The 71723-nt window shown below is 45.0% G+C and overlaps 1 protein-coding gene, 2 long non-coding RNA genes and 1 pseudogene across 4 annotated transcripts; 3 read left to right on the top strand and 1 right to left on the bottom strand.

The window, feature by feature from the left end:
• Nucleotides 1-9958: 9958 nt before the first annotated feature.
• Nucleotides 9959-10337, top strand: LOC119876114 (cytochrome c oxidase subunit 6C). The gene has a single exon (XM_038532118.1). The coding sequence runs from the start codon at nt 9988-9990 to the stop codon at nt 10213-10215; it is 228 nt and encodes a 75-aa protein (XP_038388046.1). The 5' UTR covers nt 9959-9987; the 3' UTR covers nt 10216-10337.
• A 26238-nt stretch (nt 10338-36575) lies between these two features.
• Nucleotides 36576-40428, bottom strand: LOC111095325. The gene is made up of 3 exons (XR_005357407.1): nt 39983-40428; nt 37279-37459; nt 36576-36940 (listed from the first exon to the last, which is right to left on the bottom strand). It is a non-coding gene; the product is annotated as an uncharacterized LOC111095325 (long non-coding RNA).
• On the top strand, nt 36805-65950 carry LOC106558648. Of its 2 annotated transcripts, none has more exons than XR_005357406.1 (6): nt 36805-36902; nt 49200-49329; nt 50991-51207; nt 52676-52957; nt 62970-63161; nt 63554-65950. It is a non-coding gene; the product is annotated as an uncharacterized LOC106558648 (long non-coding RNA). The 2 variants fall into 2 exon arrangements; XR_005357405.1 differs by having other exon boundaries at nt 52676-53058.
• A 1392-nt stretch (nt 65951-67342) lies between these two features.
• On the top strand, nt 67343-68397 carry LOC100688575 (annotated as a pseudogene).
• The last annotated feature ends 3326 nt before the right edge of the window (nt 68398-71723 follow it).

Here is a 71723-nt window from a genome sequence, read left to right as displayed (position 1 = left end):
CCCAGTCTATCTCCAGAGAGCTCTGGTTTGTCTAGTGACTCAGATTTTATTAGATAGTAGGTTTGGGAAACTAAAGCACAACAATAATATATGTATTGCCTAAGACTATCCAGCCAGTTAGTGTCAGATCTGGGTCATGAATCCTGGTCTCAAGACTCATAATTTAATTAAAAAATTTTTTTTTCTAAATGAATTATAGATCTTATCTGACTGGACAAAACTCCTTGAGAGTAGGGACTTGCTCTTGGCCCTTTTTACAATATGTGTCTTCAGAGAACTCCGCACATCACTGGACACCTGGGTGGGGGTGGGGAGTCGTGTTGGTGGGGAAGGGGCAAGAGGACAGAGACCACTGCCCTGGTACCCGGGTCCGTTCACAGCACGAGTTACTGATCACTGATCGTGTGGCCCCAAGACACCCATCCAGCTTCTCTGAGCCTCACTTTTCTCCACTTAAATATGGATAATCCCTGTTGAATTTCGCTGTGAGGCTGAAGAGCTGTTATATTTAAAGAGCCCGTATGGTACAGGAATATCATAATTGGTAAATGCACAGTGCTTGATGAATACTTACTGTCTAATGAAGAGGCACATGAAGGGTTACTGAGTTAATCATTAAATGAAAAAGGCTTTGAAATCCTTCAGTGAGAAAGATGGCACAAGCATACAGGCCAAACTAGACTAATGGTAAATTCCACACGTTATTTGTTAGAAAACAGCATCCAGTTTCATAGCAGTAGCCCATTATGAACTCAACACACTTCTTATCTAAGTGGTTTTTAGCCGACATTTACTCTTTTTTCTTTTAATGTTGCAAAATTATCCTCTTATTCAAAGTTTGAATGGCTCATGACGAGACCATTAATAAATATTTCCCTCTGTTAGCCTGAGTTTTTAGCTCTTTCTGTCCAGAAAAGCAGAGACCAATATAATAATAAGTGGGAACACAAACATGTTCTCTTTTTACAATGTCTCTGGTCAGAGGACAGGCTCATTAATGTTGCCATGGCAACCATCCCCTCACAGGTTACATGCTCCTAAGCTTCTACTAAGATGCAAATCTAGCTTAAACAAAGCAAGCTTACTCTAAAATGGCACGTCACCTTTCAAGGGGGACGCTGGCGTTTCCGAGAATTTTATTTTTCCCATATTCAGTGTACTATTTGAAGAGCTCAGTTCCCTGTTTGGTCTTACATGCTAATTTTTATTTTGTCCAAGAGAGAAAAGAGAAGTCAAAATGGAATCTAAATAAAAGCTCTTCTTCCACATGCATTTGCTTCCTTCTATCAGCTATCTTATCATCCCTTGATGAGTCAATGCAGATTGAAACATCCAAAAGTCAGCCTAAAAAAATTCACTGTGAACTCGCTGTTGAAGCCTTCTTCTCCTCTTGGGTCCATCTGTCTTGTCTTGCCCATATTGTGGCTACGGTTACTAGCATTATATTTTGGAAAGTGAGAAAGCTGGGATGAGAAAGCCTAGTCTGAGTCAGTTCTTTGGTGTTGGAGGTTAATTCTCTGTTCCCCCGGACCCCCGCAATCTACATATCTGGTCCTTGGTCCATAAAGGATGGTGCATCTGCTCCCTCTCCTCATAGAGGAGTATTGAAGGGAAGACTTCTGCTTTACCTTTTTTTTTTTTCTTTTCTCCTAAGAGAAGGGGAACAACTAATTCATCCAGTCACAGCTTGGCCCTCAGTGGGACTATCTCCCTTATTGGGTGCCATTGATGTGACCCCAGAGCCAGAGCTAGGCCTCACACTTCCCCTTTGGTTTCCCCCACTGAGTTGCAGAAGGCATACTGTCTGCATTGCCTGCTCTTTCACTTCCTCTCCCCAACAGCAGCAGATTCCTCTCCATCACATTCCTGTCCTGTTTCGTCCAGCCTGTTGCTAGGTAAATTCCTGTAACTGACCTTCTAAACCAGCCTTTTCTGTCTGAAATGCGGCAGAGTTGTAAGGCAGGCCTGTTCTTCATCTGTGAAACCGACTGGGCACAGGGCCTGCTCTGAAAGGTGGAATTTGGGTCAGAAAGGTGGAAGTCTCACTTTATTTATATTTTTATTATTTTTATTTTTTAAAGATTTATTTATGAGAGAGAGAGAGAGAGAGAGAGAGCCTGCACAAAGGGGAAGGGCAGAAACCAGTCTCAAGTAGGCTCCCCACTGAGTACAGAGCCTCATATGGGACCTGAGATTATGACCCTGAGATCATGGCTTGAACTGAAATCAAGAATTGGTCACCCAGGCAAGCCTATCACAACTTGGTTCTTAAATCAAATGAGCATGAAGAGTGGGTCCCAATGTAGGATTCTAGTGGCCCAGACAAATCTTTCTTAAAAAAAAAGAAAATAAAACTAATGGCATCAGGAGTATTGCAGTAAATAGCAAATTAAAGTTTTCATTCTGCTTGGTCCTTGTTTTTCTTTAAGATGGTGAGAAATGTAATTTGAGTTGCTCACTTTCACACATCTTAATTGATAGACCTCTTCCTTATGTTTTGTTCCCAAGAATTAATGTTTGTGTTTAATACCCTGCTGTCATTATCTTGTCTTCTCCACACTGAAAGGATGAAGGACATCTATATGGGAATCCCGATTACCAGCAAGGATTGATTGATGAGCAGGTTATTGTGAGAAAGAAAATGAGCTGGGGAGGCTCAGTGTCATATCCATAAAATAGCTGAGTGTAATCATCACCATTAAAGGGTGTAAAAGATGAGGGTCGATATGTTGGTTGGAGCCATGATGGAGACACTTGACAGTCTTGATTGGTTCCCATGACTGGTTCTTGCCTACTGGTCAGCTATTGCTCATCTAAGCCCCATCATTTTTATACCTTCAGTAACAGTGGGGATTGGTATCTTAGCAGTTCTGGATGGTAGGGAGCCTGTTCTTGCTCAGAGGAATATCAGGTGTGCTTGGCGAACCTTCATGGAGAATTCCTTTCTAAGAGTTGAAGGAGAGAAGGCTGAAAGAGTCGCCGATATCGCGATTGTGGGTAGACATTACACGACAGGCTAAAGAGTATCATCCTCATTCTTAGATTGTGGGGAGTCACCGAAAAATCTTGAGCAGTCATCTTTATGCGAGTTTATCAAAGTACGCACGAGGTAGATGAACCTGGCTTTTCTGGTACCTGCTGTGAACGAGGTTAAGATCGTGCCTTTTCTGTGACTCCATTTCCCTCGGTACTTTTGTCTACAATTGCACTTAAGACATTCCTCTGCTAATGTCGATTCTGTGTTTCCCTCCTCCACTCTAATGAGCTCATCCTGGACTCAGACTAGCTTGATTTGTTTTCCTATCTGTGTTTCACATATTGCCTGATAGAGGAGACAGCAGCCCATTTATGGAGCACAAATTCTCCAAAGCTATTTATAAGGTCACCTCCCCCATCCTCCTCATCAAACTAATCTAGTTAATTGGCACTTCAACTCTTCTGTGAAATGGATATTCCCGAACCTCAGCCCTGAAAGAAACCAAGTAACCTCTGAATCATCAAAGAGATTCAATTATACTCAACCTATATTTTAGTAATTGATATGTTGGTTGTATAAAATTATTTGGAAAGTTGTTCCTCTGTACACAGGATATTTTATTAAGTAGGGCATCCTGGTTCCCGGCTATCATTATCTCTTTAGGTGGATTTAAATCATCTGTGTAGGTGAGCAGGTGACAGAGAAATCAAATGATTTCAAGAGTTTTATGAATATTTAGTGGGGATTTACAAACAAAAAATGGAGTATAGAGCCTGACCGACCGGATATCCTTTTTCTCTGGGAGTAAGCTGAGTCCTACAGGATTCCAGTGAGATGTGGAAAGAAACTAAAATCTTTTGAACTCCTGCAATACTCTGGGAAATATGCTAGGCATTTTACATATATTTTCCATTTTAAATCTCCTCATAACCTGCACAGCTAGCATTAGTATCCCCATTTTATAGGCAAGGAAATTAAAGCTCAGGGAGATTAGATCTATTATTCAGAGCAAACATCCAATAGATGATCTCGAGGACCCCAAGATTTGCAAACCAACATTTCACGCAATGAAGAGTAGGATCTGTCTTAGAGACGTGTCTTGTAAACATACGACACTAACTTTTCCATGATGCAATGGCCATTTTTCTGCCTTCCCCTGTTCCTGTTCTTATGATTCTTCCAGACTGTTCTAATTAATTGGCATTGCTGGAGTCTGTCCCTTGGGGATTTGCCTCACCTTAGATGGCCTGTATGCAAAGCACCTCTAGGATAGAAAGATCAACTTATAAATGTTTCTATGGCAACCGTGGACTCCCAAAGACAGCATAGCTCCTCCTTTGACCATGCATCTGAAAGCCAGTAAAATAGATGCTTTTTAAAGTTGTATTGTAAAGCAAAGTCCACTTACCAATGATCAGCCACTATTTTTTTTTAAGTGTAATTAGTTATGCAACCCCTGCTGATTGTTGCCAATCTAAATCAAGCAGCTTTGAGCTGTATTCTTCCTTCAGCACCTACCTCCCTTGCCAATAGATTTTTTTTTTACTTGATTTTCTCCTGGAGCGGCCCTCCTGGCATGGGTTTTGTACACAATTGAAGAAATAAAATACAATGATGTATTTCAAATAAAATCATATTCTCATTAAGGCTTGCCATATCTTTGTCCCAACAGTCAGAATATTTTGTGTAGTATCAATGCTGCATAACACAAATGAGCATATTTTTGCTTTCAAAATTTTTTTAGGAAAGAAAATGGGAAAATATTTTTATTTTTTAAAGATTTTATTTATTTATTTATTTATTTATTTATTTATTTATGAGAGACACATGACATGAACAGAGAGAATGAGAGGCAGAGACACAGGCAGAGGGAGAAGCAGGCTCCATGCAAGGAGCCTGACGTGGGACTCGATCCCAGGTTTCCAGGATCACGCCCTGGGCCGAAGGTGGTGCTAAACCACTGAGCCACCCGGGCTGCCCGGGAAAATTTTTTTAAACTGCCTTTTCTCTCTTTCTGCTTGACAAATAAGAAAATGGTTGCCTAGTGGGAGATTCATGGAGTAGTTGCATTCAAAGTTGTAAGTTGAAGAAGAGGTCTAACAGTTTGGAAGTTTCTTGTTCTTGTAATGATTTAAAACACAATGATTATATTTTTCTAAACAAAATATGGGGACAAATTGTCTCATACATTGTGTGGCAATGGGAGGAAATGTCGGCAATGAGTATGGTCTAGGAAAATATCATGAATAAGTTGTTCTCTTGTAACTAGAGAAGAAAGAAGAGATGATCATAAGCTCTGGAGCAACCTCATGGAGGAATTACAAAGAGACACAGGCAGGTTATTTTACCATATACCCACTAAACATCTCCTCTTATGACTTCAGCCTTATGTTCCCATGTGGTAGGATATTCAAAAGAATATAAAAAAAATATTGTCTTTGAGAAACTTCTGGTATACTTGAGGATGTAGGGTGAGCACACCTAAAGCAACCCGTGAACAATGGATAATAGAGGAGAGTGGGTAATTCTTAGCCATGCTGCACCATCATCCTAATGAAGTTGCTGGGGATGGGGGCGGGAGTAGTTTTCTGTTTCTACAACGGAGCCTAATTTCTTTTATCCAATGGCAGAAACTGATATTTTCCATCCATCTTATATTTTCTCAGTCATTTGGGACCTACCTCTGTCATTTTAGGTTTTTCCCTCTTCCTCCTAATCTCCATCTCCTTCGTTGATGCCAGGAAGAAGGACTCTTTGTAAAATCATGACACTGAAGGAGTGTAGGAAAAGGAGACTGGTCTGTATTGTCTTCAGTGCAGAGCTGGCATCTGCTAGGGTGGACCATTGTGTTTGTTCTTGGCCGTCATGACCCCTCCTGCTTGAATTTGCTGAGATGACCCAAGTGTGCTTGGCTTCTGGTCATGTGATTTACGGTGCTTTAATGCTTCCTCCCACTGACAAACCGTTTTCAGAGGGAATTCTGTTCTCTCTCTTTCTCTCCCTCTCTCTCCAGGCATGGTCCAGACTTGGGCTAGAAAAATGCTTAAAAACCCAGCCAAACTGTTTTTAGACATTGGACAATAGGCAGCGTAGGACCGGGATCCCCGAGAGAAGGAACACATACAGGATGAACTTTGCCCTGCCCCAGCTTTCTGCCTAGAGGGAATTTTCAATATGTAGTGCAGGCAGGGAGAACCCAAGCAGAGCTGGTTGGTTGGTGGTTTTGCTGAGTTGAGGAGTCGGATGTCTGGAGTTTTTGACTGAATGCCATTCTGTGAATGTATTGGATGAAATTCTATAAGTATGGATGGAACAACTCTTGGGGAAAGAAAGATTTCCTGGGAGCTGTAAGTTGAATAATTTCCAGACTAACACAGGACTGGAAGTCATTTGACTTTCACACCCAGAATAGAGAGAACTTGTTAAATATATGGGACAATTATTATAAACCCTAGAAGAGTCCAGGGTAAGTAGTGATACTACATTTTACCAATTGATAAGTCTGCTATTACCCCTAAAATAGCTGGAAAATTATGCTCTAAAGGATCAAATTGTTGAGCAAATAAAGCAATTGCTTGCAGTAAGAGTCTAAAACTCTCTCATAGATTACACCAAAATTTAACATTCAGCCATGGAAAATTCACAGTATCCTGACATATAATCAGAAGGCATAAGACACATAAAGAAGCAAGAAATTGTGACCCATACACAGGAGAAAAAACAAGACAATAGAAATAGGTCCATTAATAATGGAGATGAAACAATTAGCAGGCAGAGATTGTAAAAGAGCTTTTATAAATATGCCCAAGCTTTTAAAGAAACATGAACCTAAAGAGGAAAGACATGGGAAAAATGTGTCAAAAACTAATGGAGACTCTAGGCTGGAAAATAAGATATCCGAAATACATTTTCATCGAACGTGCTTCAAATGTGTTAGACACTTCAGAAGGAAAGATCAGTGAACTTGAAACAGCAACAAAATCTGTCCAGAATGAAGAACAGAGGGAGGGAAAAATAAATAAAAATAAAAACTGAGCTTAAGTAATTTGTGAATAATAAATATCAAGCTAACACACGTATTCTGCGACTGAAGCCCCAGAATCTAAAGTTTTCTGTAAATCTAAAACTTCTCTAAAAAACAAAGTCTATTTAAAAAATAATTAAGGGATAGAGTAAGATATTCTATGATACCACTAATCATAGGAAAGTTAGGATGGGCTATGTTAAGATCAGACACAGTAAATTTCTGGGCACTGAGTATTGCCAGAGATAAAGAGTGACATTTTATAATGGCAAAAAAAAGATGGATTCATTATAAAGACACAGCCAATATAAATGGGTATAAATCTCATAGCAGATATTCAAAATACATGAAGCAAAAATTAGCAGAACTAAAAGGAGAAATAGAGAAATTCACAAATATAGTCTGAAATCTCAACACTGTCTTTCACTAACTGATGTGATAGTAGTAAGAAAAATCAGTGGGGACCCAGAAACAACTACCAACCAACTGGACATAACTAATATTTATAGAACTCTCCACCCATCAGCAGAAGAAAAGACATTCTCTTATTTACCAGAACAGACTGTATTTTGTACCATAACCCAAGAGTCTCAAGTCTCTGACCCACGGTGGACTTGACTTGGAAATCAGCAACAGAAAAATATCTGGACATTTCCCACACATCTGTAAATTAAGCACGATGTTTCTAAACAACCCAATGAGTCAAAGAAGAAATCACAAGGGAAATTAACACCGTTTAACTGAAATAAAATGAAAACATATAAAAATTATAGGATGGCATGTTTTGGTCTGTTCAGCTGCTGTAACAAACATACCATAGACTGGGTGACTTACACAACAGAAAGTTATTTCTCACAGTTCTGGAAGCTGGGAAGTAAGTCCAAGATCAGGCTCAGCCAGCTGGTTTGGTTTCTGGTGAGAACTTTCTTCCTGGCTTCTAGAAGGCCTCTCCTGCTGTGCCCTCACACGGCCTCTCTGTAGTACTCGCATGAATAAGAAATATCAGAAAGGGAGACAGAACATGAAAGACCCCTAACTCTGGGAAACGAACTAGGGGTGGTGGAAGGGGAGGAGGGCGGGGGTTGGGGGTGACTGGGTGATGGGCACTGAGGGGAGCACTTGACGGGATGAGCACTGGGGGTTATTCTGTATGTTGGCAAATTGAACACCAATAAAAAATAAACGTATTAAAAAAATAAAATAAAAAAAAGGAGAAAGTAAGCGATCTCATTTACTCTTCCTTTTGTTCCAAAGCCACTAATCCAGTGCTCATCCCATCAAGTGCCTCCCTCAGTGCCTGTCACCCAGCACTGGGTGTTATGCTATATGTTGGCAAATTGAACTCCAATAAAAATAATTAAAAAAGCACCACTAATCCTATCATGAGGGCCCTACCCTCGACCTCATCCGACTCTACTCATCTTCCAAAAGTCTTATCTCCAAATATCATCATGGTGAGTGTTTAGGGCTTCAGTATTTGGCTTTCGGGGGACACAGTCCTTCAGTCCATAACATGTCGCCAAAATATCGTTCAGTTTTCAAAGCAACAATAACAACAACAAACCCACAAAAACAAAAACCAAAAAGCTCTGGAGAGAACTTTTTCATCCTCCCACACTAGAATTCTGTACTATGAAATAACCCTCTGTCCCTCCTCCCCTAACCCCTGGTAAGCACTGTTTTACTTTATCTCTAAGAATTTAACTTATTATTCTAGGTACTTCAGGTAAGTGGAATTATATGATATGGGTCCTACTGTGTTTGGCCTATTCCACTTAGTATAACATCTTTAAGGTTCATTCAGATTATGGCAGAGCTCCATTCTTTTTAAAAGGCTAAATAATATCCCATTGCATGTACATACCACATTTTGTTTATCTACTGGTCTATCAGTGAACATTTGGGTTATGTTCACTTTCTGGCTATTTGACTAGTACTGTTATGAACATTTATGTACGAACAGGTGTTTGAGTCTCTGATTTCAGTACGTACCCAGAAGTGGAGTTTTTGGATCACATTGTAGTCCAATGTTCAATTTTTTAAGAGACTACCATCCTGCTATCCATAGTGATTGTATCACCTTACATTCCTTCCAGCAATGCACAAACGTCCCATTTTCTCCACATCCCTGTTGAGATCCTTGTTGTCTTATCTTTTTGATAATAGCCACCCTAATGGGTGTGAAGCGGGTTTTATCTCCTTGGGGTTTTGATTTGCACTTCTGTAATTAGTTGTGATGTTGAGCATCATTGCATGGGTCTATTGGCCAGTTGCATGTCTTCTTTGGAGAAATGTCTATTCAAGTCTTTTGCTCAATTTTGGGTTTTTAAATTCTCAGATTAGAAATAAGAAAGGTTTTTAATCAGTTACGTTAAAGAAGGTAGAAAAAGAGCAAAGTAAACTCAAATCAGTATATGTAGGGAAATAGTAAAAACAGGGGATCCCTGGGTGGCGCAGCGGTTTGGCGCCTGCCTTTGGCCCAGGGCGCGATCCTGGAGACCCGGGATCGAATCCCACATCGGGCTCCCGCTGCATGGAGCCTGCTTCTCCCTCTGCCTGTGTCTCTGCCTCATTCTCTCTCTCTCTGTGACTATCACAAATAAATAAAAAAAAAAAAATTAAAAAAAAAAAAAGAAATAGTAAAAACAAATGTGGAAATCGATGAAATAAAAACTAGAAAAATGGACCAAATTGATTAAAACCCCAGTCGATTAATCCTTACTGCCTGAATATTTCTTTAGTCTGCTACCCTTTTAGAGTCTAGGCTCTTAGATACCACGGTACAGTGTAGTAGGAACTTGTTTACCTGTTATTCTCATTTGACAAGGAGAACCGTGTGGTTTTCATCTTGGTAACTCCAGTGTCTGGCGCAGCACCGTGTTAATAATATCTGCTCAATTATTCCTTGACCAATTCACAACTTTGCCTCATAAATTCAAAATGATAAGATAGAGGTTTGAGGTAGGTGTGAAGGAGAAGAACTACCATGACTTCAAGTGCTTTAACGAAACCTCAGATGCGAGGCCTTCTGGCCAAGCGTCTGCGATTTCATATCGTTGGAGCCTTCGCTGTATCCCTGGGGGTTGCAGCTTTTTATAAGTTTGCTGTGGCTGAACCAAGAAAGAAGGCATACGCAGATTTCTACAGAAATTATGATTCCATGAAAGATTTTGAGGAGATGAAGAAGGCTGGTATCTTTCAGAGTACAAAGTGAATTTGGAATATAAAGAATTTCTTTGGGTTGTGTTTCATTGAAGCTTGACTGTCCTATGTTCCTGAGCTATGAAACACGAACACTGGGTTATGGAATAGTTTCTCTTAATAAACAACTAAAAAAAAAAACCAAAATGATAAGATAGGACAGGGCAGACATATGTAAACCACATAGGACAGCGAGGGAAGTGTAGGGAAAGGACACAACATCTAGAATCAGAAAACTCACCTCTTAATTGTGTTACTCTACACCAATTCTTGTTGCTGGATGGATCCTCATCTGTAAATTGGGTGCAACTTAAATGATAAATATGAAAAAAATGAGGCAGCCCCGGTGGCTCAGCGGTTTAGCGCTGCCTTCAGCCCAGGGCCTGATCCTGGAGACCCGGGATCGAGTCCTGGGTCGGGCTCCCTGCATGGAGCCTGCTTCTCCCTCTGCCTGTGTCTCTGCCTCTCTCTCTCTCTCTCTCTGTCTGTTTTTCATGAATAAATAAATAAAATCTTTAAAAAATATATGAAAAAAACGTTGTGCTTCTTAATCCCCTTGGATTCCCCATTCGCTAAAAATAATTTCAACGATTCAGAGTTGAGGGCTAAACTTGGTTTGCTCCGTCGAATCCTGCTCTATTTCCCATTGGTTCTGTACGGTGTCCCCACATGTGCCTCTTCATCTGAAAACTCACCCTCTTTTGCGTCACCTTCTTTGAATTGTCATTCCAGCCAAATCACTCCACACGAGAACCTTGAGGTCAAGTACGACGCCTTGTCCTCTTTGTCTTCCTTGAACCTAGCAAGTTCCTGGCATAGAGGAGAGCATAATAAATCATTGTTGAACAGTAGAGTAGAACAGTAGGAACTGGTACAGAGCCTGGAGAAAGGAAAAACGGCCTAATACTTTATTTCTGAAAGAAACTAACGTAGGGTCCTCTTCTCAACAGTTCCAATATCTTTTATTTATTTATTTATTTATTTATTTATTTATTTATTTATTTATATTATTTTTATTTTATTTTATTTTTCAGTTCCAATATCTTTATGTAACACTTGTCACTCGAAATGCCAAGGATGAGGTTCCGTATTCGGTTCTTGGCAGGCTTTTGCCAGGACCTCATTGATACCAGACTCCAAATTGTTTTCAGACTATCTGGCAAATCTCTGTCCTGTTCTACAAGCGTTGGAGAGCTTTTCTCCCTGGCACACATTTTCCATACCGTGCTTTCCTCATCCACCGAGACTTGTGGAATGTGTCCATGCTTTCAAAGCAAAATAGAAACCGTGAACAGGAAAAGGGAAACTGTAAACCTGACTGCGAACTAGCACAAGGTAGAAAACTGCGAAGCTGGAAGTTCCTGAAAGTCGGTCTACAGTCAAATCGCAACAGACTTGTCTCTCCTCTGCGTCCAAACCACATCCATCCTTTCAGTCCCTACTCCAGTCCCAGGTCCTTTATCACCAGACCATTCATTACCCAGTGCCCTCCGTTCATCTGAATTTCTGTAGCATTTATAAGTGGTGCCACAGAAGCTAGTGCCTGTTTAAACCCTGTCCTGTCAACCTAATTATGTCTGTGCCACACTATATTTTTGAAAATGCTTTTACATCGACCTCATTCGGTCTTCGCAGTTCTTTGGAGAAGGTATGGGTGTTAATGCACCCATTTTACAGGTCCGAGTCAGAGGGTCTCAGGGACTTACACACGGTTACGCACCTGACTGGTATAAAGTTTCTGATTTCAAACATGTTCACTGGCCTTCCCGACTGTTTCACGTGGTTTGTGCAAACCTGGCCTTGTTTTACTCATTTCCAGCGTAAGCACAATCTGTCTTCCCATGAGAGCCTAGTGGAATGCTAGGCACAAAGCAACATGCTTGGTGATTTCTTTCTTTCCTTTTTTTTTTTTTTAAGATTTTATTGATTTATTCATGAGAGACACGGAGAGACAGGCAGAGACACAGGCAGAGGGAGAAGCAGCCTCCATGTGGGAAGCCCGATGCGGGACTGGATCCCGGGACTCCGGGGTCATGCCCTGGGCCGAAAGTGGACACTCAGTTGCTGAGCCACCCAGGAGTCCCTGCTTAGTGATTTCTATTTGTCTACCTCAAAGCATCTGTTGGTACAAAATTCACATTTGTCCTTAAAAGATCGTATTTCTGCTCTTTTGTCATGTTAAATGATCCTTGCTTCAGATTTTAACTAGCTCCTCAGGTACTGATTTGTAATGAGGCCTAGAATAATAGAAAATAGAAAAAAAAAAAAAAAACAAGCTGTGAGGAAACTTGAGATCATATAAGCTACCTCTCTTCTTTTCCAGCTCAAAATTGATCGTTCCTTCAGATAAAGGGCCTGGCAACTCGGCCGAGGAACCAGTTCCACATGGCTCTGTTGGTGGTGGGCGCTTCCACCCTCCTTATGAGGCATAGAGTTGAGCACATGACTCGGGTCCAGACAGCCGCCTGATGCCCTCGTCAAGGTTGTTGGTTCAGCAACAGGCACATGATTTAAGAACAGCCAATCGGAATTCTCCCTGAGAGTTTTATCTTTTCGCCAGCGCTTTGGGGAAATGGACTTTTTCAGTGAGTCCTGGGCTCTGAGCCTCCATCCTACTCATACATGGAGAGACTGTACCCGAGTACAGCCATTGGAGTCCTGTACCTTGCCACACCTTAACTAACACCAAACCTGGTCTTTTCAATTAATAATTCTCTTCAATGCTTAAAACTGGTTCAAGTTGTACTTTTGTTACTTAAAAATTGAAAAGAGTATGGACTAATTCATCTGTCACTCTACAGAAGAGGAGACTCATGTCTAGAAATGATTTAGTGAAAAAGACACAAGTCTAGTTAGTGACCATGTCTGGAAAGAAATAACCCAGGCCACTATAATTTTAGTAGAAGAGCTTTTGTTTGGAGTACATTTCAGAGCCGGACTGGTGACACAGGGCCAGAGAAGCCACGTAAAGTTGCTCAGTGTCACATAGGGAGTAAGGGACAAGGTTAATACTCAAATTCAGTTCTGTTTGACTCCAACCTATGATCTTTTTCTGTACCAGAGACCTTCACATTTCTCTGCTTTTATCTGAGCTTTTCATTTGACTGTTGAGAAAAATAAAGCTCAGAAAGTTTTTCCACTTGTTCGTACCATTTAGTGGCAGAGCCAGAAATTATTCACCAAACACCAAACACTTAGATAATGCTGTGAGTCCCGAACATAAGCACTCATGGGTACCCCTTGGCTTTTGTGTAACCGGGATACTAGCTGACAAGGGAATTATTTGCTTTGCATTATACTCGAGTTGGTATTCCCACTCACAGCACCCAAATGTTTAGGCTTCTGGACTCCAGAGCTTTAAAGAAACTCTTGAAAACATAGATGTTCCATCCTCTGATCGGGGTTGTATTTGTCAGGGTTTTCCAGAGAAACAGAGCAACCTGGGCATAGATGTACATGTAGGTATGGATATAAAGGAAGAGACTTATTATGGGGAGTCGACTCACCTGATTATGCAGACAGAGAAGCTCCACAGTCTGCCCTCCGCAACTGGAGACCCAGGAAAGCCCATGATGTGGTTCTCGTCCAAACTGGACGGCTTGAGAGCCAGGGGAGCTGATGGTGCGAGTCCTAATCTGAGTCCAAAAACCTGAGAGCCGGAGCCCCTGGGGGGCTCAGATGGTTAAGCATCTGCCTTCGACTCAGGTCATGATCCCGGGTTCCTGGGGTGGAGCCCTGCGTCGGGCTCCCTGCTCAACTGGGGAGCCTGCTTCTCCCTCTCCCTCTGCTGCTCCCCCACCGAGCTCATGCTTTCTGTCTCTGTCTCTCTCAAATAAATAAATAAATAAATAAATAAATAAATAAATAAATAAGTCTTTAAAAAAACAAAACGAAACGAAAACAAAATCCCAAGAGCCAAGAATGTTGATGTTGGAGGGCAGAAGACAGATGTCCCAGCTCAAGCAGAGAGCAGCTTCTCCTGTTCTCTGCCTTTGTGTTCCACTCAGACCCTCGGTGATTGGATGACCCCCTCCCACCTTGGGGAGGACGGCCCCTCTTACTCAGCCTGGTACGACTTCTAACCGGTTGCAGAAACACCCTCATAGACACACTCAGAAATGATGCTCCACCAGCTGTCCTGGGCGTCCCTTAGCCCACCCAAGTTGACAAAAGCAGCCATCACAAGGGGGCGGGGCTGCCTAGCAAGTGTCCTCTGCCAGGATGATGAGTCAGCCCAGGTGGCCTCTTAGGGCCAAGGCCAGGAAACGCTCCAGGAGGCAGGGGTAAAGCCACGGCAAGACCCTTCTGATGGTTACAGTGGAAGAGACCAAGTCTGTTGTTGTGTCTCAAGGAACAATATGGATCTGAGGATGGAGAAGAAAGCCAGTGGGTGGAGATCGAAGTAGCACAGGAACAGGGTGGGTGCTCAGGTACAAAGGCAAGAGTGACCGTGGGGGTCTAGGAATGTCACGTCACGTGGTGCAGGGACGCTCGTGTTACTGGTCTGCACTGCACGGCGCTTTGACAGATGCAGCCTGGCTTATAGGAGACATCGGCAATATTTAGGGGAGTTTGGGAATTCCACTTCAGAACATACGTGGTCCGCCGACTTCGCCTTCCTAATCATCGTGGGTGAGGGCCTGTGTGATGCTTCTTCGCCACCATCAGGCTTCCCCGTGAAAAAACTCTTTGCTACTTTAATACCTAAAAACTATTAGCCATTAAATTCACGTTTGCTTGATTATTAGGGAGGTTAATCATCTTTTTTTTCATAGGTCCATATTTGTTATTTTCCTTCTGTGAATTATTTGCTAAATATCCTTTGCCTACTTTTGCTTTGGGATTTGAGTGATTTTTTTTTAAATTGATTTGTGAACGTTCTTTATAGATTAAGAATATTATCTTATCAGCATGTTTCTTATAATTAGTTTCCTTGGTAAGTAAATTTCATTTAAAGTTTTATTGTGTTTATTGGGTTTTAATTTCATTTAAAGTTTGATTGTGTTTGATGTAGAGATGTCTTTTTCACTCATTACATTTAAGCTTAGAAAGTTTTTCTCTGTCACAAGATCTTTAAGCTCTTTGAGGTTTTATCCTCCCGATTTATTTATTTGGTTGCCATTTAGCAGATAAGTTAGCCTGGCTTTGTTCTATTTTGTGGTATGTTGTAAAACGCATATTTTTTCCTTACAATGAAAAATTCTTTGGTACTATTTGTTGAGTAATCCATCCATCCATTTACCTGTTAAATGTGATACTTGTTTGTTTGTTTGAGAGAGAGAGAGAGAGAACAAGCAGGTGGAGGGGCCGAGGGAGGGGAGCCCGACACGGGCCTGGATCCCAGGACCCCAGATCATGACCTGAGCCGAAGGCAGGTGCTTAACTGACTAAGCCACCCGGGCGCCCCTAATATACTTGTTTTATCACATATTAATACAATATTTTCTACCAGTTATTTCAGGCTTATCATATTTAAACCTTAACGATGGTAGCTTTGGAGTATTTCTTAAATGTGTGGCAACGCCAGTCCCTGTTTGTTTCACTTGGCTTGTAGAATAATTGATCGTTGCCACCATTATCCGTTTATTATTCTCTATAAATCTGAGAATTGCTTAGTCAGTTTTCCCCAGAAATGTTATGGGAACTGTGTGAAAACAGTCATTGTCCCTGCCCTAATGAAGTATAATTTACAAAAGGAGAGAGACGGTAACCATATAAACAAGCAAGTGAATATATAATTTTAGAGAAGACATGCACCGCAAGCAATGAATACAGTTTGGTGACTGAAAATGAGAGTATGTGGGATTTAGAAGGCTGGTAGGGAGGCGACTAACATAGCACGTGCAGGCAAGAGCTTCCTAAAATCTTTAGAGCCAGGGTCTGAAGACTTGGAAGATCCAGGTACCCAAGGAGCAAGAAGTAAGGACAGACAAGGCAACTGGAACAGAATATGCAAAGGCCCCGTGGTGAGGCTACCCGAGCACGTTTGAGAAGCTTAACCAAGGTGAAGGGGCTGACACATCACAGGCAGGAGTGGGAGGCAGGTGATGAGGCTGAGCAGGATGACGAGGGCAGAGCTAGGAGTGTGGAGCGTGTTGAAGGTGCAATGGGAACTTGTCAACGGTATGATCAGATGTGTTTTAAAAGGATTATTCTAAAAAAAAATAAAATAAAATAAAAGGATTATTCTAGCTGCTTTGTGGAAAATACATGTTGGGAGGTAGGAGCGAGAGGACGCGGGTCCACGAGGCTGTTGCAGTAGCGTGTGTCATACGTGACGCTATTATTCATTGTTGCATATTTGTTTTGTATTCAGTTACTGTATTAAAAATCCTGATTCTTATAATTCTAGAGATTTCTAGGTTCATTTATTGAGATTTACAGATATATAAACATCTTCAATTAATAACATTTTTTCTGTAAAATATTAATTTTATCTCTCGTACCAGTTTCATCTCTTGTAGCCGTGCTTAGGCATTCCAGAGACGGAAGCTAAAGTAGCAAATGTGACGGTGGTGGTTTTTTCTTTTCTGTCATTTTAATGGCAGTGCCTCGTGTGTGCCATAATTAGATAGCATGATGCATTGTGTCTCAGAAGGCTATTTTTATCATGTTATATTTTTATTTTTATTTATTTATTTTTTAATAATAAATTTATTTTTTATTGGTGTTCAATTTGCCAACATACAGAATAACACCCAGTGCTCATCCCGTCAAGTGCCCCCCTCAGTGCCCGTCATCCATTCACCCCCACCCCCCCCCCTCCTTCCACCATCCCTAGTTCGTTTCACAGAGTTAGGAGTCTTTATGTTCTCCCTTTCCAATATTGTTATATTTTTAAACGTGGTTTCATGCGTAATAGATACGTGGCTGCATCAATGCCATCTTTGGTGTCTACATGATGGTCACGTTGTGCTTCTCTTGGTTGTGGGCTTAACTCCTCTCCTGGTCACACCTTTCATGAATCGTATCTTCAAAATCCAGCTCGGGCGACTCTGTGGCGGGGGAGATCACTGGCTACACTAAGGAGCCCTGGAGGAAGGAAATTAGTTAACTTCCATTGTCACACAGGATTATCCGGTTCTAGACTTTCAAGACTTTGCAAATGTGTCCATAAACATAACCTCTTCTTGAGTTCATTTGCTAGTTTTTACCTGGTGAGACTTGGTCCTGCATGCAGGAAGGGACAGAAAGGAGAGAAAGGAAAGAGCCAGGAAGAAAATATGACATGGTCAAAAGTGCAAAGAATTGGGTATTTTTTTTTTTTTAATTTTTAAAAAAAATTTAAGTTCAATTAGCCAACATATAGTACTCATTAGTTTCAGATGTGGTGTTCAATAATTGATCAGTTCTGCATAACACCCATGCTTATCCCATCACGTGCCCCCCTTCATGCCCATCACCCGCCACCCCAACCCCTCCTCATCCCCTCCAGCCACCCTCAGTTTGTTTCCTGTAGTTAAGAGTCTCTCATGGTTGTTCGTCCTCTCTGATTACTTCTCATTCAGTTTTCTCTCCCTTCCCCTATGATCCTTTGCACTATTTCTTAGATTCCCCATATGAGTGAAAGCATATGTTTGTCCTTCTCTGACTCACTTCACTCAGCATAATCCCCTCCAGTTCCATACACGTCGAAGCAAATGGTGGGGATCTGTCCTTTCTAATGGCTGAGGAATATCCCACTGTATACACAGACCACAGCTTCTCTATCCATCATCTGTCGATGGACACCGAGGCTCCTTCCACAGTGTGGTTACTGTGGACATTGCTGCTGTGAACATCGGGGTGCAGGTGTCCCGGCGTTTCACTGCATCTGTATCTTTGGGGTAAATCCCCAGCAGTGCAATTGCTGGGTCATAGGGAAGATCTTTTTTTAAGTCTTTGAGGAACCTCCACACAGTTTTCCAGAGTGGCTGCGCCAGGTCACATTCCCACCAACAGTGCAGGGGGGCTCCCCTTGCTCCACATCCTCTCCAATATCTGTGTTTTCCTGCCTTGTTAATTTTCCCCATTCTCACTGGTGTGAGGTGGGATTTCATGGTGGTTTTGATTTGTATTTCCGAGTGATGTGGAGCATTTTCTCATGTGCCTGTTGGCCATGTCTAGGTCTTCCTCTGTGAAATGTCTGTTCATGTCTTTTGCCCATTTCATGATTGGATTGTTTGTTTCTTTGCTGTTGAGTTTTGTAAGTTCTTTCTAGATCTTGGAAACTGCCCTTCACCTGCTAGGTCATTTGCAAATATCTTCTCCCATTCTGTAGGTTCTTTTAGTTTTGTTGACTGTTTCCTTTGCTGTGCAGAAGCTTTTTATCTTTATTAAGTCCCAATCATTCATTTTTGCTTTTGTTTCTCTTGCCTTTGGGGACATGTCTATCAAGAAATTGGCTGCAGCTGAGGTAGAAGAAGTTGTCGCCTGTGTTCTCCTCTAGGATTTGGATGGATTCCTGTCTCACATTTAGATCTTTCATCCATTTTGAGTTTATTTTTGTGTCTGGTGTAAGAGAATGGTCTAGTTTCATTCTTCTGTACGTGGCTGTCCAATTTTCCCAACACCATTTATTGAAGAAACTGTCCTTTTTCCAGTGAATAGTCTTTCCTGCTTTGTCAAATATTAGGTGACCATAGAGTTGAGGGCCCACTTCTGGGTTCTCTATTCTGTTCCATTGATCCATGTGTCTGTTTTTGTGCCAGGACCACACTGTCTTGATGACCACAGCTTTGTAGTACAGCTTGAAATCCAGCATTGCGATACCCCCAGCTTTGGTTTTCTTTTTCAACATTCCTCTGGCTATTTAGGATGTTTTCTGGTTCCATACAAATTTTAGGATTATTTGTTCTAACTCTGTGAAAAAATGTTGATGCTATTTTGATAGGGATTGCACTGAATGTGTAGATTGCCCTGCATAGCACAGACATTTTCACAATATTTATTCTTCCCATCCATGAGCATGGACTGTTTTTCCACCTCTTTGTGTCTTCCTCAATTTCTTTCATGAGTGTTCTATAGTTTTTAGGGTACAGATACTTTAGCGGTTTGGTTAGGTTTACTCCTAGGTATTTTATGGTTTTTAGTGCAATTATAAACGGGATTGATTTCTTAATTGAGACTAAAGACTCTTCATAGTTAGTGTGTAGAAGTGCCACTGATTTCTGGGCATTGATTTCGTATCCTGCCACATTGCTGAATTGCTGTATGAGTTCTAGCGATCTTGGGATGGAGTCTTTTGGGTTCTCCAGATACAGTATCACATCATCTGTGAAGAGGGAGAGTTTGACTTCTTCTTTGCCAATTTGGATGCCTTTTATTTCTTTTTTTTTCTTTTATTTCTTTTTGTTGTCTGATTGCTGAGACTAGGACTTCTAGTACCATGTTGAGCAGCAGTGATGACAGTGGACATTCTTGTTGTGTTCCTGACCTTAGAGGAAAAGCTCTCAGTTTTTCCCCATTGAGAATGATATTCGCTTTGGGCTTTTTATAGATGATTTTTATGATACTGAGGATGATACTGAGGACTGTTCCCTCTATCCCTACACTGCTGAGAGTTTTTATCAAGAAAGGATGCTGCATTTTGTCAAATTCTTTTTCTGCATCAATTGAGAGGAACATATGGCCCTTGTCCTTTCTTTTATTAATGTGATGTATCACGCTGATTGATTTGCAAATGTTGAACCACCTTGCAACAGGAAAAAAATTCCAATTGGTCGTGGTGAATAATTCTTTTAATGCAGCATTGGATCCTATTGGCTAGTATCTTGGTGAATATTTTGGCAACCATGTTCATCAGGGATAGTGGTCTGTAATTCTCCTTTTTGACAGAGACTTTGTCTGGTTTTGGGATCAAGGTAATGCTGGCCTCATCGAGTGAGTTTTGCTTCCATTTCCATTTTTTGAAACAGCTTAAGAAGAATAAGTACTATTTCTTCTTTAAATGTTTGGTAGGATTCCTCTGGGAAGCCGTCTGGTCTTGGGCTCTTGTTTTTGGGAGGTTTTTGATGACTACTTCAATTTCCTCCCTGGTTATGGTTCTGTTCAGATTTTATATTTCTTCCTATTTCAGTTTTGGTACTTTATAAGTTTCCAGGACTGCATCCATTTCTTCCAGATTGCCTAATTTGTTGGCATATAGTTGCTTATAATATGTTCTTAAAATTGTTTGTATTTCGTTGGTATTGGTCATGATCTCTCCTCTTTCATTCATGATTTTATTAGTTTGGGTCCTTTCTCTTTTCCTTTTGATAAGTCTAGCTAGAGGTTTGTCTGTTTTATTAATTTTTTCAAAGAACCAGGTTTTAGTTTCATTGATCTGTCCTACTATTCTTCTGGTTTCTATTTCATTGAGTTCTGCTCTAATCTTTATTATTTATTGGTTTAGACTTTATTTTATGTTCTATCTCTCTCTCTAGCTCCTTTAGGTGTAAGGTTAGCTTGTGTATTTGAGATTTTTCTAATTTTTTTGAGAAAGGCTTATATTGCAATGTACTCCATCTTAAGACTGCCTTTGCAGTATTGCAAAGATTTTGAACAGTTGTGTTTTCATTTTCATTTGTTTCCATGAATTTTTAAAATTCTTCTTTAATTTCCTGGTTGACCCATTCATTCTTTAGTAGGTTGCTCTTTAACCTCCAAGTGTTTGAGTTCCTTTCAAATTTTTCTTGTGGATTGAGTTTCAAGACATTGTGTTCTGAAAATATGCAGGGAATAATCCCAGTCTTTTGGTACTGGTTGAGACCTTATTTATGACCAAGTATGTGATCTATTCTGGAGAATGCTCCATGTGCACTCAAGAAGAATGTGTATTCTATTACTTTTGGATAGAATGTTCTGAATACATCTGTGAAGTCCATCTGGTCAGTGTGTCATTCAAAGCCCTTGTTTCCTTGTTGATCTTCTGCTTAGACAATCAGTCCATTGCTGTGAGTGGGATATTAAAGTCCTCTACTCTTATTGTATTATTATCAACAAATTTCTTTAATTTGGTTAGTAATTGGTTTATATAATTGGCTGCTCCTAAGTTAGTAACATAAATATTTATAATTGTTAGATCTTCTTGTTGGAAAGACCTTTTAAGTATGATATAGTGTCCCTCTTCATTTCTTGCTATAGTCTTTGGTTTAAAATCTAATTTTTCTAATATAAGGATTGCTATCTTTTCTTTGCTTTCTTTTGAGGTCCATTAGCATGATAAATTGTTCTCCCGCCCCCTTTCACTTTCAATCTGGAGGTGACTTTTAGTCTAAAATGAGTCTCTTGCGGATAGCATATAGATGGATCTGGCTTTTTTATACAATCTGGTAACCTGTGTCTTGGAGTATTTAACCCATTCACATTTAAAATAACTATTGAAAGAAATGAATTTAGTGCTATTTTATTACCTGTAAGGTCCCTGTTTCTGTAGATTGTCTCTGTTTCTTTCTGGTCTATGTTACTTTTGGGCTCTCCCTTTGCTTACAGGTTCCCCTTTACTATTTCTTGCAGGGCTGTTTAGTGGTCACATATTCTTTTAGTTTCTGCCTGTCCTGGAAGCTCTTTATCTCTCTTTCAATTCTGAATGACAGCCTTGCTGGATAGAGTATTCTTGGCTCCATGTTTTTCTCATTTAGGACCCTGAATATATCCTGCCAGCCCTTTCTGGCCTGCAGGTCTCTGTGGAGAGGTCAGCTGCCAGCCTAATGTTTCTACCACTGTAGGTGAAGAACCTCTTGTCTAGAGCTGCTTTGAGGATTTTCTCTTTATCTCTGAAGTTTGCCAGCTTCACTATTATATGTTGGGGTGTTGATCTATTTTTATTGATTTGGGGATGGGTCCTTTCTACCTCCTGGACTTGAATGCCTGTCTCCTTCCCCAGATTAGGAAAGTTCTCAGCTATAATTTTCTCAAATACCTCCTCTCTCTCTCTCTCTCTCTCTCTCTCTCTGTCTGTCTTTCATCTTCCTCGGGGACTCCAATAATTCTAATATTGTTTTGTGTTATGGCATCACTGATTTCTCAAAGCCTCCCCTCATGATCCATTAGTTGCTTTTCTCTTTTCCTCAGCTTCCTTCCTTTCTATCAACTTGTCTTCTATGTCACTTACTCTCTCTTCTGCCTTATTTAACCCTAACTGTTAGAGTATCCAATTTAGACTTCATCTCAGTTAGACCATTTTTAAATTCAGCCTGATTAGATTTTATTTCTGCACTAAGATTCTCTTGTGTCTTTTATGCCTTTTTCAAGCCCAGCTAGTAACTTTATACTTGTTATCCTGAATTCCATCTCTGACATTTTACTTATATCCATACCAATTAGATCTCTGGCAGAGTATTACCTCTGGTTCTTTCTTTTGTTTTGAATTCCTCCTTCTAGTCATTTTACCCAGAAAAGGATGGATGAACAGGTAAGCAAAATAAAAAATATCAATCATGACCCAAGCAAAATACACACTAGACAAACTTGAAGAGATTAGAAGCCAAAAAAGAAAAGAAAAAGAAAGAAAAAGAAAAAAAGGGGGGGAGGATGTGGGGAGAGAGAATATAATCTTACAGGGTGGACAAACAGGGTCATCCACTCGGTCCTGAGTGTATTTTGGTCTGTGTGTTAGAACACACTAAATCCCAAAATTGTAAAGAAAGCAAAATATATGTGTGTGTATATATATTATATATACATATACATATATAATATATATACACATGTAAATATGTATATGCAAATATATAGCAAATACAAATATGTATATGCAAAAATAAAATTGAATATAGTGAAAGGAAGCCAATAATGAAGAATATATCCATAAAATGTAAATGTAAACACTGAAAGTGTAAAAAAGACTTAAAAACAAAGAGTTGATAAAATAAGAAACTAATTGAAAAGAGAAAAAAAGGAAAAAAGAAATGGAAAATTTTAAACTGAAAGATAAACGAGTCATGAGAAAACCCCCCTTGAATTCTGTGTACTGCTTTCCCCTAGTGCTGGAGTTCTGCGGTTCGGTGTGGCCCATCGACGCGCTGTTCACCTGTTCTCCCAGCCGGTCCTCTGGGGAGGGACCTGCCACGCAGCTTCTCAGGTGTCCTTGCCTGGGCTGACCCCTCGCCGCCCCTTGCCGCCCCTTGCCAGGTGTACGCCGCTTTTGGTTGCTCTGTGTGGCTTTTGTTCCCTGAAGGTTTTCGTGCCTCTTTAGGGGATGAAAACACAAATGGCCACTCCCGGGTCTCCAGCCCCAGAGCTGAGAGATCGTAGCCCCTGTCCTCTGTAACCCTCGGGATGAGTGCTCTTGCCCTTCGTGCCACCAGCCTCTGCAGACTCCTGCGGTGAGCACCCACTCGCATCCCCAGGGATGGGGCAGGGTCGCTGTGTGTCTGCACTTTGCATCCCCGGATCCCGTGCCACCTCCTCTGCTCCTCTGGGGGGAAGGTGACGGGTCGTCCCTGTTCTGCCCTTACAGGGCCCTGCCCTGAGAGCTGTTGTCCCACCGTGCACTGTCCTGACCTACCTCCCCGGGAGGGCAGGCGGCCTCTGCGTTCCTGTCCTTCGCAGGCCCCATGAGAGAGCTGTGGCCAGGTTGTGGTGTGGCTGCCAACCGACCCGAGAGTCCTCCTAGGCTCGCTAAGTGGAGCCAATCTCCCTGCTCCAGTGCTTGGGAACTCTGCTGGCTCAGGTTGGGCTCCTCGGTTCTTCCTGCGGCTCCAGGAATCCAAGACCACACCGTCCCTCCTTGGATCCTGCCCTGCTTCGCCACCTGAGCACCTTTCGGGCCGGGCCGTCTCTCGGGTTCTGGTGTTGTGCTTCGGGCTCTCACCTTCTGGTACCGGCCTATGGGGCACCCCCCCCCGCCATTTATCTTCCCATGTGTCCACTCAGATCCACTCCTCTGCTCCTTCGACCTTGCAAAAAGTGGTCACTTTTCTGCTTGTAGGGCTTGTAGGGCTCCAGTGATTCTTTCCTTACATCTCAGGTTGAATTCATGGGTGTTCAGGATGATTTGGTTGTCACCTCGCTAAATCCAAGGGCCCAGAGGAAGCGAGATCCCCTAGGCTCCTGCCGTCTTGCCGCCCTCCTGGGGCTTTGTTCACTGCGTGGTTCGTATGCCACCTTGGCCCTTAGCAGTCGTACAGCTCTCGGCGGCTTGCTGAACCCTAAGGGATAAGGGTTTTTTATAGGAGGGCTGTGTGGATCGGGTGATAACATTTAAGTAAAGAATTGAATCCAGCGGCTGGCATCAGGGAATTCTTAGATAAATATTTTAAGATGAGCATAGCCACTGTGTTAAACGCTGTTTTGTGCTAAAGTGTTAACTCCTTCAATTTTCCCAGCAACCTTATGAAGAGGGTGTTATCATCACTGTCTAGTTTTACAAAGGGGGGAAATGAGACACGAAAAGTCTGATTAGCCTGAGATCCCACTGCAAGTTAGTGGCAGCGCTGGGATGGGAACTCGGCAGTGTAGCACCCGAGGCCCTGCTCACGACCGCCACTCGATATGACCTCTTGCTTTAAGAGTATACGTGTCTTCCTATATTCACTAAGCGGGCAAGCCCTGAGGAACCAGGCAGTACTACTGCTCCATTCTACACATGAAGGCAGGGAAGCCCAGGGTGCTAAGTGACCGCCCAGGCCATAAAACAAGTGAATACCCAAACTAGGACTCAATCCTGGTCTCTTCATTCCATTTTGCATCATTTGCAAGTAGAAGGGCCTTCCAGTATCTCTACTTTGGGATGTTTTTCAGGCTTCCTCTTGGGGTCTTGGGTGGATTTCAAGTGTTGTAAGGTGGCAAGGGGCATTTATATGCATTGCATGGTAACTATCAATCAATTTTTAAAGACTTTTCTTTAGGTCAATGATTTTATTTCAAGGGCTTTAGTTACAAGCCTTTGTGGATCTTCAGGATTCATTACAAGTGATTATATTTGTTATATATATATATATATATATATATATATATATATATATACATTTTTAAATATTTTATTTATTTATTCATGAGAGACACAGAGAGAGGGGCAGAGACACAGGCAGAGGGAGAAGCAGGCTCCATGCAGGGAGCCCGACGTGGGACTCGATCCCGGGTCTCCAGGATCACGCCCTGGGCTGAAGGCAGGCGCTAAACGGCTGAGCCACCAGGGCTGCCCTATATTTGTTATATTTTAAATGCAGAGGAAAATGAGCCAAAAGCAAAAACTGAACAAAAGAGTAAAATAAAATCTCTATGCCTCTAAGTCTCTTAAGTTTCCTTAAGGCTTAATTCTCCTGATCTAACTTGGATTTCTAGCTCAGGTCCAGTAAGTACAAGCAGCACCATGCTTCAGGATGGCAAAATGGATTCATTCCCAAGGTGGAAAAGCAGCAGCTATAACACTGATCCCGACTTTCTAATTGTCCAATATGATAATACCAGAGATTCATTCCTATGGAGAAAACCTTCCCCAGTGGACTCATCTGCTACTATTTGATAAGGACTGAATGGAGGCCTTAGGAACTTAGATTTTAGGGACGTTATCCATTAGCAGTTCATTGTCGGGGGTCTTCACAATAATTTCTCTCTCTGTTCCCTGAAGTTTCCGTATTGTAACATGGAGCTCCAGCAATTTTTTCCTGGCTCCTCTTTCCACTGTTGTTGCACTGAACCTGAGTAAGTATCACCACACATCAGGTGCGTGGGATGGCATCACAAGAATTCCCCTGCACGGCTTCAGCCTATCTTGGGATAAATCTCAACTCCACGAGTTGGCAAGGACAACTTCATCTCTTGAAGTGGTCCATTTGTTTCCTGAGACGGGGAACTCATCACATCCCCACCATCACTGTGATCACCCATAACGTTTCCTGAGAACGCACCATAGGCTGAGTGCTCTCCATATATGCCCTCTTTCATCCTTTCAACAACTTCATGAGGTAGTTATTATCACTCAAGTTTTACAGAAGAGAAAACAAAGGCCCAAATTAAAAAAAAAAAAGAAAAAAAAAACTAGCTGATAGTTTTACAATAGTGGAGATAAAATTGAACCCAGTCCTTTATTGGTTCTGAGAGAAGTCTCTGTGGTCAACCTCTGCATCCTAATTGAGAAGCCGTGGTTAGAAGATGGCATCATTTCCACCAAGGGGATCAAGAGGAAGATTTATTTCTTCCTTCATATCTCAACACTCCGGCTGCTGACATAACCCAATTCCTTTATCATACCATGCTGGGAGCACAAGGACTTTTCCAGGTCCTGACAGTTTTGCAGTTACAATTAGTGAGTCTATACACATTGCTATCTTCCATTGCATATTTTAGAAGCAACATAGGCTTAGGCAGTAGAGGGGACTGTGATGTCATGCTGCTTGGATTTGAGGCTAAGTTCCCCAACCAGTTACCTGTATGACGATGGGCAAATTACTTTACTCTGTCCCCACACCTTCCAGATGGGGATGTTGTGAAGATTTGAAGAATTCGTAGGTGTCAAACACTACTGGACACTTGGTAAAGCCATATGAATGGGTTTTCTGTTAGTATCGTCACAAATTAGCCCAGCCTGATTTCCTGCCTCTTTCTGTATTCCTACTTCTCAGAGCACTGGGGCTGGTTGGGGCTGGTTGGGGCTGGTTGGGGCTGGTTGGGGCTGCCTGGGACTGGTTGGGGCTGGTTGGGGCTGCCTGGGGCTGGTTGGGGCTGGTTGGGGCTGCGTGGGACTGGTTGGGGCTGGTTGGGGTTGGTTGGGCCTGTTGGGGCTGGTTGGGGCTGGTTGGGACTGGTTGGGACTGGTTGGGGCTGCGTGAGACTGGTTGGGGCTGGTTGGGGTTGGTTGGGGCTGGTTGGGGTTGGTTGGGGCTGGTTGGGGCTGGTTGGGGTTGGTTGGGCCTGTTGGGGCTGGTTGGGGCTGGTTGGGGTTGGTTGGGGCTGGTTGGGGTTGGTTGGGCCTCTTGGGGCTGCCTGTCCTGAGACTGAATGTGCTTTAGTATTTCATTTCCATTTGGGGGCTCACTGTGGTTTCACCAAGAACCTGTCTCTCTTTCCCATCACTTGACCCATGTCCACACTGTTCCTGGATTTCTTGGTGCCACTTCCCTGCTTACAAGCCAGGATGGCTCCTTGGAGTTTCTCTTGTGGGGTCCGCACTTTGAGGCACACAGAAGTGAGCCTCACTCTACCTGCCCGTCCTTGACACCTGCCACTCAGAGTAGTTCTAGTCCCCCCTCCCCGCCCCAGCTACTTATCCTGCCCAATGTTCCAGCCCCTTGGAAAACTTGTCTCCCCAAGCGCCCCTTCCAGGGGTCTTTATCATTCCATTCCCTCTGTCCAGAAATCTCTTATCCAAAGGGCAAAGCCCCACTCATCCTTTTAGAAATGTTGTGTCTTTTGAGAAACATCCATAGGCCTCAGCTGGCCTTCCTCTTCTGGATTACCAGAACCTTATATACTTGGTTAGGTAACTGGGATGGTGCTAGTGGGCTCTGCTTTGCTGTTTACAAGCATGTCTTCTCCGTCATCTCTGTTCTGGGAGCTCAACGAGGGCAGAGGTGGAGACTGATGATCGTTTAAGAGCCACGCGGTGCAGTGGATTGGAACATGAGTGTGCAGCCCGATTTTCTGGATTTGAATTCTAATTTGCTAACTCCAAACCGTGTGTAACCACGAACAAGTCACGGTGTGGCTCTCCTGGCCTCAATTTCTTCATAGGTAAATTGGGGATAATAACAGAAACTGCCTCATAGGATTGTTCTGAGAATAAAATGAATTCATAGATGCAAAGAGCATGGAAGATAACGAGGCATCTTGTAAGCATCCAGAAATATTGGCTGTTAGTAGTAGATGGTGATGGTAGTGATGGTTATATCCCTGATGTCTGTTGCTGGACGTGGCCTGACATGGAGACTCAGCCACTATTTGGTAATTGAATAGAGGAATTCCAACTTTAAAAAAAAACTTTGATTCCATACGAATTCCCATTTTATATCCTACCCATGAAAATAACAAGTGAAGCCACTCTCATTTCTGAAAGTTTTCCCATGTGCATGATAAGCCCGGACCCTCTAGGCCTGAAACCTCCCTTTTGCCTGTTCCGTCCTCTCTGGGACCTGGAGTGTGGTCCTCACCCTCCGTCTTAGACCTGGGCCTCCGTCAGCTGACAGCCCCAGCTCTTTGCTCTGGACTCTGCGCAGCCCCTGCCTGGATTCCCTGCCTGGCTTTGCCGTCCTCCCTCCCTCACAGGCCTGTCCTCCTGCTCACTGACTGCTTGTCTGGATGTGCCCCCCGTCGCCCATCTGTTCTGCAGCCCATTTATCTTCCTGGCCTGGCCTGGCCTCACCCCATCCCCGTTTGCCGCATCCCTTATAACTCAGAGTAGTTCTAGTTCCCCCTGGCCACAGGCCTCGTCCAGAGGGCTCACGGGGTTTCATCTAAACACATCTTACAACCGGGTAGTGAGGCGCGGGGAGGGCCAGTTCAGTTTGTAGTTTGGGTATCATCAGCTTCTTTTGCATTATTAAAAAGTATAACGCGAGGTATAGCTGTGTTCCTTCGAGGGTGTCCTGGTGGTGAGCTAGACGATGTTTGCGGAGGGTGAACGGTGAGTCTTACTCAAAATGGTTAATAGTAGCAGCTGAGTGCCCCCAGATCCGAGTGGGTGCAGGATGTGAGCCATCAATTTAGTTGTAGCTGGAATGAACCGTCATGGAAGTTACTATTACAACACTCCTTCGGCGTCTATAATAAAACAATACTTATGATAAAACTTCTATGAAATACTTATAATAGAAACAATTATGGTTTACCTAAAAGTCAAAGTTGGGGGGACACCCTGAGAGTAGTTTGCTAAATCTGGCAGCCCCGTTTAACGGTGCCTCATTCCCAGCTATGCTAACCTGAACATCGGGTCCACTTTCTCGCCATAAAGTTGAAATTCTCCGCCTTTCTAGCACACAGGAGGTGCTCAAGAGCTGTTTGCTGTATTTTGTTTTATTTGAAGGAGAAGGACGGAAATCACAAAGTGAAAGTCAAACACAGGGAAAGCAGCATAACAGAACAGTGCAAGGGCCCCATTTCCAGACAGTCATGCGGCCTGTTGCTGCAGCGGAGACCTGCGTGCTTGTGACTCTCTCCCCAGGGAATGACCACGGGAATTTGGTTTATATCATATTTGGAAAAGCAGCAAATTGCTTGTCTGGAGACACTGAAGTGCAGCATTGTGGACGTTCCGGAAAGGCTCGCCCACGGCAGGGGCAGCTCTGCGTTGGCTTGGTTGGGTGGCACACGGGCCGTTCCCTAACAAGCTTTTCCAGTAGCCACGGTCCCAAGCTGTCACTTTTCCACCATGTGCAGTTTGCTCTAATCCCGGAGAAGGACCCTAACGAGGCCATCGGTGCCAGTCCGGGGGACACGGTGCGATTTAGCAAACTGCGTTGAACCACGCGGCGTCTGTGGGCCTGGTGGGTGGAGCCCCTGGCAGGGCATTTCAGGTGATCTGGAGGCGATGCCGCCCTGATTCCCTGCATCCCAGCCACACCGGGCCCTTCGGGCTCCCCACTGGGCCATGTTCTCTCAGGACTGCCACGTCTTTGCTCCTGCCAGTGCTCCGGCCCCAGTGCTCCTGTCCCAGTGCTCCTGCCAGTACTCCTGTCCCAGGTGCTCCTGCCAGTGCTCTGGCCCTAGGTGCTCCTGCCAGTACTCCTGCCCCAGGTGCTCCTGCCAGTGCTCCGGCCCCAGTGTTCCTGCCAGTGCTCCGGCCCCAGTGCTCCTGCCAGTACTCCAGGCCCAGGTGCTCCTGCCAGTGCTCCGGCCCCAGGTGCTCCTGCCAGTACTCCTGCCGCAGGTGCTCCTGCCAGTGCTCCGGCCCCAGTGCTCCTGCCAGTGCTCCGGCCCCAGTGTTCCTGCCAGTACTCCAGGCCCAGGTGCTCCTGCCAGTGCTCCGGCCCCAGGTGCTCCTGCCAGTACTCCTGCCGCAGGTGCTCCTGCCAGTGCTCCGGCCCCAGTGCTCCTGCCAGTACTCCGGCCCCAGGTGCTCCTGCCAGTGCTCCTGCCCCAGTGCTCCTGCCAGTGCTCCGGCCCCAGGTGCTCCTGCCAGTGCTCCTGCCCCAGTGCTCCTGCCAGTGCTCCGGCCCCAGGTGCTCCTGCCAGTACTCCGGCCTCAGGTGTTTTCCTCCATCCGTGCTCCACGGCAGGTCCTAGGCCTCCTCCCACATTTCCCTGCAAAGTCTCCAGTGCTCTGTGTGACATTCCCCAGCTTCTGATCTCCTCTCACCTGAGCCCCTTTCTACCTATGCTAATGCCCAGATGGGCGGGGGGAGACCCCCCATTTTTGGGGCTCCACATGAGTCAGAGATCTTTATGTGTTGGGAATTGCATCCAGCTATGAAGAACAGGAACTTTCCAAAAAATGGCTCAAACCAATGGGGAGTTTCATTTTTCTACTTAAATGTGTTGTCCGGGGCTGGCCTTGTAGGGCCGGTGTGCTTAGCTCTGACGGACAGGAGGCTCCTCGTTTTTTCAGATGTGCCGTCCATGATCCTGCATCCCGGCCCAGGGAGCGTTTATTTCTGGGAGATTGTCAGGGCTGGGGCCGTCCCATTCATTACCCTGGTATTTTTGTCATTGTTCACATCCTCATGGCACAGAAAATAATGACTATGCACTAAAAGCTTATTAAATGAATGATAATTCATGAATAACTAATGGAGAATTTGTCACTTGGAGAAAAGGGGAAAATATATATTTGATCATTATAAATAAACCTCAAAGCCCAGATCTATGGAATTAAGAAGACTATTTAGTGCTCTCCCATATTTCATTTAGATATTTTGGTTTATTTGAGAAAATATCCATTTTTTAGGCTCTTACTGTGTTGATTTGAAAAATGAGCTTAAAATATAGCCTCCAAGTTAGACCATAATGTATTCCTAAAACACATGTTATAAAGTGGAATGTGCTTCTTATGGAAACAATATTATAATTGACACTTATATTTTCAACCAAGGATTTGTCAACAAATAAATCACAGAAATGGTGATTAGTATGTCATAAAAACACAAAGCCAGAACAATAATTTAAAAGTGTAAAATTGTGCCTTATGTCCTAGAAAATGAACATACACTCACAGTAAATATTTATGAAACAAAGGGTCCAACTGTACTGTAAATTGTATATTTTACACACAAAATGCAACGCTCTTGTGCCGTAAACATGACTTAAAACTAACATGCTGGTGTAATGATCCTTGAAGGGTTTGGAGTAGATCCCACTGATCCCGTAACCTCCGGGCTCACCACAATCCCTGTCCCATAGAAAGTCCTCAGCAAATGTCTGTGCATGGAATTAAGCTGAGACGTCCGTGCAGCGTGCACACAGCCCTGTCACGCCCTTCGTCTTTTTACTTTCTCAATCATCCTTCCGTGTCGTTAGTTGTGTGCAGAGCATCCCGATTTACGGGTAAACTGAGGCCTGTAACGACTTAGTGACTCGTTTTCTCAAGGTCAGAAAATCAAGTCGCGGGGCCAAATCTCCAAGTTCCAAAGGCTTGCGGGTGGCCTCGTGCAGGTATCCGGATTCCCGTGGCCCGGGTCTGCGGCGAAGCTCCAATCTCCAGGCTCCTTTTCTCTTAGTAGGTTTTCTTGGGCTAGAAACGTTCCACGCCGTATTATCCGTCTTAGTCGTGTCTTAACGTCGAGGGGCTGCTATCGACGAGCATGATGGAAACGGGTGTTTTTCTCAACAAGTGGTAGTTTCCACAGGAAAACGATTTATCCCTAATTCTTTATTTTTATTAAGAATCGTAGTTTGCTCTCAGGACGAAGAAGGGCCGCCACATCGTCTACATAGCGATGAGCAATACATTTAGTCCACTTGGCCTTCGGGTCGGGACTCCAAACACTTCCCATTCCACGGGAAACTGCACACAGTAACCGTCACCAAAAGCTGTGGTTTTATACAGCCCCGGGGCGTCTTCCGAGGATCGCTAACGTGGGAGGGCCACGGGATGCCAAGAGGGCATCGCCCACCGCACAGTCGGCGCCTCGCCGCGTTCAAAGCCGTGACTTCTGAGTCTAGACTGTGCATCATTGTTCCAGTCCCTTCTCTGCTTCTTGCCAGGAGAGTGGTCTCAGCGAGTTACTGAATCCGCTCTGGGTCATGGTTTTCTCATCAAAAAATGGGGACGAGCATGGTCCCTACCTCTTACGACTGTGAGGGTTGAACGTATGAAAGTAGGCCAAGCATTGCTTGGCAGGAAGGGGGTGTCTGACGAGTGGGAGCAGGGACTCTTGCTGGTTTTATATTTCGAGCGATGGTGGCATCTCTCATGGTCTGCCTAAAATGTGTGGGGAGTTCGGAAGCAAGATAATTGCTTTTATTATGGGATGTTAGTAAAACCCAAATTAATGGTATCTGAATGCAGATTGAATTCCTGTCATACACAACGCAGAGTGCGGGTTCGGTTTATCACAATCGTGAGAGTCACAAACGGAGCCAAAGCTGTGCTTACCCCCAGCTCGTAAACCGTGCACGCGGGTGATCCTCTGTGTTCACCGCGCCTTTTGCTCACACAGTTGACACATTGCAGGCGCTCGATAAATATTTACTTTTGTAAAGATTTTTTTTTGTAAAGATTTTATTTATTTGTTCATGAGAGACACAGAGAGAGAAGCAGAGACACAGGCAGAGGGAGAAGCAGGGTCCACGCAGGGAGCCCGACGTGGGACTCGATTCCAGGTCTCCAGGATCAGGCCCTGGACTGAAGGCGGCCTAAACCGCTGAGCCACCTGGGCTGCCTATTTTTTTAAAAAGATTTGAAAAATTTACTTATTCATGAGACACACAGAGAGGGGCAGAGACACAGGGAGAGCGAGAAGCAGGCTCCTTGCAGGGACCCCAATGCGGGACTCGATCCCGGGACCCCGGGATCACGCCCTGAGTGGAAGGCAGACGCTCAACCACTGAGCCCCCCAGGTGCCCCTCAATAAATATTTCTATAATTAATGAGTAGATAAATGAGCAAAATAATTACTAGCATTTCCACAAGTCTGACTTGTGATTAAGTCACCCCACGGCTACCCAGTACACGAAGTAAGCCGCTGTAGGAGGTGACCACACTGATTGTACTACTAAATGTGCAAACCTGATATGTAGATGAACTCTCGTGAAATACAGTTCTTTTGAAGTTTATAAGGATATGATGCTCTACAAATTTTATTAGTGCTAATTGTTGGTCTCTCAATTACTGCAATCCCAATATTTCCACATTACCTCTGCTCTGGTTAATCATAGAAACCATAATAGAAAAAAAAAAGAGGCTATAATTTAATGCATCTACATCTGCCGTGATGGAATGGGTATCTGTGCCTGTTAAGTAGGAGCTAAATGTTTAAAAAAATGTATTTAAATATGATCTTTGCAGAGTGCAATGACTCTTTCTGAGTAGAGACCTTCGTATTTCATGTTCCGTCTCTGTCCCGAAGATTTTGTTGCTGCCCAACCATTAATAATTCACAAGTAAGGGCAGCCCGGGGGGGCTCAGCAGTTTGGCGCCGCCTTCAGCCCAGGACCTGACCCTGGAGACCCGGGATCGAGTCCCGGGTCGGGCTCCTTGTATGGAGCCTGCTTCCCCCCCTGCCTGTGTCTCTGCCTCTCTCTCTCTCTCTCTCATGAATAAATTAAAAAAATAATAATAATTCACAAGTAGCTTCTTCAGGAGTCATGCACCGGGGTCATTTTGGGTGGTTCCCCTCTGGCTGCTTTACTAGCTTCAGGAGAGGTGAAAGAAGCGCCCCTTTCCTTGCTGAGCGCTTGGTGAGGCACGACCTAGGGGTTTGACGCCTCTGCCATAAGGCGCATCCCAAGCAGCGAGCCACTGTGTTCGTTTGAAGAGCACGTGGAAGCGCGGGACCCTGTGTGCGGGCGGGTCCTGCCAACGTACGGTGCTCTCGGGTCCTCAGGTTTTCTTCGCTTATTGGCTCTTGGGAACTGGACGCTTTGCCACATCAACGACGTTAGCAAATGAGACGGAGAAAGCACGACCTCCCGGCCTCCCTCCCCACTCCGCGTCCTGCAACCGCCGTTTCTGTGGAAAACCTCATTCCACACCCAGCTCTTCCCCGTGCTCGGTCCTGTGCTTTGGTAGGACACACGAACTCATTAAAGGGTGCGTGGACCAGTGATGTCAGAAAGGTTTCTCCGGGGCAGCCCTAGGACTGAGGCCACCATCTGTGTCTGTGTCTGATCCTCTGTGTAGGGCCCCGAATGCCAAGGAAGACTTTTGGATGCATCGGGCCTTACAGCAGGAGACCTTACAGAAGGTCCTCATCCTAAGGGTCTGTGGCTTGAAGGGAGGAATACAGTCATATCCTCGGTGACGGGAGGTTCTCGCCATGGGATACTCTGGGCGCCGGGACCGGTGCCACGTCCTGACCTTATGCCCGTCGTCTCATGGAATCCTCAGAGCACCCGTTTTAGGATGAAGAGCCCAGGGCTGGGAATAAGCAGCTCGTCTAAGGTCACAGACCAGCAGGGCTCAACCCCGAGTGTCCTGGCTCCTGTTTCTGTTTCCCTCTCTTCCCCTGCCCGGTCCCCGCCCCCTGCAAACCACTGTGCTTTGGTGACTGGGCTGTCCCTGCAGAAGAGGCCACACGCAGTCCTGTTGCTCTGTTGAGCACAGCAGGGAAGGTGCATCCGGCCGCCCGCTGTCTGTGGGTTCAGGCCACGCTCATGTCACCCTCTTCTGCAGAAGCAAATACCCTGCTCTCTGCCCATGACCCCTTGTTCTCTTTCTGATCGTTTGTAAACACGACGAGGCAAGGATATGATTAATCACCAAACTTCAAACTCCAGTTTGGGGAATGTGATTAATTATCAACCTTCAAGCCTAGTGCAGGCATAAGGGTTGTGATACTATTTTATATTTGCTGGTTGGTTTGTTCTGGTTTTGTTGGCGTTTTAGGGACCCTCTTTCTTTTTAATGACAACAGATCCTTCTGCAAACAGCACTAAATGAAGAAGATCAATTAAAATACAGGAGGGAAAAAAAAAAAAACCCAAACCAACCCTTGCCCTTGGGAACGGAGCCTCTGACAACTGCATATAAACCCTCCTTAAGCCGAGCTTGCCGTGAGCTGGCTGGACAAAGTGACATTTGCACAGAAATGCCCTGCAGGCGAAGGAAACCAGAGTTGAAACTGAGCCACCATAAACATTGCGGCTCATAAACCTGAAAACAGGAAGGGTGACCTTTCCAAAGGCTAGAAATGCACTTTTCAGCCTCTAACATTCAGACAATTTTTGGTGTCAAAATCTCCTCGAGCTCCAAGTTACTGTTTTTATAAACGTGGCCAAGTCAAAGCCCACGGTAGCCGAAAGCTTGGGTCTTCACATGGAGCCGGCACGGGGCCCGGCTCTTCCCGGGAGGGGCCCGACTGGCCGGTGGGCGTCTCTGAAAGCCCTTTGTCACCATCGTTTCTGTTTACAGTTGACGTTAAAGTCAATCGGAGGAGGACGATCATCATATGGTCTCACTCATACGGGGAATATAAGAAATAGTGAAAAGGGATCATAGGGGAAAGGAGGGGAAGTGAGTGGGAAAAATTAGAGGGAGACAAACCATGAGAGACTCCTAACTCTGGGAAAGGAACAAGGGGTAGTGGAAGGGGAGGTGGGCGAGGGGTTGGGGTGACTGGGTGACGGGCACTGAGGGGGGCACGGGATGGGATGAGCACTGGGTGTTACACTATATGTTGGCAAATTTAATTAAATTAAAAAAATGTAAAGAAAAAAAAGAAGAATTGCAGACATGACTGTCCAACCCTCTTACCCTTTGCCGCCGTGTCCATCCCCAGCTAGGCCAACCTTCCTAACAATCCACTTTCCTCGAAAGATGCTAGAGCAGTAACGACTCAGGATTACTCAGTTCTCAGAAGATTTGGGTACAAACTTGGGGTTCAGGGAACCAGGAGGGTTTAGTGGAAGGACAAGGAGGCTTGGCGGCCTGCGTCCAGCTGCCTGATGGGCTCTCGCCAGAAAGGAGGCGGTAGCGGGCCCTGGGCCTCTGATTGCTCGGCTCCCTTTACCAGCCCTGTGGTCTCGGCTCCTGGCCCCCGTGTTCTGGGCTTTGCAACGGCTCACACCCGAAATCCCCCCTCCGAGGACTCTCCCAGGCTGCGGAGCTGCAGTGCCCACAGATGCACAAGGACACGGGCAGGGGACGGGTAGGGCCTCAGAGTCAACGTCAGTAGTCGAGGGTAGTTGACTTAGTAGTTTGTGTCGGTGCAAGGCCATGTAAGGCCGTGGAGCCCCCCTTGGCCCAAGCAGGGCAGGGGTGGGGGGGTGATTTGTGCTCCGGAGCTCTCCCTTGCAGAGGGCCCGGCTCCCCTCCCAGGGACTTCGCCCATCCCTGCACCTTTACTGGTGCCCTCCTCCTCCCCCGACAAGTTCCCCGGGAGCATCGCCGTCATAAATCACCAGCACAAAAATCCTTACTCAACGTCTGCTTCCGAGTAAGGGTTATTCGGTTAATTCTGAAAAATAAGATTAGGGCCGGCGGACAACGGTTAGAAGACTTGGCCTCAACACAAGAAGACTTTTTACAAATTGCATATCTCACATGTGATTTCTGAGAAACTACCCAGAAATATTTAACCAGGGGCTGGATGAGTAATTTCTGGTGCCTTGGAGGAGTTCGTGTCCCGGGTATGAGGCCTCCGCTCTCTCTCTGGGTCGAGCCGGGAGTGCAGGCGAGCGGGCTGTGCGGTGGGGCAGCTGCGACAGGTGAGGGACGTTATGTTAAACTGGCTCCAAGGTAACACCTGTGGGAGAACCGCACCTTACAGGAATGTGAGAGACCGATTAATGCAGAAAACATTTGTTATTCCAAAAGGGAGAGAGCAGGCTGGTGACTGGGGACTGGTACACACAGGGGATGACACACAGAGGCGGTTCGGGCCTCGCCGTGGCCAAGCTGAGTTTCTATCGACCTGGTCAGTGATGCTTGCAACCCTTCGGCTTTCCTCGGATGGCCTCCACCTTCGAGGGTGGGACACCCCCCCCCCCCGACACGACAAGATCAGTAACTGCTCCGACACCACCTCCCCCCCCGCCCCCCCGCACAGCCTTCGGTGGCTCCCCTCTACCCAGAGCTTAGAACCTCCATTTCGCGGCTGGGCAGGTGCAGGTTCTCACACAGGCCTGGGGACAGGTTTGATGGCGGCGGAGACCGTTTTTGTCTTGTCTGCGTCCCGAGAGAGAGGAAGGGGCCTCATACGGGGCCGAGTTCAACCGGTACAAGGGAGCGTCACGTTCGGAGAGGGTGGTGGGCGGGTTAGAGACTAACAGGAAAGAGAAAAGCAAAACAATCATGAGAAGCCAAGTTTTGGGGGAAAATCCCCCAACAAATCCTCAAGTTAAAAAGTTGAAAAAGAAGGAATACTAGGATTGCCCTGAGGGGAACTAATAAAGGTGGGCGTGAAATACTTCTCAGAGCAGAGCTGAGAAAATTTCCGCCAAATGGCACCTTCCCAGAAGTACCGGGTGGTTGGGAACTTTGATATTCCCACTTCCTGGCCTCAATCTGACTACGTAAAATCGAGATTCGTTTGTAATCACTTTGTACTACCCTCGTTTCTCCGGGTTCCTCCAAGTCCTTTACTCATTGATTTTACTCATGTAACCGTCCTCATCTCAGCCAAACCAAATTCTACTCATCCCTAAGGGCCAGCATTGGGCTCCTCACTGCAGGATTTTTCAGTCATTCCAGACTCTTAATATCTGTTGAAACCAAACCACAGTTCTCATACCATTTATTTGACCCGTATCGTGAAATGCTTTCAGGGATTTTCTCATTCTTTCTTTTTTTTTAAATTTCTTTTTCATTTATTTATGATAGTCACAGAGAGAGAGAGAGAGAGGCAGAGACACAGGCAGAGGGAGAAGCAGGCTCCATGCACCGGGAGCCCGACGTGGGGCTCGATCCCGGGTCTCCAGGATCGCGCCCTGGGCCAAAGGCAGGCGCCAAACCACTGCGCCACCCAGGGATCCCTCATTCTTTCCTATATGGCAGCTTGCACATCGGGTTCGCATGTATTTATCTCTTGCGTGCTACGTGAAGTTGCTTAGGCCTTGACCTCCCAAGTGGATCTCAATCCAGGGAGCCACCCACCATCTATGCAAATTACATCCATTTGGGTTATAAGATTTTCACCTAAGAAAATAAACGCTCTGTGTTGAGGGTTTAGGAAAGATTCCCGGCGACTGGTGTGTGTCAGGGAGCCTTGATGGCAGCTGGGGAGAAGAACCCAGCAGTTGGAGGGCGTAACAGACTCAGAACCTTCAGGGTGAGCATGTAGCCTCCGCAGAAGAAAAACCCATGGTAACAGCAATAATCGGTAATAATAATTAGCACCGTGCTAAAGGCTTTACTTAGGTGATATCACTTAATCCTTCAACAATAAATTTCATTTTGTTGGTAGGTATTATAATTCTCATCCTAAAGATGAGGAGGTTGAGGCTTAAAAATGATCATTAATTCACCCAAAGTCATGTACGCTGTTGAGTAGTGGAGACTAGATTCCAAGAGTGTTTTAAGTGTGTTATATACACTGTTCCAATAGCAAGATTATGTGTGACATTTACAGTTTCGAAGGAATGTGAAAATTTGTCTCTTGCGGGTTAGCTGCTCTGTCAAAGATTTGGGAGCTGTAAGACCCTAATGGAGCAGAGACGACAACTTATGATGTAAATGCTCAGTTTTGTTTCTTATTTTCACCTCCTGTTCAGGCCCTTTGTATTCCCTCCCAGCACCCACATGTAAGGCATTTCTTTGGAGCATCATTTAGTGCTCGTCCAATGGCTTCTGCGATTCCGAGGAGCCCCTTGGGGTAGTGGAGGGGACCACGGGGACAGACGTCTGGTCCTTGCTTCTACTACCTAGAGTTGCAGGCTCCTGAGACTGGAGGTCAGGGGGACTCTGGCTTTATCTGAGTTGCTTAATTATGTGAAAACACAGAACTATACCAAATGATACACGGCTGATCATTAATTAGAGGTTTGAGAAATATAAACATTTATTACATTATTCTCCATACTTTTCTCCATTTTTACTTCATACAATGATATATGTTTTTGATTAAATTTGTTAGAAAGTTTCTATTTTCCTTTGAATTTTATGAACAGAAAAAAAAACAAAAACAAAGCTAAAGCCAAACAAAACTATGATGTTTTTGCCCCACCATCATGCTATTTTAAGACTAGTAAAATACAGAGGACATAATTTCAGAATTAAGATGAATCATTTAGTTCCTGAAAACCTCATTTTATCCTCTTTATTGTCTATTTCTTTTCCTTGGTGTGGTGAGAACTTTGTCACGGCCTTTACCCAGCTACGTACTGGCGCTTGGGACATGTTGAAATGGACAATGTTAAGCTCACTTGTGCCCTCCTGTTGTGTCTCTGAAACATCTGGGGTCTTTATATACAGACAAAGCGGAGGAGAATTTAAGGCACTTGACTGCCTCAAGACAAGTTTCACTATACTTTTGACCTGGATTCTGTTTTGGGTTCACATGAAATTATTTATCCATTGACCCCCATCAAGCTTTCTGCCTTCGCTCCCTCCCTTCTCTCAAGTTTGGTGCATCAATCACATATGAAAAAGTCTACGGGGATCCCTGGGTGGCGCAGCGGTTTGGTGCCTGCCCTTGGCCCAGGGCGCGATCCTGGAGACCCGAGATCGAATCCCACATTGGGCTCCCGGTGCTGCTTCTCCCTCTGCCTATGTCTCTGCCTCTCTCTCTCTCTGTGTGTGACTATCATAAATAAATAAAAATTAAAAAAAAAAGAAAAAGTCTACATACAAATATAAATGACACAACCAGATCGCGTAGAAATGCACGGTGAATCCACAGACCCAGCGTCTGGATATTTGTCGAAGGAAGAATAACGTTACAGTCAGCAACTCTCGCACCGTGGCATCGACTGGCATCTCCCACACCATGAAGTGTTTAGCTCATTAACTCTCTGCAAAATTGTGTCTCCCAGCCATAACCTGGTCTTTCTGATTGTTCTCAGAAGCAAACTGTGTCCAGGGTAGCAGGTTTTGCTCAGCTGGGGATGCTCTGTCGTGAGCTTTTCCCCTTGCTGTCCATCACAGCTTGGGTTTGGCAATTATTAGGAGTCGTGGCATGAAGCGGTGACTCCCTGTAGTTCATTGAGAGAGTGGGGCTTTGTAATGGGGGGACGAAGCCAGGGATCCGACGGTGGCTCTGAAATCTGTGGAGCTTTATTGTTGTGAGTTCGTGGTGTCAAGTTTGGTTCTGTTGCCATGGTGTTTGGTTACTTGGATTGTTTGTTTTAGCTTTTGTAAATGTGCCCAGATATGGGATGTGCATTCAGTCCCCTGAAAGGAGGCTGAGGAAGTACGGTGAAAGAGGAAATGATTACACTCTGGTTTGGGAGTGAGTCAGAATCCCAAGGTATTATTTATTACTTGGGTTCATATAAATGCACTCCTCAGCTTCCTTTTCAGAAATGAATTTCTGCTTTCATTTCGTGGTAATCAATATTTGCAGCCCTGATCCCTGCAATCAAACATGGAACTCAGATTAACATTCAAACTAACAATATTTAAACAGGAAATTTGAACTTGATATGAGGATTACAGTCTTTACCCTTCAAACAAGACAAGGTTTACATAATCAGCCTTCATAATATCTTTTGCCAGTGCCTGACATTTTCCCCGGGTTTTGGCCTTTCCACTTTCAATGTGATGTTCTGAACGAAAATTATTACCTACTAAACAATTTTTTTCCCCATTTCTTCATCTAAAACTTGCACAAGATGACCTGCTCCTTAGTTTTCTAACCAGAGATTCAATGGCTGTCTCTACGTGGATCCAGGAAAATAAGTGGAGCTTCCCTGCACCAAATGTGAGTCCTAATTGTTTAAAATCCCACGTGCAATACTTCAGAATCCTGAAGCTTTCCCAAAGAGCAAATTTCAACAAACGAGGTGAACCAACGTAAGGGGCCTGGTATAGATTGCCAGTGTGGATCTTCATTTATTTATTCATTTATGCATGCATTGTTCTTTCATTCTTGCCTTCATACATTTCATAATGCATATATTCACCTGTTTAGTCACAAGTTAATCGTCATGCATTCAACAGGATTCACTGTATGAGGTACCAGGCAAAAGGGGTAGAGTGGGGAATTAGAGATAAATAAGATTTACCTTAAAGGGGGACACAGAGCAAATGGAGAAAAGACGTGAGCCCACCTAGTAACAGCAGGCTGCATTACAGTCCTGAACGGAGATAGTTTTGAAGCATTACAGCTCTGAAAAATAGGGGTTTATTTTAACTTGAGTGTTGGTGAAGACAGCTGGAAAAGACCTTATGGAGGGCATGGATCTCCATCTGGAACCTAAAGATTGTTCATTCATTCATTCATTCATTCATTTTTGAGGGAGAGGAGGAGCGGAGGGAGAGGGAGAGGGAAGGAATCTTAAGTGGGATTCATGCCCAGTGTGGAGTCCAACTCGGGGCTTGATCTCATGACCCTAAGATCATGATCTGAGCTGAGATCAAGAGTCAGACGCTTAATGGACTGAGCCCCCCAGGTGAGCCTGGAACTTACAGATAATCTGGTTTTGTCTGGGAGATAAATAAATTGTAGGGAATTTCGGGCAGAGGGAACTGGGCAAAGGTAATGATTTCTAATAAAAAAAAATGATTGAGTTTAGAAATTTTCCAAGTTGAGATTCACTCATGTACCTTTTAGCTTTTATCTAAATGATGCCCAACAACTGGCTAGACTGAACATTTTCCATGATCAGATGATTTCCTTGGCACATCATAGACAGAGCCACAGGGGAGCTAAGTGATCTACCATGTTCTACTCTGTAAATCTTGGAGTCTCAGGGGGAACTGAAATCTGTCTTCTGACTTGTCTTTGCCTACTACCCAGCATTCTCATTCTTTTTCCAGTGAATAACAAACAGACCCTGCAAGTTTGGGTTGCAGTAGACCGGAATCCACACTAAAAGTTTGCTTTAATGTAACACGTTGCTTTAAACGTCTAACACTTGCTTTGGTTCACAAATCAATTAAATATTGATGACTCCTAACACCATATCCCAGACGCTCTTCTGAGTCCTTCCTGCACATCCTCAACTGCTTCCTAGACACCTCCCCAGAAATGTGCCACAGAAGCCACAAATTTCCAAGCTAAACAGTGCATCTGCTCTCTTTACTGGCTCCCTCTATTTTCTACCTTAAAGTCATCGCCGATAAAACACGGAGGGAGCATCGGAGTTACCACCGTTGTCCTCTTCTCCTTTGACCACTCTCTGTGGCCATCTAACCTGTGTCTTACCAATTGTAGTCACACCCAATTCTGTGGCCTCCAGTTTCACCCCACTCTAATCCACTAGTGTTTAAGAAAAGTTGCTCTTCTCATTCCTGTCGAGGTTCTCAGAACGCTTCTTTCTTATTTTGCCACAATCTCTAAATCCTTGAATACGGACATTTTGAGCCACCAATCAAATAAATTGCTGTTCTCCCAAAACACCATGTCTTTTTTTTTTTTTTTCTTTTCTCCTGGGAAACAGACCTGAAGCAGATCCTGTGTGATTCCTGCTAAAACACTCTCAGAAAGATTTTTCTCAGCTACTTCTTTGTTTGACCAATATGTTGCCTGCACCACAGTGAGAACACGTGAAATAGCAACTGACAGTTTGTTTATGAGCAATCATTTCTTGTTCATCTTGTGTCATCCTCTTCTTCTCAAATAATTAGTGCAATACTTGGTATAGTTTAGCTTGAACAATTGCCAAATCTATGGTAATCTTTCTGAATATTGCACGTTGACTTGAATGCAATAAGATGCCGCTGGATTTCTCAGGAATAACTTTATATTTGTGGAATTCGGACTCTATAGCATCTTCTAAATCAGGTGTTATTCTGGGAGTCAGTATAAAGGTTCTTTGAGAGAGGGAGAGAAAACTACCCAACATTCAGTAGGACCAGTTCCAGAAGAGGTTATGTTTCTATACGGCTCCAACATTTGTGACATCTAGACTCTTATTTTTAGTACCTGCTCCAAAAATTGGAGCCAACCATTTTAATCTCTGTTGTCGGGGTGTCCTAGAGATGGTTGATACTGAAGATCTTTTTAAAATTGAATAACATCAGAAGCGTTGGATAGTATTGTTATTATTGATGCTGAGAGTTACCCTATCCTAAGTCTTTATCTCAAAGTTAGAAAAAAAAAAAACAAAACAAAACTTAGGCTGCAGTCATTAAAAAATTTTTAAAGCAATCCTCCGAATCAACTTGTGCTGTTTAATTATTTAATTCTGACTGTTTGAGAGCCTAATGATGGACCTAAGCCTTGCTGACTTTAATGAAGTCCAATTTCAAATCTCATTTTAAAAAGAATCAAGGGAAATTTCTGCTCCAGTCTTATTTGGCAAGACTTCTCCACCTCCATTTTTCTCTTTTGTTGAATGAGCATTATCAATTAGCTGTGAAGAAGTTCCTAGAAAAAAAAATTGTTATTAATTTAATGTACATTTATTAGTCACTTAGATAATGGGAAAGTTTGGATGCAGATTCAATTATCAAGTCCCCTTACATTTTCAACAGTATCTGAATCAAGAAGAATGGTCCATTAATTACCTGTATTGTCAAGAGAGTCACTCAGGAGACTTTGGAAGAAAAGGAGTATTCATTAGTAGAAACAGAAAATGGATGGAGCTTGAGTTCTTCATTTCTCGGTTTCATGCCAACTTTGAAAATGGCCTCGCTGCAACTCTTAGCAGTAGATTCCTGTAATTACAGAGGACTTAATAATGTGTCTAGAACATCAGGATATGGCTTGCATTGTCACCCACAAATGCAACTTCTGGTTGTTGGATTTCTGCTGCAAGGTGCCTTTTCTTGTGCCAGAAAACCTTGTACATCTTCAAGTTACCTTCTGATCCAATTTCTTGTAACTGGGCCCAGACTCAAGGTTAACAGGGAATGAGATAAAGTTGTCTGCCTTTGGCCTGCACTACACAGTTGTCACCTTTGGGTATCCAGAGCCTTCTATGCAGCCACCGGTGCTTACCTTGGCTCACAGTGAGTTTCCTGTGTTGACGAAGGATGACTTTTCCAGTATGTGGTGGTTTCTGGAATGATTTCCGGAATGCTGAAGTTCTTGAAATCACACAGCTCATGCCATATGATTGATTCTTGAAAATCATTCAACAAGATCAAAGTCTGGTTTACTACCAATCTTTAACTCATTAATCAGTATTTACTGAGGAGTTGCAGGTTGTCAGGCAGCAGGACACAGTGAGTCCCGAGATGCCCCTCTCTCCAAGACACTTAAAATACAGGAGGCAGAGACAAATAAAAACACTGGTGCACAACCTCAGTTCTCTTTGGTGCTGGCTAGTTGTGTCATCCCATTTGTAGATGAAGAAATTGAAGAAGAGGCAACACAACTGGTTAAATACTAAGAAATGCTAGAATTTAAAATACGATGGTCTGATGATAGAGCCCAGGATCTTGCTAAGTCATGATCTTGTTCCAGTTATTGGCGTAAGATTGTTTTGAGTAATTGGAATAGGATTGTTTTGAGGAATAAATGAAATAACCCATTCAAAGTTGCATCGCACTTGTCATTCGCTAAATGCCCACCTAAATGTTAAATGCTAAATGTTCGTTGACGTTATTGTTATTTTAATTATTATCTCCCTATCGCTCATGTTGGAAGAGCGAAGTGGTCAAGCATGGTCTGTGCAATCAAATCCTGACTTGGATACTAAAAATGCCTGTGACCTTTGGCAGCGTATTTAACTCCCTCAGACCTCAGTTTCCTGGAAAGTGGAGATTATGGCGATAGCCCTCAGCAGCAGGGAACCTTCAAGGGAGTAAGCATCACTTGCTTTGCATCTAGCTCTTGGCTGTAACTCAGACCTCTGCCTACCATGGAGTAAGGGCTCAATAAATATTTGGCAAATGCATGAATATCTCCTAGAATTATTTTAAGGTCTAAATGAGTTAATCAATGTAAAGCGCTCAGGAAAATGCCTGGTATGAGATACGTGTTCAATTGATGTTAACCTGATTTTACTTGTATCACTGCCATTACAGTTGTTATTATCAAATGCCTCTTCCCTCATGAGGCCCTCACTGATTATCTCAACAGGACACGGTCTCTTTCTTCTCTGCACATTTACATGTATTTTCTTGGGCTTCCCTCACGACACAGCTTCCTTTCTGAGCTATAATTTTTCACATGTTTTACCTCCCGTAGGAGACTGGAAATTTTGTGACCACAGGCATTGCTAACACACCTTTGTGACTAGCACAACATGTTAGCAAATCTCTGCTCTGACAACTCCATCCTTTTCTTGCTTAATGAGGCTCCTGTATCTTTGTAGTAAGATTTTGTTTGTTTCTTTGTTTCCTAAGTCAGATACGCAAGGTCGGTCAGAGACAGAAAGCAAGTTAGGTCCGCAGTGTCATGGCTTCTCAGGGAAGACATTAGATGCTGCAAGAGCCAGGTTCCTCCCTTCTCAGATGCTGTCTTCCTCCTCCAGGTGCTACCTAGAGGTGTCGATGGGGGAGCACAGGGATGAATGGAAGATGAAATAAGCGTTCTTTCCATGACTATTAATGACATAGGATGACGTTGAAGTCTCTGAAAGTAGATGCTGTTTAAAGGGAGGATGGAAAACCAGAGCTCTCTCAAGTAACAGCTGTGTGTGGATAGAGCTTTAGAGCTACACACAGCATTTTCAGATGGTCTGTGGGTGGGTGGAGGATGTGAAGTGACACAAGAGAGGTAAAGTCCAGGTGAGAGATGCTCAGATATAGGAGAGAGCTCGTTCCCTTAGGATAGGGTTGCGTTTGAGGCTTTAAACAGTGCCCTGTTTATTGCATGTCATTTGGAAATTAATATCTTAGCAAGATAATTCCCAAAAGAATGGTTCCACCCAGTGGTAGGATGCTGTGGCGGAAAGCAAAACAAAACAAAGCATGTGTTTTGGAGCCAGACTGACAGAGATTCTCATCCAGGCTTTGCTGGATCGTCTCGGAAAACTACACCTTTCGAGACCTAGCAGCATCTTTGGGGAGCGAGAATGTGGACGTGGTAGTGGTGTTATTAGGGCTTACCGTACCCTCCTGGGCCACAGAAGACCACACCTCTCAGCCCTTTTGGAGCCTGGTTAAGCCATAGGAATAATTTTGGACAGTGGGTTGTAAGCCTAAATGACACAGATCACTTCCAGCTCAGGCAGTGAAACACATGGCACAATTCTTCAATCCCTTTTTCCTCTAAGCAGCCAGAAAGGAGCCTTGTGTTGAGATGGAGCTAAAACACGAAAGCATCTTGGGCATTAAGCACTACATGGAGGACGGTGGCTCCAGAAACGTGGCCTCTTAGTGTATCTATATTTTCTTGTTCACTAGCTCAACGAGATAGACAAACGACATAGCATAGCATACGGCACGTTGTAGGCCTTGAGTTAGCTCTCCTCCTTTGCGGGTTTCAGGGAGACAGTTTGGAGTAAGAGAAATGTAGGAACATTTGAGTCCACATAGATGTCCGATTATACAGCCCTTGTGTGAAAGGCTAACCCACCTCTGACACTATTACTTTTATTTGGCACGATGACTTCATATGCTGGAAAGTACCCGGTACAAAAGTGGTGCTTAATAAAACTTGGCTGAATAAAAGTGGCATGGGGGTCTGCGGCCATTTATTGGGTGTTCCGATGAAGGGCTATTGGGTGGGATATGTTGTTTGGATTCACCAGACTAGACATTTCCTTACATTTGCTTGGGGCTTTAAAGCTAGCGATTCAGTTTCAGAGCAGTTCCTTGGCAGTATCTTCTTTAATGAATGATGTTACATTAACTGTGTTCTCTTCCAAAACCTTCACGCTTCTCCAACAGGACAGGCTGCTACTCACCTCCAAGGTAGCATTCCTTGACATAGAATTGACTCGGACACTAAATGAGGCAGAAGCGTACACAGACTTGCTACTTTCAGTGTTATAGTGTGTGTCCTGCTCTAGGACTGTCTCTGCGGGTCAAGCCATGGCTCAAGGATGGATTCTCTAAGGAGGGGGCACTTTTTTTTTTTCTTGACATGGCTGCATCAGGGTTGCCTCTGATCTGTGGGAGGGGAGGATACTTTTGTTTGCCCAAAGCGAATTAGCATCAGCGTGGGGTACAAATATATGGACACATGGTTGCGGTAGCCAGCCTTCCAAAATGAATCCGGGGAATGTCTGTCTCCTGGTCATCATCCCTTGGTATAATCCCCTCCTCTGGAGCATGGCCTGGACCTAGTGACTTGCTTTAAATGCACTGAGTATGCCAAAGGTAATGGGCTGTTACTTTCGAGACTAGTTATAAGAGGCGATGGCTTTTGTTCTACCCCCACTCTCTTTCTGGCTGGTACTACCTTTCTTGACTTCTGACTTGTTCACTCCAGGGAAGCCAGCTTCCATATGGAGAGGTCAACGTGGCAAGAAACTGAAGGTGGTCTCTGACCAGCTGCCAGTGTGGAACTGAGTTCCTGGTCCAAGAGTCCCCGAGAACCAAACCCTGCCAACAACCAATGAGAGAGCTTGGAAGCATATATTCTTTCAGCGAGACTTGAGATAAATGAGTCCCTGTCTGACAATTGATTCCAGTCTTTTAAGGGACCCTGAGCTGGGTGAGCCAACGAGGCCGTGCCCAATCCCTGACATACAGCAGCTCTGAGGTGTGAACTGTTTATGCTTCGAGGTTTTGGAGTAATGTGTTATGCAGCAACGGGCAAGTGATGTACATCGTGTAATGCCTTTCTGCTGCTCATCTAGTCTTTCCTCTTCGAATGCTGCTTGGGTGACAGGCTCATCCCTATGTTTCGGCCCCAATGTCCAGCCCTTCGGACCAGCAGTGTGTGTTAGAGGCTCACCTTTGTGCATCAGCATGTGGGGCAACATCATTTATGGAATCACATAGAGTTAGACAAAGGTATTTCTCAAGCAGAGAAGCAGCCACACAGAGAGTAAGAGACGACTACATCAAGAGGCCAGGTGGGCAAGTAGTGCACTCCGGGGGTTTCATACAAACAGTCATCCTTGGCCTGGCCGCCCACAGAATCCCTGGGCAACTACCTCGATGATCCATCAACACAGGCTCTCTCTCAGGGCTGAAGCAATTTAGATCTCTTTCTACTCAAAGCAAGTAAATGATAGAAGACCCATTGTTAACCCAAGGGCACATGTAGACTGGGTCCAACCACAAATCTGTAGGAAGTTTAAGTGGTTGGATATTTGCTTTGATGTCTAGATACCTTTCCTAGCAGCTGTAAGAAGAAGATCCTAGTCAGAATATCCTTTTGAGAAGCAGCAATCAGGAGTACAACCAGTGTCCCCACTTTTCTCGACAAGTCCTTGAGTGTCACTGTTGGTGGGTGGACCCTGGGATCCACTGATGGACTCAAGTCATTGTTCTCACACTGTAGGTACCAAATGACTCCAAGGACCACAGACGTAGAAACTAGACTGATTGAAACCTGGACGGAAATTCACGTAAACCTGTTCAGATGTCAGTCCTCAGTGGTACTTGGGTGCGCTCAGTTGGGAAATAGTTCAAGTCGATAAAAACATTGAATTAAAGGGATATGAACATCTAATTGACTGAGAGCTTACCACACGGAGAGGAAAGACCACAGGATTTGGGGCGGGCAGTTTGGGCTTTATGAACACGAAGTAATTAAATGGTTGGGGAGTACGTGGTACAATATCATGTGGTTGGGCATTCACTCAGGAACATGGTACGTGCAGCACTTTAAAAAATCAGCCCTGAAGCAAACCTTGTGATTTTTTTTTATGACAATAAAGAGGAGATTTATTATTTCTATCCAGAGGTGATTTCATGCAGTAGAATTGTCAGAATAATAGACATTGGACTTAGGAGTGAAGTTTTAGGGACAAAATGTCTCAATCAAACCTGACCCTATATCTCATTGTGCAGCATTGGGAAAGTTTCTCTAACTTTGCCTCCGTTTCCTCATCTATCAGATAAACGTATCTACTAATAGCACCTAATTCAAGAGATTGAAGTATGGATTAGAACAGCTCGAGGGATATTGAGAGATGAGTTGAGGGGTTGTTCACACGGACCCTGAAGCCAGACTAACAGAATTTGAATGTGAGCTGCGCTACTTCTCAGATGTTTGTTCAGAAAGTAACTTTGCACATGATTGAATTTCTCTGTGCCTCGGTTTCTCACCTGTAAAATGGGGGTAATAATAATTGTACATATTAAATTAGGTGGTAGTGAGAATTGTTTATTAAAAAATACACGAACTAGGGGTGGTGGAAGGGGAGGAGAGAGGGGGTGGGGTGAATGGGTGACAGGCACTGAGGGGGGCACTTGATGGGATGAGCACTGGGTGTTATTCTGTATGTTGGTAAATTGAACACCAATAAAAATAAATTTATTATTAATAAAAAAAATAAATTAAAAAAATGTATATATAAAGGGAGAATAGGAGTTGGGGACGCCAGAAAAGGAATACGGGTTGGGAGTTCCAGGAAGGCAGGGGGCATGTTGTAGCCTCAGTAGATGGAATGTTCAGGGTTGGCCTCATTAACATGAGGGCAAATGAGCAAAGACTTGAAAAAGACGAGGGGGTATCCGTGCAGTTATCCGGGAGCGTCTCCCAGGCAAAGGGCCCGGACAGACCAAAGCCCTTAGCCGGGAGCGTGCCCGGCATCCCGGACGCGCTACAGGAATCCCGTGTGGCTGGACTAGAGCGGAGCCACAGAGCGGAGTAGAAAATGGGATGAGAGCGCCAACGTGGGTTTTCCGGAATTGCGGATCCCCGGGGAACTTTTAGGATCTTTGGCCTAAAGTCTGAGTAAAATAGGCTGTTCTGTAAGATTATAAACGGAGAAGTGACATGATCTAATTCACGGTCAGGAGGTTAGTTCTGCTCCCGGGTGGAGAATAGGTGTAGAGAGACCAACACACGGGTGGGAAGGCCTTTGTGGCAGGCGCTCTGTTCGGTGTGTTCTTCTGCGTTTCCCGGGATCCCTTTCAGCTGACTTTGCCATGTGCTGGGCTCTGTCCAATGCAGTCGCCACAGGCGATTATGTCACTTCCTCTGGAGGCCCCAAAATCCTAGAAATTGTAGCGCCGTCAGAAGGAAGAGGCCTGGGGTTTCTATGGTACAGCTGGGGGGAGAGTATCTCCTGGGAGAACCACCAGCTCAGGGGCATCTGCTTTGAGCTTTTCATGAGCTAAACATCAACTTTCATCGTGTTAGGTCACTCGTATTTGGGGATTGTTTTTTAACAGCAGTTAAGCAAGTTGCTCAACGTAACCTGTTGTAAGGCCACTGCTAGCGACTCAGAAAGAAATGGTGGTGTCTCACGTCACTGTGGTAGCAGCGCAAGTGGCTGAGAAAATAGAGCCTTCTGGTTGGGATTTGGGGATTTAAAGAAAGAAGAGTATCGAAGTATTTTGACTTCAAGTATTTTTACTTGAACAATTGCAAGGATGGAGCAACTAGGGTGGGGGATCATATGCAGAGCAGTTTGGGTGGGAGGTCAGGAATTTGTTGATTTATTTTCTGAGTTTGGCATAACTATTCGACCTCCAGGTGACATTGTGTATATGTGTGGAGCTCGAGAGAAAGATCGCACAAACGGGTGCTGAGACTTTGAGTGCAATTTCATAGGATATGTAGAATTTTTTGGCGAGAATTGTTACTTTTGTGAGATTGAGACGTCCTCTCCATGGATATGATGTATATCTTCATTAGGGGTTCTCAGAAAAGTTTGACAAGTTTTTTTTTTTTTTTTGAGAGAGAGAGAACACATGCAAGTGAGGGGAAGGGCAGAGGGAGAGGAAGAGAATCTTAAGCAGATGCTTTGCTGAGCGAGAACCCCAACTCGGTGCTGGATCCCACGAGCCCAAGATCATGACCTGAGCCAAAATCAAGAGCCGACTGAGCCATCCAGATGCCTCTGCTTGACAAGTATTTTTGAGCAGTTTTGCACACCTCTGAACATGCACTCCTAGGTACTGAAAGGTTTCTCTCCTTGGTGTCATAATGATGTATTATTTACACAGAATAAAATTCATGCATCCTAAGTGTTCAACTTGAGAAGTTTTGACAGTTGTATAAACCTGTGCGCACCCCGAACAAGGTGCAGGTCGCTTTCACTACCTTAGACATCTTTTTTTATGACCTTTACAATAGAAATTTCACTTGCCACCAAGGTAAGTGCTTTGGGATTTCTATCATTAGTTTCGCCTGTTTGTAGACATCATGTAAATTGGGTTGTACAGTCTGTACTCTTTTGTGTCTGGCTCGTCTTCAACATGCTGTGTTGGGGGTTCTTCCACGTTCTTGCACAAGCAGCATTTCATTTGATTTTATGGCGTGCAATATTCTATGATTATATTACAGTGCATTTCGAGACATTTGGGCTGTTTCCAGTTTTTGCCTATTATGAGCAAATCTCTTAAGAATTCCTAAGAAAATTGCGCAGTCCTCTTTGTGGGGGTGGATGCCTTTCTTTCTCTGGGGTAAATACCTGGGGTGGAATTGCTAAGTCATAGGTAGATGTATAACTCTGTGAGAAATTGCCATATAGTTCTCCAAAGTAAAGGAATTCTTTTACGCTCCCACACCCTTACTGGTTTTCTTCCTTTGTGTATACTTGTCTTTTTTAAAACTTACATCTTGCATTTGTTTCTTGCAAATGGCATGTTAGCAATCAAAGTGATTTTTAATGTTGTTCTTGTGTCAGGGAAAAATTTCGAACTCTTATTAATAATGAGCTTGCACATAACTCTTCTTGGATTTTTCTGTGCCTGTTGGTTAATTCCTACCAGGTACAAACATGCCGTCGTGCTCAAACATTCTCACATAATCAATCTCTCTCCTCAAAGAGTTCATAATTTAATTTTGCATCTAGGGGGCAGAGTGTGATATTTCTCACTAAATATCCATATGTTCCTCCACATTTCCCATCCTCAATTTGGATGGTGTCAATGTCACTAATTCTAGCCAATTCTTAACTCTTTTGAGGCAGTTACAAATGAGTGGGGCATCTCTCTGGTCTTGATTCCCCCTACCCCAAGACCCTCCTCTGTTTCTTCTATGCATTTCTTTAGCTCAAAGCAAAGGATTCTGAATAAAAGAGTTGAAGGTAGAAGCAGCCTGGATCCCTTGATGGGTCCTTAGATAAGAGCATGACTATAGGGTCACCTGGTTCACACTGGATGGTGATTTAAGTGAGAAATATGGCTTTGTTAAGCTATGGAAATTTGGGAGTTTATTTGCACCTGAAGCTTAACTTATCGTGACTTTTACAAAAAGAAGTCAATCGCAAAAATAATTGGCGCTATCTTATGATTAAACTCGGGGTGCCAGGGAAACACAGAGCATACCTGACGCAGTCGTAGACGTTGAGAATGCTCTCTAGAGGAATTAAAGTCTAAACAGAGATTGCAAAAATTAATAGGCACTATTGTGTTCCAGCACAGTCCCTGGCACGGGGTCATCCAAAAATGCTTTCCGAATGAATCAATGAACGCTGTCAACAATCAGAAGAGAGGTGTGTTCCTGAGTACGTCTGCACAGGGTTTCTGATTCATCGAACCCTTGAAAATGTGACGTTCTGTTTGGGCAACTCCTGGAGGCGAGGACTTTCTGGCAAGAGCTCTGTGTGTTCCAACTGCGGATTGATGACCGGAGAATGAAGGCCTGTCTTCTCGCCTGCCGCCCACCGCAGCGCTGACGCCGTGCCGCTCCACCAGACAGGTTTCCCTGGGGTTTGTGTTCCTGTGGGGTGACAGTATTTATATTTCACAGGCAATTCCGTGAGGCTTTTCAAAAACAGAGCAAGCCAGAGCCCAGAGAAGGTAATTAAAAGCAAAACCAAGAGAGAGAACAGGGGTGTTTGCTGGCCTCTGGAAGACCACAAGGCCACAGGCTGGGGGAAGGGGTGGGCAGGGAAAGAGAGGGAGAGGCTGAAAGGGAAGTGGGCCCGGTAACAGCAGCCACCTAATGAATCGCCAACTACATCCGTGGTGACCTGGGGATAAACATCTGAAGGAAACAACAGCTGAGGAGGGAGCCTTTTCATTTTGGATGGAAAGCACTGGAAAGAAATCTTAAACCTACTCATTATCTTCAGTCTTCATGCAATGTTAGGACCTGGCCATCCCATGAAGGCACCATAGGCCAATTATGCACACTTGTCAGTTCCTCCACAGAGGTGAGGATTTTCTTAAAAAGAAAGAGAAACCTAGAGCTTTGTTTTAACACTTGGGGGGACAAAGTAAGCGTTCTTTTAATTGCTTTGTATGTTTTCCCTGATAGATGTTAAATACTCATATAATCAAGCCAAATGCATTTTTTTTTTCCTGGTGAGAACTCCTCTCTATCTAACCACTGACAGATAGTATTAGGTGTAATCTGCTCTGCAAGGGTTGCCATGGTAAGAGTTCATCTGCTTCCCCCTCTTTCCATAAATAACAGAGTGGGAAAAATGCACAGGAAGCCTATATAGAAAAGATGTCTGGGGTTAGAGCAAATGCTTAGCGCTTCGCTGTCATGGAGACTCGCCAGGTGTAGGTTTTGTGTTACATTTTTTTTTTTTGTATTAAAAACTCTCTCTGTCTTTCTTTACCTCTTTTCTCTTGTTTTGGGTACGTGTCCCGATTTTCAACATTGGACAATTCAGAGCATCACCACCGAGCCCTGGCAGATTTAATTGAGTTAATGAAGTGGCAGTGTGTGTGCGTGCGTGTGTGCGTGCACGTGTGTACATGCGTGTGTCCGTGCACGTGTGTGCGTTGGTAGATGCAGTTGAGTTTTAGTAGCAGCCCGCTCCTTGTAAATGCCAGCTCTGTCTCACGTACATTGGACCTCGGAGTCATCTAATACTTCCAGTGGGGTTTCAAACACAGCTCTGTGTTTCCTTCCCAGGAAGGAAAACTCAGTTATCACTTATTCGCCTGCCGAAAATCTCTAATTTATTTTCGTGGAATTCTTAAGCGATTTCTCTCTTTGAGAGTGAATCACTATGAGGTGACATGAAAACTCTTTCTTCTTTCCCCTCTGAGCAGATCAACCTTCGATGTTCAATTTAGCAAGTGCTCATTTAGTGCCTATTCTGCGCTCTGCGATTTTCTGGGGAATCCGAGGTAATTAGAACATGGTCCTTGTCCTCCAGGAGGTAGTGTTCAGAACATTAGTCTTGGGCTTAGAAGGTTTTCCTTGCAGGCTGGAGCGATGCGGTTCTGGGGCAGATGCCTGAGTGTGCTGTCGAACACCAGGCGGGTTGAGCCCATCGGCGTGAAGAACGTAGGAGGGCGTGAGCAGAGCTGCCTCGGCTGCCCCAAGGCCGACAGGTAGGGAGCGGCACTCTTCTTGCGTGTCCAGTCCTCAGTAGGTCCTAGGGGACCACAGGAACCATAGGGCTGAGGTCAGAGCCATCAGGAGAGTCCTCCGGCCACAGTTCTTCTGTCTTTTGCCAAGAGACTTTTGCTATATTTTAAGCCAGAGCAGCTCTGGGGGTCCTGCTCAGGTCCATCTGCTCTAGCTGGGCCTCGACTTAAAGAGCAGTTGTTGAGTTGGGATGACACGGCGCCTCCATGTGCATCTCCCGAAAGGAACATTCACTTCTTCTTCTTCTTTTTTTAGAGAGAGAGAGAAAGCGTGTGTGGTGTGCACACAAGTGGGGGGAGAGCCAGAGGGAGAGAGAGAATCTGAAGCAGGCTCCACGCCCAGAGTGGAGTCCAACATAGGGCTCAATCTCACGACCCTGAGGTCATGACCGGGGCCAGTATCCAGAGTCAGACGCTCAACCAACTGAGCCATCCGGGTGGCCCAGACATTCACTCCGGATATTCAAGACCTTGGCTGAGGAAGGGGCCAACTACCTGGCCAGGCACAGGGAAGTGATTAGAGTAGCGCGATATCTAGCTACGTGGGTCACAGTTTTATACAGAAAACTTTGATTTCATTTTCACGTGATAGAAAAGAATTCATCAGTACGTCAGGTCTGCAGTGGAGTCAATAAAGTAAAGTAAAATAATCTAAAATGTAGTAAATAATGCTATGATAAATAAGTTTAAGAAAAAAGTAAAAAAAAAATTAAAAAAAGAAAAGAAAAAAGATGCATTTAAATAAAAATATCCAATAATTTAAAATAAAATAATTAATAAATAATTAATAATTAATTAATAAATATTATTAAAAATAATTAATAAAAATTAAATTAAATTTTATTAATAAATTAATAAAAATAAAAATATTAAGTCTACCTGATATATGTAAATATATAAATATTAAGTATACAAATAAATGGTTTATCACATGTCAGTCAGGGAAGACCAGCAGCCGTAAAAAATGAGCCATGAGTCTCAAAGACTTGATTTAAGAAAGATCTTCCATGCATGACACAACCCAGTGGCCGTTGACGTCATGGCTCTGCTCCGGGGAGTCACGACACCCCAGGCCTTTTTCCACCGAGGTACTCCAGCACCCACTGAGCCTCGGAGTCCTCTGCTAGACCATCTGGGTATGGTTGGGAGATAAGGTAATAAGGAAAGCGGGGAGGATCGGTGGGCAGTCCTAATGCGCCAGGCCCGGGGATGTTGGTCCACATGATGATCCACCACCTTCCTTGGGCTCCCACCCGGTCATGTGGCGGCACAGCTCCAAGGGCGGCTGGCAACTTCCATGTGTAGAAGAGGGGAACAGTTTGGTAAACAGCTAACCTCTGGCCCGCATCACTATAAAGAATTTCTTAAGGTTAAACACAAATGACTGACTTGTGAGAACTTTGATAAATTGGCAAAGAATTGAGCTCTGGAGGTTTTTGTTTTGCTTTTTAATCATAACACTATTTTTTTTTATATGGGTCTCACCACTGCCATTTATTAATGAGAAGGACATAGTTCGGTTCCTCTGGTGCTCGAAGGCCCTTTGTGGAGAGCGAGGACATCTAGCTAAAGGGTTTTGGGACAAACAATAGGTGCTCAGGTGTGTTTAGCATCATGCACAATCCTTGGCATGAAGTAGCTGCTCGTCATATGTTAATTCCCTTCCTTTGATATACTTTTCTTCTTCACCTTTTGACCTAAATATCTGGGGAGACACCTTTGTCACAGGGAAACCATGTTAACAATTAAAGCAATAAAATATTTCTCCCCTTGGGGAGAAAGGGATCTTCCCTTTTGGTGTGTTGGCATGCTTTCAATTTCAATATCATATTTTAAATTTGGGCTCACATTGTAAGAATTTTTTTAAGTCACCGGCTGTGTTTATTTTTTAAAACATTTACAAACTACTCAGTTTTGGTCTAGCTAGACTAAACCAAAAGAAATTAAATTAAGCTTTTATAATAAAACCTGTCTACAATGGCTCCAAGTAACCTTTTTGGTGGGTCAGAAAACCTTGTCCTTATTCATGTCTATTTGGTTGTTGCTTTCTATACGGGCTTGTCCTTTGACATTTAGTTAGGACAATCACGAGACATACAGTCATATGAAGGAGGCATTTGTCCTTTAATATCCCGCCGACCTGAGGCAAGAATTTCTGAAGCCATTTCAGGTTTACAGGGTTAAGTTTTATATTTATTGGCCCATTTTCTTATTCATCCACAGTCATCAAATTCCCTTAATCTATTGAGAAGTTACTGTAACTTATAAAGCTTCAACCTAAATTAGATTCTAAAACTAATGAAACTTAGCAAATCTAGAGCAGTAACCAAATAATATTCTCCCCTCAATGAGCACAGGATTGTTTCATTGTATTATGAATGAAGAAATTCTAGGAGTAATGGGTGGGAAATTAATCATGGCACAAGCACCAGTAACTTATACTTTATATTTTTCCCATTGGGACGTCTGATGGAGAATTTGTTCCCTCTGAGATAGAGAAATCTCACATGTAATGCAGACACATCTAGACAGAGCTCCCCTAAGATTCCCGAGTCAATTTAGAATTTCTGGTGGACTGAGAAATCACCAAAATGTGTATTAATGGAAATAATAAAAACTTTTGCATTTATTTTATTTATTTATTTATTTATTTATTTATTTATTTATTTATTTATTTATTTTCATTTATTTATGATAGTCACAGAGAGAGAGAGAGGCAGAGATACAGGCAGAGGGAGAAGCAGGCTCCATGCACCGGGAGCCTGATGTGGGATTCGATCCCAGGTCTCCAGGATCGTGCCCTGGGCCAAAGGCAGGCGCCAAACCGCTGCACCACCCAGGGATCCCAACTTTTGCATTTATTTGGCACTTAGTATGCACTAGACTCTCAAGCTGTGCTTCATAGCTGGTAGACGTATGGTTTCAACTCCAGCTGGGTGACTCCAAAATTTCTTACTTTTACCCCGACTCTGAAGACAGAACAAGACAAAAGACCTCTAGTCCTTTGGATTCACCAAGTTTGGAATCACAGAAGATTCCACCACAGTGTTCTGCTCACTTCCTGTGACACTGTAGGAAATCCATTTACCTTTCCAAATCTTCTCATTTCTAAAATGAGGATTAAACACTGTTAACTATACTGGAATTAAATTTTTTAAAAATAAAAATGAGGTTTAAAAACACTTGGAAAAATACGGTTTTCTATCTAGGTAGGTGATTATGCAAAGAACAGGTTATTATTTGGGGCTCTAGAGAAACTGAATGTCTGAATAGTCATTACAAATAGATCATTTGGCTCAGATGTGTTATCTCGGCCTTAATGTGCCGGGGTGACTGTTAGGTTGAGCGCCGTTTGGAATCGAGTACATTTCATTCCATGAGTTACAGATTAATCCAACATAACGTGTACTGGGCACCTACAGTGGGCAAAAACCCATCCCAGCATTTCATAAGAACCACAAATATAAATGAGTTGTGAGTCTAGGGCCTCTGGGTGGCTCAGTGAGTTCGGCATCTAACTCTTGATTTTTGGCCCAGGTCATGATCTCAGGGTCTGAGATCAAGCCCTGTGTTGGGCTCCACACTGAGTGTGGAGTCTGCTTGGGATTCTCTCTCTTGCTCTGCCCCTCCCCTCACTTGCTCTCTCTCTCTCTCTCTAACTAGAACCTCAAAAAAAAAATGCTATGGTCTTGGTCAGCAGCATATTCTTGATGGCAGGTGATAGAAACTGAATAATAATGATGATGAAGTAGGAAATGGATTGGCTTCCCTAACCCGAAGTCGAGGGGTATCCATCCAAGTTGTCGGTGACGTCACCAGCAGTGGGTTTCTCCTCATGTCTCAGCTCTGCTTTCCTCTGAGGTGGGTGTTCCTGTAGGTAAGATGGTATTTTGTTGCTGTTGACTCACAGCTACCTTAATAACCCCAGTGCAAAAGGAAATTCTCTTTCTGAATGGTTCCACAGGAACCCCAGGTGTCATTCTTATCAGCCTGGACTGGGTCACGTGCCTACCCCTAACTACGCTTTAAGGTGAGGGGGGCAGTGCTGTTCTTTCTTTGAGTTGAACTAGGTAACATTATACTCATTTTGTGGCCGAGGGGTGGCATCTGCAGCTCTACCAGAACAGGCGTAGAGAAGAGGTCGTTCTTCAGGGGACATAGATGGAAGCAGAGAAGTAGATGCTCACAGTAGAGATCATCCTGGCTGGGCTATGAAGGAAGCGTGGGCTTTTGACTTAGAGACAAAGGGGTGAGGTATATTTCAGGTGGAGAGTCCAACACGAATGTGATCATTTTATTTGTCCACTTGATTGGTGTGCGAGATGCCTGAGCAGATGGTAAAAACATTATTACTGGATGTGTCTGTGAGGGTGTTTCTAGAAGAGGTTAGCGTCTGAATCTGTAGACTGAGTCAAGAAGATTGCCCTCACCGGTGTGTGGGGGCCTCATCCAACCCCTGCTGGAGGGAGGAAGGGAGGATTTGCTCTGTTTCAGCCGCCACCTCCGTGTGCTCCAGCCCTCCAACATTAGGGTGCCCCTGTTTTCGGCACCTTTAGACACAGGCTAAGTTATGCCGGTGGTTTCCCTGGTTTTCCAGCTTACCAATGGCAGGTCATAAGGCTTCGTAGCTTGTATAATTGCGTGAGCCAGTCCCTGTGATAAATCTCCTGCTCCTGTTCCTCTGGAGAACCTGACTTACACGAGTAGTGACACAAACACTGGGGATTTAGTTTGATTGAACATACACTGTATAGGAGGTTCGGTGGTAGGGTGGGGTCAGAGAGAGGAATGGTTCCAACGCCAAACAGTGAACCTGCCCTTTATTTCCTGGGCAACGAGAGGCCTCTTATATCTTTTGGGGATGGGAAGTAAAATATCCCCCACTACAGGGTGTGTCCCTCCAGAGCCAGAAGATAACTTTCCCGCTTGCAGGCCGAGCACAAGACAAGGTGCCCAGCCCGCAGCTGGGTCTCATTAAGGACTTGCGAAGGAACATCAGTTTCTTTACCAAATGTCTAATGATGGGTGCTTCTGTGTGTCAGACACTAACTGCTTTATAGGCACCTCACGGGTCGCCACAGAAACCATACGAAGGTGGTGTGCATGCTCCACCTTATAGATGAGGGCTCGGATACTCATAAGGGTCAGGTGGTAGAATGAGGATGAAACTTGAGGTCGTCCGCATTCGAATCACCGTAACATCCCCCATCGCATCAACATGACCCCATGTGATTTGTGCAACACCCGAAAGAATGTTAAGAGATTTCCACGTATACGCCTCACGGCATATCCACGAGGTAGGTGTTATCAGCTCCATTTTATGGCTGATAAAACGAAATTCAGAGTGGAGAAGTAACTCAACTGGAATCACAGGGCCAGTAACTTGAGGTGCTTGACTCGGATTCGGCAACTCTGTCCAAAATCCATTCACTTTCCCCGACCGGTTAGTTGCCCCACCAGCTGCCAGGCCCCATCGTGAGTGGCAGGGAAGATGCTCTGTGAGTGTGTGTGCGCGCGTGTGTGCACCAACTCTAACGTTCGGAGATTCTAGTCTTCCAGCAAAATATTAAATGTGCCTAGCACTCGTCTCAACTCTTTCAGATGTCAGAATGCGAGCTACACGGGCTAAAATGAAAAGATCATTGAATAAGCTCATGATTTCAGTTGGAGCATTGCTGTTTGAATTCCATGAAAAAGGGCTCAGTTAGCTTTCTTAGTATTGTATTTCTCTCTCGTACAAACATCCACGAATTCTCTGCACTAGATCCTTTTACATTCCACTGAGCTTTGAGTGTGACCTGGTTCAGGCCACGAGAGTGGTAACTCTTCCACAAAGGGCTCTTGGCAAAGTGGACTGATTTGCAAACCACTATGACCCTGTAACTTGGACTTTCATGCAACATGTGTCATATTGAGAGCATCTCGGGATCAAACCCCTGCACAAGTTAGGGGCGGAGGTGATGATCTGTTTTGTTTCATTTGACTCTGGAAGTCAGAAGAGAACAAGGATCTGTTTTTGGACATGTCTCATGTGCTGGGAGGATGACATGAAGTGAGGCAATAAAAAATGACAGTTACGATGATAAAAAAAAAACTAACATCAATTGAGGGCTTGGGGCAGTGTTTCAGGCAATAGGTGTGGACTCTGCCTTTTAGCATGGAGGCTTGACTTGTTTTGTCTTTAGGTCATAGTTCTCCTTTTCTGGGAGAGAGGATTTTGGTGGACATTTTAATTTCATTGACATAGACACCCCACATCCCAAGACAAACCCCAAAACCCACATTAGGTTCTTGACAAGGACCCAGATGACAGTGGAATCACCCAGATGTAGATGCTGCTGATGATACGAAGTCATTTGCTTCGCATTTTGCATTAGACATATATTTGGTGTCCCTGAAAATTGTGCAAGGTGTTTGTTTCCTAAATTTTGTTTTGGGGACCCTTCATCAAGATAAGAAGCTTTTGCACAGCAAAGGATACAGTCAACAAAACTACAAGACAACCTACAGAATGGGAGAAGATATTTGCAAATGACATATCAGATAAAGGGCTAGTTTCCAAGATCTATGAAGAACTTATTAAACTCAACACCAAAGAAACAAACAATCCAGTCATGAAATGGGCAAAAGACATGAACAGAAATCTCACAGAGGAAGACATAGACATGGCCAACATGCATATGAGAAAATGCTCTGCATCACTTGCCATCAGGGAAATACAAATCAAAACCACGATGAGATCCCACCTCACACCAGTGAGAATGGGGCAAATTAACAAGGCAGGAAACAACAAATGTTGGAGAGGATGCGGAGAAAAGGGAACCCTCTTACACTGTTGGTGGGAATGTGAACTGGTGCAGCCACTCTGGAAAACTGTGTGGAGGTTCCTCAAAGAGTTAAAAATAGACCTGCCCTACGACCCAGCAATTGCACTGCTGGGGATTTACCCCAAAGGTACAGATGCAGTGAAACGCCGGGACACCTGCACCCCGATGTTTCTAGCAGCAATGGCCACGATAGCCAAACTGTGGAAGGAGCCTCGGTGTCCATCGACAGATGATGGATAAAGAAGCTGTGGTCTGTGTATACAGTGGGATATTCCTCAGCCATTAGAAATGACAAATACCCACCATTTGCTTCGACATGGATGGAACTGGAGGGTATTATGCTGAGGGAAGTAAGTCAATCGGAGAAGGACAAACATTATATGGTCTCATTCATTTGGGGAATATAAAAAATAGTGAAAGGGAATAAAGGGGAAAGGAGAAAGAATGGGTGGGAAATATCAGAAAGGGAGACAGAACAAGACTCCTAACTCTGGGAAACAAACTAGGGGTGGTGGAAGGGGAGGAGGGCAGGGGGTGGGGGTGACTGGGTGATGGGCACTGAGGGGGGCACTTGACGGGATGAGCACTGGGTGTTATTCTGTATGTTGATAAATTGAACAATAAAAAGTAATTTTATTATAAAAAATAAAAATAAAAAAATAAATTTTGTTTTAAATTTCTCTACGTGCAAACATTTTTTTGTTTTAAGGGAAATGTTTGGAAATGTTTGCATGTTTTCTCGTCTAAGCATTTGCTCCCAGGAGATGGGGAGTGGAGGGCAGACCACATGTGAGGGACGTGTTGGCTTGATTTTCTTCTCACCGAGTACTGGAGGAAAGACTGGGGGGAGGGTTGGGATCAGCTTTGGATAGCGCAGCATATTCCTGGCAGAAACACTGACATCTGACACCCGGAGTTGACTAACCTGGAATAAACGAGCATTTTAGGAATGGACTGTTGGGTCATGCGGACTGCCAGGACTCTGGGATCAGATCACACCTTGTGGGGGGATGGAATTTCTGGGGACGGGGAAGGATATTTTCCCTGCTGATAGTTATGGGGAGAGATTAGTTCCAGGCCAGGATATGAGGTGGCATTTAAATAAGGGGTAGAGAGGTTGGGATTCATGCATCCTTTATTCTCATTCTCTGTGGGACTTTTCAAGGGGACGTGGTGATGAGGTTAGACCTACAGTTGCATTTATGGTGATGGACATTGACCCTGGGTGGTGTAGGGGAGGGTAACAAGGCAGGAAGTCAGGGACAGATTCTGGTTTGAGCAGATACTCCTACTTAGGGAGTAGCTGCTTCTAAATGGCCATAAAGGAAACTACTAATGGTAGATCTGCGACTCCCCCGTAAGCCAGGGCGGGCTAAGTCCCCAGCGTAGGCCACCTATGTCTGCCAGATAGCAAATCTGACAGATCAGCCGGTGTCAGAGATTGCAGCCTGCTGGCAGGGTGAAGAGGGTGGAGGGGAGAACAAATAATGGCAAAGGTGGAGACAAACATTTGTTGGACGTTCATTGAAGGCGAACCTTGTTTCATTCATTCAGGTGCATGTGGCTCCTTGCCTGGGAGAGGCTCCCACCCTGAGAGGCGGGGGGACGGGACACGGGGACAGCAGATTCACACCTCCCTTCCCACCGAGGGACAGATACCAGTTATCGACAGCGGGATTTCACATATTTCTTCTCTGGCTTTCCTCGCACGTCTATCTCTGGACAAGAGCTTACGGTTACATGGATGTAAGTTAAAGGCGGCCGTTGGATACTGTACTTGCACGACCTCGTTTCATCTTTATAACCAGCTTTAAAAGTAGGCAGGTCCAGGTTATATGTCCAGGTTATACTAGAGAAATAGGGTAGTGAGGTTGAGAGACTTGCCCCAAGCGGTAGGAGACAAGGGGGGTATCTGGCACTTGGGCCCCAGGGGGAGAGAGAGGCACATAATGGAAGCGAAGGGGCACAAGCTTCTTTAGGTCCCTTGCCCATCATCAGGGCCATGATTCGTGTTCAGTTTTGGACCCTCCTCATGCTAAATCCACTCACCCTTTCTACTTTCCCATCCTGCTCACCCTCTGCTACAGACTGTGTTCTTACCAGATTCCTATGTTTGAACCTATTCTCCACTCTGATAGTGCCAGAGGCCTCTGTCTGGGAGGTGATTACGTCGTGAGGGTGGAGCCCTCATGAATGGGAACAGCGCCCCTAATAGAGGAGACCCACAGAGCTTCTCGCCTCTTCTACTGCGAGGTACCTGTGAGCCAGGAAGGGGGCCCTCACCAGACACCGAATCCACCAGCCCCCTGATCTCGGACTTCCCACGCCTCCAGAACCGTGAGGAATACATGTCTGTTGTTCTATCAGCCGCCCATTCCGTGATCTTCTCTTTAGCAACCCAGACAAAGACTTCCTTCAAATGGCTCCCCGTTTATATCGAATTTCTTACTGTCCTAGAGCATGATAGTCCCTTTCCCATGTCTTTGTCATGCATCTCTCGTCCTTTTTGCCTGGGGTCTCCTTCCTCCTTGTACAGCTGATTAAAAAGCACTTTATCTTTTAAAAATCAGACCAATATCAAGTTTTCTAGAAAAAAAAAAGTTTAGCGTGGGGTTTAATAGCACGGCCTCTGGCTCTGTCCCTTAGCATCCGTGGGAATTCTCTGAACTTTAGTCAGCATTATCGTATCTAAACTGTAGCCAGCAGAGCTACCTACACCCTAGGATGATTGACAGTATTAACTATAAAGGGCTTCCCGTAGATCCCGACGTAGATCCTGACGCAGAGCCCACGAGTACATGCCATTTTTTTTGTTTCTCCATGAAGGCGTCCCTGATTCTTCAAGTACAGTTAACCCCCTTCTCAGATGAGTTGTAGACACTGTTCGTGTCTTTATTATGGAATTTCTTCTATTATCTTGCAATTATCTATTTAAATACCTCTTTTTATACCACCTTATCAACCCGCCCCCCAAATCTATTTCCTATCGGTAATAGTGCGCACTCTGCCTTCCGGAAACTCTAGGCTACGGCAGTTGGAATCAGGAAAAGCCCTAGAGAGCAGACTCCGGGAATTTGTTTTGGAGCTGGATTATTCGTGGTCCAACAGCAACACGAGACCCGTACTGGTGGGAAGTGGTTGGGTGAGAACCCCTGGATGCAGTGGCCTGACAATTACTGATGTTTTCACCCATGATTAACTGGGATGGCATGAAAGGAGTAGGCGAGGCATAATTTTGTGCAGAGGCTTTGCTAAATAAACAGTTTTGGGAAAATGATAATTATGAGACTACTGGGGTCGATTAACTACATTGCAGTTCTTGGCAAAATAAAGAAAAAAAACCAAAAAGCAGAAAAATAACAACAAAACAACAACAACAACAACAACAAGGATAGACTCAGAGCAATAACCTGCCGGCTTGAAGCGTGAAAGCCATAAGGGGGCTTCATGGCTGTTTCGAAGAGCGTGGTAGCCATGGAGCAGGCTGTAGGAAATCGGAGGCCAGGGCTGCAGAATGGACCAAATGCACAGCCATGGCACGAGTCTTTATTAGGACCTTGATGGAAAGACAGAGGGAGCCTCAGAGCTGGCCCAGGGACATTGGGGTGGATGAACCTGAGGATCTTGAACCCTCAAACTCCCTTGTGTGTCCAGCGTAGGAAGGAGCAGCCGCCTTCCTCTTGCCAGAGGAAGCATTGTCTCCTGCTTGGATACCGTGTGAGGCTCTGCCCTGAGACAGGGCCTCCCAGTGCTGTCCTGGGCTCCTCAAGATCAGCCTGCCTCGCTCCTCGCTTCCTCCGGAACAATACCCAGGGTCAGATCCTAGCACTTGTTGAATGAAGAGGTACTGACTGGGCCCAGGGGAAAATAGCTTATACCCACAAGGCCTGCCAGTGGTTGCCTGATGCATGCTGGTAGACCTTGGAGAAACCTTTCTGGGAATGGAATTACAAGGTATTGGAGCAGGCAGTGGAGACTCTAAGACTGGATGCGGAGAACTTTTGATGTCAGGGCCTTACTCATGACTCTGGATTTGGGATCTGGAGGAGATACGTGGGTCTTCTGGACAGGCACCTGGAAGCTTAAGGATGAAGATGAACTACAGTGAATGGGCTGGTTGCCCGAACCCCCTTGGAGGTGTCTTACGGGGTGGATCCCAAGGCTTGGGTAGGTGGAAACGTCTGAGTGGCCCCACTGAGTGGGACCTCGAGAGCGCACCAGCAGGCCATGTTTCCCAAGGCAGCCCAGGGGATACACCCTCCACCAAGAGAGTAGGGGGCTCGCTGGTGAGGGGCGCACTGGGTGTTTTTCAGTAGCTCACTGGTGGCTGTTTTATGTGGGCTTGGTCAGACAGTGAGAGACGTCTCCGTAAAATGGAGCTCTTTCCCATATAAATGTTGGATTTTGGGAATGACAGAAGCCGCTTGGCCACATCGAAACACCAGATGCAAGACAGAAATTATGATCATAATTGGCATCAAGGCCAGAGCGGCAACTGGTGTGGCTTGTCCAACAGGGATAGGAATGGTAACTATTGTGACATTTCTCTGGTGGCGTGGGGAAGGAGGGGAGCGAGGAGGGGGCAGGGGGAGAGAGGGACTGAGACACAGAACCGGAAAGTCATTTTAGGCTTCTCAGCTTGTAACGTCAGGGAGGATGGAGAGCTAGTGGGCAGAGGCTGACGTCCGTCGGCACAACAGGAAGTCACGCTCCCTCCTTGAGCCTCCAGATCTGTATCGGTTCACAGACCCAGAACCTACTGATAGGAAGAGGCAAGAGGTGCCACATCTCCAAACTGATCTCTGAAAGAATAGTTTTGTGTAGTAAACATACGTCTGGTCCTTTCCTACAATGACCTGTGGCCGTTTGGCGGGGTGACTGCATTGGGGAAAGAGGAAACCTGGGGCTTTTGGTAGACTTCAGCTGTGAAAGGGTTTGAGCTGACAGGAATACTAGAGTTCTCCAGCTGGGGTGGAAGCCGGTGGAAGCATGGGAGTGAACGGCGTTTGGCCCCAAGTCCTTATTTTTGTGGTTATCATCCGGGGCTCCCATGGGGTAGAAAGGCTTAGCATCCGGTGAGATGCTCACCTTGGTTCTCCAAACTGTGGAGTAAGGGTCATTAACTTAGAGAAGACTAGAAGCTCCTGAAGCTGACCTCCCCCGTCCACGGCCAACAGAGTTGGTGAAATGAAGCTGCTGTTATCAAAGATTCAGGGATGCAGAGATGGTGGTTTCCTCATTGCCCCTGTCACCAGCACGGGCTCTGCAAACACCATGGATCGTAGAGGATCATAAGGGGCTACAGAAGCTTGGCCAGGTGGCATTATAAGCACAGCTGCTAAGCTGGACGTGGTGTCTCACTGGAGCAGGTCGGAGCAGGTCCCAGCACTGTAATGTATACATTAGGTCGGTGAATACCTTCTGACCTTTTTGACCTCATCAAGTGGGGAGCAGGTCAAAAATGTTTCACCTTTGTGGGGCAGCCCCGCAGCCACCATTCACCGCCTCCCCCAGGGACCGTGTGAATCCTCCTCCCCCCCGCCCGTTGCAACACTGCCCCCGAGACACCTCAGCCAACTTAATGCCATCAGACCGTCACGCCGCCCACTGCTGATGCCATCATGCCACCGACTTGCCCGTCGTACTGGGAATATTCTCAAATGCACGAACTCACATCAAGTCAGATGGACAGAGCAGCAATTCATTATTTGATGGCAATGTATGGAAAGGGTGTATTTGGGATGGGCACAGGGAGATCTGAAAGGCGTATGCACGTCACATAACCAGGTGGCCTCGACTCACTCCCGTATTGTATGGTGGGTGGCTGTCCACACCCTGTCAACACACACCTGTGTTGGGGTGTTTCCTGTGACCAGCCGACAAGGAAGCAGGGGGCCCGGGCTGGTTCACACATGGGTTGGCGTGGTATGTTGGTGCCACAGCTGAAAACGGACCACTGGTCTACCGTAGCACCACTTGGGGAGCGCTGAGGACAGGAGGGAAGGGAAATCCTTCTGTTGGGCCGTGCTTCACACGCCTCGTCATCCGCTCGGTGTGAAGGGAGAAGCCACCCTCGGTATAGATAGATGATACATAGAGAGATGATAGATGGTAGACAGACAGATAGAGAGATAGATGGTAGGTGGTAGATAGATGGATGGATGGATAGATAATGGATGATAGATGGTAGGTAGGTAGATGGATGGATAGATAGATGGATAGATAGATGATAGATAATGGATGATAGATGATAGGTAAATAGATAGATGATAGATAAATAGATGATAGGTAGATAGATGATAAATAGATGCATAGATAGATGATAGATGGTAGATAATGATGATAGGCAGATAGGTGATAGGTAGGTAGATTGATAGATGGGTAGATTAATGACAGATAGGTAGGTAGATAGATGATAGATGATAATAGATGATAGATGATAGATAATGATGATAGGTAGATAGGTAATAGATAGATGATAGATGCTGGATAGATGATGGATAGAGAGATAGACGATGGGTAGCTGATAGCTGATAGATGGGTAGATAGATTTCGGAGTGTCGGACACGGATATTCAGGAACTCTTTGCTGAATCCGGAACTCTGAAGAAGGCAGCTGTACAGCATGACCGCTCCGGGCGCAGTTTAGGAACAGCCGATGTGCACTTTGAACGGAAGGCAGATGCCCTGAAAGCCAGAAGCAGTACGACGGCGTCCCCGTGGATGGGCGCCCCGTGAACATTCAGCTCGTCTCGTCACGGACTGACACAGCGGAGACCCGCGCAGAGCATAGCAGAGGTGGGATGACTGGAAACCGGGGCTCCGGAGGTTTCGGTGGTGGTGGCGGCGGCACCAGGAGAGGCACTCGTGGAGGGAGCCGGGGCAGAGGTCGAGGCACTGGTGGGAGTTTGAAGCAGCAGCTTTCTGCAGAGGAGTTGGACGCCCAGCTGGATGCTTATGACGCCAGAGTGGACACCAGCTAAAGAGACCGGCAGATCCCCAAGTGGAGCAGGACCCAGGTGTCCCCTCCGGGCTCCCTGGAGGGAAGGGGCGTGGACTGGGGCTGTGCGGCCAATGATGGATTTGTTTCTTTTATGTTTTATTTTATTTTATTTTATTTTATTTTATTTTATTTTATGTTTTAAAACACGATTTAAAAACTCATGTAAATGTTTTTTTTCTTATTTTCCTTTTTTTCTTTTTCTTTCTTTCTTTCTTTCTTTTTTTTTTTCTTTTTAAATTCTGAAGCAGCCCTGTTTTGTACCGAGTTATTTTTGGGATAAATGTTGCCGGTTGTCCTTGTGGGGAAGGTGGCGTTTTCACCTTTGCTATAATAAAACAGAGACGTGTGTGGAAAAAAAAATTTCAGATAGACAGACAGACGATAGATAGATAGACGGATAGATGATAGATAGATGATAGGAATCTTGGACAGCGGCAGGTGGCTTGGTTGGAAGAAACATGATTGGAACACAAGAGAAAGGGGAGCTGGTGGAAAGAGGTCTGTGGACAAACCCATGGCTCTGGGCCCAAAGCTTGAGGATCATTTTATGTCATGATAACGCCTGACGGAGGTTTTCAATGTCCAGGGGACAGGGGGAGAGAATAATTTGACCTGCACGCGTGGCCTTTTCTTTGGCCAGTTCTGCTCGCCACAGCCTCCAGGTGACTGGCAGCGCTGTTGCACAATAGTTTTCCAAAACCATAACAATAATATTTCTCTTCATTGCATCAGTTCCACCCTTTGACCACATTCAGTCTTTGGTTGTTGAGATGATGTGATTTATAAATTCAAAGAAACCGAGTCGTACGTGTTTCTCAGTGCAGATCACAGGGAGAGGACACAAACCACAGATGCCTATTAGGTTAGTTGCAACTCATTCCCCGCCGTGGAATACTCCATGTGAAAACAGACGGGCCTGCAGAGACAGAGGAGGATTTCCAAATTACATGTTTAAAGAGAAAAAATAGGAGGTGCCCCTGGGTGGCTCAGTGGGTTGGGTATCTGACTTTTTTTTTAATTATTAAAGATTTTATTTATTATTCATGAGAGACCCAGAGAGAGGCGCAGAGACACAGGCAGAGGGAGAGGCAGGCTCCCTGCGGGGACCCAATGTGGGACTCGATCCTGGGACCCTGGGGTCACGCCTTGAACCGAAGGCAGATGCTCAACTGCTGAGCCACCCAGTTGCCCCGGGCACCTGATTTCAGCTCAGGTCATGATCTCAGGGACCTGGGACGGGGACCAGAGTTGGGCCCTGCGCTCAGCGAGGAGTCTGCTTGAGGATCCTCCCCCTCTCCCTCCTGCCCTGCCCCTCCACCCCCCAACTCAACCATCCTCTAAAATTTCATTTCTATTTTATTCTAAAATAAAAAATTAATCTTTTTTAAAAATAAAGGGAAAAATGAGAAAAAGATGGAAAGTTCAAAATATTATGAAGAGTAAGATTTCTTTAGTATAAATAATAAATGAATATATGACTCTACATGCAGATTAAGTGATGTAGTTGATTAATTGATTTAATACTTTTAAAGTACTTCAAACTGTGTGGGCCTAATAGTTAATGTTTTGTAAGTTCTGGATTTTATTATGATATATACCATCATATATCACATTTGTAATTTAAATTATTTATTATTAGTATAGTATTAATATCTGTGGAAGAGGGTGTGAGTATGGGCCATTGAGGCTTGGTTTTGCTTTTGTACCTTTGTGTGTGGTTGTTTTTACAAAACAAATTGATATGTTAGGTTTTTCCTCCTTTTTATCTTTATTTTTATTTTTAAAAATATTTTATTTATTTATTCATGAGAGACACAGGGAGAGAGAGAGGCAGAGACACAGGCCGAGGGAGAAGCAAGCTCCATGCAGGGAGCCCGAGGCGGGACTCGATCCGGGGTCTCCAGGATCAGGCCCCCGCTGGAAGGAGGTGCTAAACTGCTGAGCCACCCGGGGCTGCCCCCCTTTTTATCTTTGAAGACATCAGGGCTTATTTGGACAATACATTTATCAGCTATTTCTTCTTTCCTTTTTGAGACTTCTCTATTTAAAAACTTAAAAATAAATTGGCTAATAACAAAAATTACAAAAAAAAAAAGAGCCCTGCAAAGGGTAATTGAGAGAGAAGAGGGTATTATCTTGAATCTGAAATAAGGTGCGAGGAGGAAAATTGTAGGTCCGTGCACCAGAGAGGTCGGGTTCTGTCCATGTACTGTTGGTGGGAACCTGGGTCAGTGTAGTTGTTGCTCCTGACTTTGCTTCCCTGTCTGTAGGATGGAAATAATGGCACCTGCTGCAGAGAGTCACCCTGAGGATTGAGATAACCCTCTCAGTACTCGGGTGGTGGTGCTGGTGGTGAGGGTGCTGGGGTGCTGGGTGTGGGGGTGCTGGGCTGGTGGTGGGGGTGTTGGTGCTGGTGCTCCTGGTGCTCCTGGTGCTCCTGGTGCTCCTGCTGCTGGTGCTGCTGGTGCTGCCGCTGCTGGTGCTCCTGGTGCTCCTGGTGCTCCTGGTGCTCCTGGTGCTGCTGCTGCTGGTGCGCGTGTCTGCGAGGCGCCCCCACACGTCCGTCCACACCTACCCGCCCGCGGGAGAGCGAGCGCCGGTTTCCCGCATCCCGGGGCGGGGAGGGCGGCGGAGGAAGCGTCGTGCAGGCGGGACGAGCAGCGGGTGCCCCGCAGGTGCCCCGCAGGTGCCCGCCCCCAGCCCCGGCTTTCCTCCGGGCCCCGCCTCTTCCCCCCCCACCTCCGCGGCGCGCTCCCTCCGACGGGCGGGCCGGGCCTCGATGCCGGGGGCGCAGCGCCCCCATGTGGCCGAGGTCTGCATTGTCCCCGACGCTCGGCCGGGAAAGCCGCACCTGGAGGCCCAGCCCCACCTGGAGGCCGAGCCGCACCTGGAGGCCCAGCCCCAACTGGAGGCCCAGCCCCACCTGGAGGCCAAGCCGCACCTGGAGGCCGATCCGCACTGGAGGCCGAGCCGCACCTGGAGACCGAGCCGCACCTGGAGGCCCAGCCCCACCTGGAGACCGAGCCGCACCTGCAGGCCGATCCGCACTGGAGGCCGAGCCGCACCTGGAGGCCGAGCCGCACCTGGAGGCCCAGCCCCACCTGGAGGCCGAGCCGCACCTGGAGGCCCAGCCCCACCTGGAGGCCCAGCCGCACCTGGAGGCCCAGCTGCACCTGGAGGCCGAGCCCCACCTGGAGGCCGAGCCCCACCTGGAGGCCCAGCCGCACCTGGAGGCTGATCTGCACCTGGAGGCTGAGCCGCACCTGGAGGCCCAGCCACACCTGGAGGCCGATCCGCACTGGAGGC

The sequence above is a fragment of the Canis lupus genome, chromosome 3 (genome assembly GCF_011100685.1).
Source record: "Canis lupus familiaris isolate Mischka breed German Shepherd chromosome 3, alternate assembly UU_Cfam_GSD_1.0, whole genome shotgun sequence".
Lineage (NCBI taxonomy): Eukaryota > Metazoa > Chordata > Mammalia > Carnivora > Canidae > Canis > Canis lupus.
This window is presented reverse-complemented; position numbering and strand designations above follow the sequence as displayed.

What these genes read in the sequence shown, in the direction of transcription:
- LOC119876114 (XM_038532118.1), top strand. Translation starts at nt 9,988, where the DNA reads ATGACTTCAAGTGCTTTAACGAAACCTCAGATGCGAGGCCTTCTGGCC.